The following is a 72089-nucleotide window of genomic DNA, read 5'->3' on the forward strand; positions in this document are numbered from 1 at the left end:
ATAATATCGGCCGATATTGCGAACACTGGTTGCATGATCCTTCTAACCAGGTAGGACTCCTACTTATAACTCTCACTCTCACACCCGCTTTCTACCTATTCATACTTGTTTACACTTTGAAAGAGACACTTCTTGCCTCCCACACCAAATTTTGTAGCGACTTCACTTCACACTTCATGCAATCATAGTTGTATAAAATATATATGTATTCCATGAAAAAAAAAAAAACAATGAGTTTGTGTTTATTCTTTAGGAAGGTTTTGTTTTTCTCAAGAAAATTTCACCTATACTGAGATAATAGATCTTCGATTGCTACCTCCCTAAAGGGAAGACCATCTCTGCTTACAACTGCACCCTAGCAGTGGCACTATGCATGGTATCATCTCATTAAAAGTTTCAAACCCAAAGGCTTCTCTAAGCATCAGTAACTGTTTGCAATTCCCTGTAGAAGGACTATTGGGTGACCGGTTGCTGGCATAAGTCCTTTTAAAGACTCTCGTGGGCACTCTTGTAAGTCCAACCCAACCTCTCGTCCATCCATCTTCCCTCTCATCCACACTTCTTTATCCATATCTCCATCCATCCATTCGAACTTTACAACCACCCATCAACTCATCCTCTCTTTCCCATCCATCCATACGTCCCCTCTAGTATGTATGTATATATGAATGTATGTATATCTATGTATTGTATACATGTGCGTGTCCATGTATATCTATGTATATACATGAATAAAGAAACTAAATTTGCAGAAATTTTAAGACAAAAAAAGACTTTTTTATTAAGTGTCCCAAAGGATTTTTTTATTTTTATTTTCTAAAAATGTTTAGTCCAACATGGCAACAGGTGTTGAGCATGACTTGGTACGAGAGGGAAACTTACGAAGTATAAAGGTATAGCTCACTAATTCCCCAAGAATTCCTTGGCAGGTTTGAAAATATTTCATAAGCCTATTAACATGATTACTAGAAGCCACATACGAGTTGCAAGTCAAAAAAAAAAAAACAATCCTCATGCAAAATTTATCCCCTGAATATTAAACGAATGCAAGATTGTAGAGTTTCGTTTTAAAGTTTAAAATAAAATTTAAAGGAGTGGTATGGGTAAATCTCGCAAAGCAGTTTGGAGGCTTATTGCGATGGTGGAATTCTTTGGTTTGTTCGAAAGGGGTAGAATGGTCGTTGTTTTGAGAACAAGGGATCCCCTACAAAAGAGGTTATTTGTAAAGTTAAATGTGTATTGTTGGAATGGGCTGCCTATGTTAAAGCAACAAAGTCTGCTGACCTTTCCTCCTTTTTTGCGTAGCTCTTGGGTTGCATTCTTTTCCTTCCCTTTCAGTGGGTTTTCTAATAATTTTTTTCTCTAAAGGAATTTTAAAAGTTTAAATATTAGCATTAAAATAGTTTAGTAATTGCAAACATGGATTGCCAACTCATCCAAGTCGACTCAGACTCGGTCAGGACCAGTACTGGTCGGGACCACAAGTCACTCCTGACTCAGGTGAGTCCTGACTCAACTCGAACCCAGATGACTCAAGACGAGTTGCCATGTCAAAAGAAATCATGATTGCAAATGGTATCCATTATGGATTTGGTTAAAAGCATGCCGTCCTAGAGAGCGGTTGCAAATGCGAAATACATGGTTGTAGGAAAACCCAAAATGAATGCTCATGAAACATAACAAGTAATTTAGACTATTAAAAATACATTGGTGGAAAAGAAGTATGTTACCTGTTTTCCAGCAAAATAGCGGCCATTTAAAGAAGTATAAGCAAGCAAAGATGACTCCAGGGACTTATAATGCACGTACACATTTCCACGCAAATGGAACGACCCATTTCTACACACCTGAAGACAAGATTGCATTCACAAATTCTGAAATCTAAAGCAACTGCCATGCCACTAAAGACTTCATCAGTGCTCAAACATTAGAACTAGAAACAGTAAAGCAAAAGGATCCATATTTTTTAATGGTCTAAATTTCAGAAATTGAAGGCTTAAAAACTCAAAACTAGGCTCAGACTCAAGGACTGAAGTCCAAGCACACTCGAAATTGGGTCAAGTATTCAAACATGTTTTTTACTTTAAAAAGCACAATCTGTAGTCTGAATTTTTGAGTGCTCAATGGAGCATTTCAATTACTCACTCAAGTTTCTCAAGTCCTTGATTGAACATTCCATGGAGGAAGAACAAGACAAGGGACAACAGAATTCCTAACCCCTTCAACTCAAACAGTTATCCTTATTTCAAGTTATTTTAAGTTTTTCAACCTGAATTTGGATGTAATTGAGTTACTTGGAAAGTTTTTAAAACACCAAAGCCACACTCAAAATTCTAGAAGTTTAAAACGCAATATTTTTGCCTGTTTCCTTGGAAGGAACTCTTTTCACAATTTTCCAAAAAGAGAATTACGAGTATATTAAAGTTGAAAGTAACGGGTGGCTGAAAAGCCAGAAGCATTCAGCTACCTTGAAATTAATAATTTCCCCGAACTTCAGGAACTCCGTGTGTACATCCTCATAAAACTCTTCGTAGCAACGTTCAACCTCTTCATCCGTATACTGGAACAAGCATGAACCATGAAGTATATGTCAGCCCAAAATGCATGCATATTAAAGCAAAATGCAGTAATGCACTTGTCTAAAAATGACGACTTCTTACACAGTGAAGATAGATATGCCCACACATCTCAAGAGACGTGTCAATGTAATGTTGAAAAAACAACCCTAGCAATGCCCACCCTACCATATCTAAATAGCCATTAGTAAAAAGCTGACAATACAAACCATGAATTCATGAGTTGATTCATGCATATGGTCTCATTCAGCCATCAAAGATAACTTTTTCTCCTCTAGGAAACTATCATTCATTAACTAGCAGAAAGGTATGCAGCACAGAATGGATGTTGTATGAAAGAAAAAGGCATGGAATTATTCTGGGTAAACCAACTCAACAAACTTGGGGCCTGTTTGGGTGCCACTTTAAAACCATTTATAATTTTGAATATGCACTAAATTGGTGCAGTTCTCGGGACAACTGCCATCCTCCTGTTTACCAAATAAAATATTTTGGACGATGCAGTGATTTACCGCTCCCCACGCACGTGCAAACGTGTGCCACACATGTGCAAGATGCAAACTGCCCACATGGCACACCATCACGAGAAAGGGCCTCCCCTGAAAAATCAAGTCCATTAGATAAAAAGGTCAGCCACAGTGGTGAAGACATTCTTAGCCATCAGGACAACTTCCGACAGCCACTGACACACCTGTTGCACCTATCAGTCAAAAACTCATTAAACCAATATTTTGGTGGCACCCAAACACAGCCTTAGGGGCCGCTTGGATACTAAAAAAAGTTCCATTCGGACAACCTTGCCCGGACAGCGCACATGCCCATGGCTTATCAACAACCATTACCCAGACAATGGCACTAATTCCAATAAAACAGAGACTCCGCTGTCCAAAAAACTAGCCACTAGCATGGATTGGCAATCTGGATTTCAGTTTTAGCCCATTTTGCATAAAATGCATGGAGTAGCAATCTTTCATAACATGCATGGCACATGACACATGAGCTATTCATGTGAATGTGCCACAAGTGAGACCACTCATCTTCAACCACCGCAGTAGATGCCTATCTGGGAAGTCATCTAGGAACACTGGAACCAGCAACTTCATCCCCTTGTGTTTCCATAATGCAAGTCTTTTGGATAGACGGTGATCATTTTTTTGAAAGGCAAATAGACAGTTATCATCACCTCTATGTTTCCACGATAACAAGCCTCTCGGAGTAGACATGCATATTAAGGACCTCACATGATTGTATCACAAAGGTGCAAAACGAGAGAGAGAGAGAGAGAGAGAGAGAGAGAGAGAGAGAGAGAGAGAGAGAGAGAGAGAGAGAGAGAGAGAGAGAGATGGCAGTTAAGATTGGTTACCAAATGGGTCATTTTGAGAGAAACAAAGGAGTTCAGAAGGGCGTGGCATGGGATACACTTACGACGGGCCTCTCAAAGTAGACATGGATAGTAAGGACTCACATGACTGTATCACAAAAGTGTAAAATGCATGTGAGAGAGAAGGGGTTAAGATAGATGACCAAATTGGTACTTTAGAGAAAGATATGGGAGTTCATAAGGGCATAACTGAACTGACTAGAGGAAGGGGGGTAAGGAAGTTTGATGAATCATGTACTTCTTTGTGTTGCTCACATTTCCCTTGCAAAGGAAACGGAAAGGGTAAAAAAGTGAATGTCAGATGGCCAGCCCGACAAGGTAATAACAGCAACGGGTGAACCTCAAGGAGATGGAGCATGAGAACTATCCTACAAAGCTCCACAAAGCAAGAAAGTAATAGCAACAAAGTTAGATTTTACTTGCATATAACTACAAATAATCCCTTAGGCGCTCGATGGAGGTGATTGGGATGAAAAAATTGTGGACAATACGGTCGCGAATTGGTTAGCCCTTCTCAAGCTTAACCACAATTGTAGATACTTGGAATGCTGGCATCGCATTCATTCCTTCAAGCTTGACCACAGTTATCCTCATCTGTTGAGGCTCTTGGCTGTGGGATGGCGGCTTTTCCTTCCTCTTACCTCGGTCCGCCTTTATGTTTGGGTAAACCTGCAGGCCATCTCCAGGATTGTGTAGTGGAAAGAATGGAGCGGAAGCTTAGCCCCTGGAAGAGTAAGTTACTCTCCCTAGAGGGTAGGCTCACCCTTATCAAATCATCTTTATCTAATCTTCCTCTTTACTCCGTGTCCCTTTTTATGTGTCGACATGTCGTAGGGCGGTGCTTGAGCGTATTGACAGGCCAAGGAGATATTCACTCTGGCAAGGGGGTGCTGCTAATGGCAAATTTCACCTCTTGAATTGGAAAGAGGTTTGTCAGCCATTCAAGGAATGGGGAACATGGATTAGGAAACAAGAAAGTGGGTATGGTGGTTTGGTATCGAGGACTCCAGTATGCGGCATCATAATATTGTTGCCAGGTATGTTTCTTCAACCATGGGCTGGTGGATTAAAGAATCTTGTCTCTATTGAGCCTCCTATCTCTAGAAAGCTATTATTCCAGTGTCCCCTAAGGTGTTAGATTAGATGGTTGAAGTTTTCCTGTTGGGAAGGCTCTAAGGTTAGATTTTGAGAGGATATTTGGTGCGGGGACTCCCTGCTCCAGTCAGTCTTCCCAGATCTGACTACCATCTGCCCGGTGGCCAATATCTCCATTGTTGAGTGCTTCTACCCTTTTTTTAATTAAGGATGACAATTTATTGATAAAACATCAAAAGCCAAAAGAATACAAAGAAAAAAGGAAAACAAAAACAATGAACACCACCTCAACAACAAAACAGTACCCACGCCTAATGGCGTCAACTAGAGGGGAAACTGCCATCCACTCTAAAACAAAACATCTCACTGTAAAGAACACACCTTACAGATTGCCGCGAACATCCCAGAAGCATACGAAATTTCTTTCCTTCCATATAGCCCACAGCCCAACTAGAAGAAACAGCCTCCATTCCTTTCTACCCATACTACCCTAACCTCCACCATGCCATTGCGTATACAAGTCTTCAATAGACCTGAGGAAGACCTAATAGACGGTTGGGATGTTTGGGCTCCCTCCTGTTGTAGAGACCTGAATTTTGAATTCGATAACTTGCTCCTCCTCCTATCTCTTTTACAGGGAATGTTGATTTCAGTGGGAGTTACGGATTCGCTGTTGTGGAGGTTTGGGCTTTCCAGGAGATTCTCGGTATGCTCTCTCTATCGGAAATTAGCTTAGTCTGTGCTTGGGGATGAAAGCACTTGCACTGCTTTTGTCTGATCTTACAGGGCTCCTTTGAAAATTGTTGCTTCCGCTGGTTAGCCGGGAGGAAAAGAATCATATGACCATTGATAACCTCCAAAAAAGAGGCATGGTGCACCCAAACGTCTACATCCTAGGTCTTCATGGGGAGGAGTTAATGGACCATCCTCCCAAAAAGAAGCACGGTGCACCCACCCCAATGTCTACATCTAATGTCTTGATGAGGAGTCAGCGGACCATCTCTTCATTCATTGTTCCTTCTCCAGGATCATTTGGTCGGGCATTTTTCGATCCCGGAGCATTTCTTAGGTTATGCCTGCAACGACAGATGCTTTATTTTGCTCTTGGCATGGCAATTAGGGTGGCTGCTTCTCTTCTGACTTCATTGTGGTTGATTTGGTTGGAAAGAAAAATCATGTCTTTCAGAATCACAGTTTTTCTACGGATGGGATGATCTATAGGGTGTTCATGTTGTTATCTGAGTGGCTGCCTTGAGTTTGTTCAGGGCTGGGGTGTGGGCTTTGTATTTTTATTTTCCTGTTAATAAAATGCATCATCTTTCAAAAAATAGTCATCAGTCAAGTAGAAATGGATCGCATATATTAGAGCATGCAAGGTTGTATACAAGGATTATCCAGGAATGCACATTTGTTCCCACTGCTTTACAAGTATAAATAATGAAAGGACAATTTGCTAAGTCAGGATTTCACTTGCAGCAGTCATATACCACAAATTTCTTGGTTATTCTAAGTACTAAAAATCATTCTAGCCTGGACACATTCATTATTTCATAGCATACCATTCTGGGACATCCAACAAAAATTAGTTTCGCATATATCTTCTTAGTTTTACAGTTTCAGTGGCTAAAATAGCACAGCCTTCACCTCATACACTTAAGACGTCACCTGTGAGTCCAGACCATGGAAGTAATCCCAATACCAGCGGAACCCCTCCAACAGTACAGCATACAGAAAATGGCCGAATAACTACCAACTGTTAAGGAGCTAATACTCATGGATGTGGTAAAAGCATAAAGCAAGAAATGTCTGTCAGAACATTACTTGCAATATACACTTGCAACATTACACCAGAATGAAAATCCGCATGAACTCTCAAAAAGAAAGTAATGAAGGCTCACAACAGTGCAGCAAAATGCAGGTCTAAATAAACAAAGATGAGAAAATAATTTTGGCAGACTTTAAAGAATTAAGACAAGAAGATTTAGGAAGCCCAAAAGACCATCTCAAGCCACATATCCTAAAGGTATCATAGGATACAAAACTGCAACGAAGGTAGGACCAACTCCTTGTACTGAGGACGCTTTTGCCTTGATGTATTTCTTCTTTGCTTAATAATTTTTTTGCCATTACTTATCAGGATGAAAAGAGAGAGAACTTTAAAGCCCAAAAATCAAGGCCAAAGCCTTCAATCTCCATCAAATTGAACCTTGAGATGAATTTCTGACAAAAATCAAGTCAAACAGCAGAAATTTTTCCAGAAAGAAAGGCCTACCATCATAATGGATATAGTAGAACAATAACCAGAGGTAACAATACAAATAAATCCTTACGTAACAATACCTTCATTCCTGATTTAAAAGATAAATTATGGAAAAGATACAAAAGAATGATCATCAGGATACGGCATCAGCCACATGAAAGCAGTATCTTACAGACCTCAAGCCCCTCGTCTTGCTCCCAAGCAATGCCTGGGCCACTGTACATGTTCTTAATAAGCAATGTGCAGGATTTATCAGGGTGAAAATGAACTCTGCTGCAACGTGACCCAAAACGGCATGCCCCAGTTTTAATGTGAAAAGGACAATGAGCTTTATCCTACCAAAAGCACAATAAAGAGAATGTCAGCTTAAAGTTCTCAAGATAAAGCAGCTTATTTCCTTCTTTTTTTATGAGAAGAACATGAAAATATATTAAAGATTAACCAAAATACATAAGGGCCTGTTTGGATTCACAGAAACATACACTGAGGAAACGCCATTTCCATGAAAATGGCATTTCTGTAGTTTGTTTTTGTAAATTTCCAGGAAACACCATTTCCACTGCCCTCTCATTTCCTAGAAATAAAAAAGGCCCTTTTTCTTAATTTCTTAACCTATACTTACTAAACTTCATTTCCGAGAAATTATGGGAAATGAGAGGAAATGACCACTCTCTTTATAAAGAGCCTCACATGGTAGTCACATGTGCCACCGCCCTTCTTCTACATGCTTACGTGCAACTGCCCATCTTCAAGTGCCCCACATGTGCCAATGTGCCACCATCCATGATAAAAGCACCATACATGAGCCACATGTGCAACATGAGTCACCCTCATCATCAAACACCCCATATGCACCAACATGCCACATGGCTGCCATCCATCTTTAAGTGTTTCACACGCATGACATATGCCAATGTGCGACATGTGCAACATATGCCCCCGACCACCTTGAAGTGCCCTCATGTGAAAACGTCCATTTGAGTGCCCCACATTTGTGCCACCTGTGCCACAATCCATCTTAAAGCACCATTCATGCGCCAATGTGACATGCCACATGCACATGTATTACCGCTCATCTTTAAGCATCCGCATGTGCCACCGTCCATCTTCAAGCAGCCACATGTGCTAATGTCCCACAAATGACATGTGTGCCAAAATTCAACTTCATCATACACATGTTTCACCTTCTGATTTCCAGTAAAAATTTAATGAAAAATTCCTTTTTCCAAAGGACAGATTTGGAAATGGAGAAAAATTTTCAAGGAAATCTTGTTGAAAACAATCAAGGGTAGCAACTTTTCCTTTCACACCATTTTCTAGAAATGGCATTTCTCGATAAACGCCATTTTTCCTCATTTTTTCTTCCACGCCCTTAAGAGGAAAGGCACCAAGGAGCCCAAAATTTGTTATCTTCGTGTCACTCAATAGCCAAGGAGACCACATGCGATGATGGAAATAGCTGAAAATCTAGAAGAGCCAGGATTTCCCCTAAAATCCACATAATAGCATAAGGTACAATCTTCCATAAAATATTCCCTTTAACATGAAATGGACCCCCACTCCACCTAACCCGCTTTTGAGGAGAACCCCAACAACCCACTAGCTAAATGTTGGTCATCACCACCACTCCTAAATAAAAATCCCAAAGGCGACCTTTACATAGACTTTTTTTTTTGAAGACGGTTTGTCCCCACCCCAAAGGCAACCTCTACATAGACTTTTATATAATAGAAATTTGCTAAAATACCATTGAATAGTGTGGCAACCATATAACTCTTCTGTAAATTGGCCATAACCACTCAAATGACATCAAAATTGCATAATCTTGAGCTTATTGAAAGCCAACTCAATAGTCTACCAATTTCATGCAATTCAAACATCATTCGATACCCAAAAGAAGACAGAACAAAAAAAGGGACAGAAATACAAAAGGGAAACTTATTAAATAAGTCATGATTCAAATCTGTTATGGACGTTATGGCATCAGTTTGACGCAAGCTACCAACCTGACACAACACTCCTTCCTTAGCTAGTGATGCGGACACAAGTGCATTCAAGGTGTACCAACGAAGAAAGCGCCAACCACAAGTGCCGTCCTTGTGGATAGGCGACTATTGAGGAGCTGAAGACCTTTCACATGTGATTGGACATATAGAAGACCCCACTTAGGGAAGACACATGTGAAGGAAGATTTGAGAAAGAGGACCGAGCCCCCAAACTTACCCAGACTTATGTTATTTGCACGTTTTTGACTTAGTTAGCGGTCTTTTAGTAATCTTATATCTTTATTTGCTTATTCTAGGGGTATTTTAGTAATTTTATGTCTTTATTTGCTTATTTAAGTGGGGTAAAGCCCTAAACACGAATTTCAACTATTGATGAATGAAAAGCAAACCCTTTGGTTGCCTCCTTCCTCTCTTCTCTCTAATGGTGCTTCTTCTCTCCCCTTGATCTTCTTCTTCTAATTTCTTCTTGTGCCCCTCCAACTTCCTCAAGGTAATAACTTTCTTTCTTCTATTTTTTTGTTTTGGCTAATTCCTCTTCGATCAAAATCTTGAGAACCGATCTAAACCCTAAATCCCCAAATTCTCAAATCCCTAATCCGAGAAACTTCTTGGTTCTTCGGACTAGTGATCTTCATTGATCGATTGGGTGTGACCATGCAAGATCGGGAGGTCTCATCCTCGCCGGATCCAACCTAAGTAGTAATTGAATTCCATACTCTATGGTTGTAGTGATGGCCCGCTCCATTGCATGTTTCCTTTATGATTTTCTCAGTTATGATGATTATTGTTAGAATTTTGGACGTTATGGCATCAGTTTGACGCAAGCTACCAACCTGACACAACACTCCTTTATCTAGGCTAGAGATCAGCAAGGAGAACATAAAGCTCCCACAGGTGCAATATAATAGACTATTACATAGGTTGATTACATTCAAACACTATCTAATAGTCTAGTACATTGGTTGAATGTAGCTGAAATGAGGATGTTGAGACTTGAGATGGATGAGTGGCGAGACAAGGAAATGAAAGAAATAGAAACGAATGCATTCGAGGGAACTTAAGTAGTAGCACCAATACATAATAAGATGACGGGAAGTAGACTTGACAGTTCGGTCATGTGCAACAGAGCCAAGAATTGTGCTAGTTAGGAGTGAGTTAGTACAGGTTGATGGCTCTAAAAGGGCAAGGTGAAGGCTCAAAAGGACATGGATGCCCACTGAAAAAGAGAGAGAGAGAGAGAGAGAGAACTAAAAATTTATTAAGATGCCCATTGAAAGGCAGGAAAAGAATACATGGCAACGCTAAAGCTCAAAAACAGAAGTGATAGCAATCTTAGCTGCTTTAACATGAGGAGCCCAACTAATGCAAGACAACTAACCACTTGCTCTAAAAGCTCAAACTGATAGAGCGTGACGAATCAATCCCTTTATCTCATAGCCCAGGCCCCACATCTCATGGGTTAGGTCCTCGACCGAACCCCCATCGTGGGCCCCACATCACATGGGTTCCGCATCACACGAGCCACCCGCCTCACATGGGTGGGGGCCGAATCAATCCCTTTATCTCATAGCCCAGGCCCCACATCCTATGGGTTAGGTCCTCGGCCGAACCCCCTTGTGGGCCCCACATCACATGGGTTCTGCATCACACAAGCCACTTGCTTCACATGTGCCGCCCACCCCGAGTGTGCCCCCACATCTCACGGGCTACCCCACTCGACCCCCGTGTGAAAATGCCCCATAATGACCACCACAGTTACATTTATGATGCGGGCGGTAACAGTCATTACGGACCCTATAACGGCCATTAGTCTCTTTTTTATTGAAAAAAAATCAAAAAAACTTGTATCTACCCCATAACGACCTTTATGAAGGGCATAATAGTGGTCATTGTGGAGGTTACAGGTCTTTTTTTCCATAACAGCCGTTACAACCCCATTACATGTAATGGTTGCCAGCGTTAATTTTATGTAACAGCCTTTACAACCCCATAATGGCCATTACGGCACAACATGTATCCACCACCTCAATCAATTTTTGCAGGGGTCTCCTCTATATCCCGTTAGGGTCTTAGTCCCATGGTCTCCTTGCTTTTCTTAGCATGCTCGAACATTTTCTATTCCCAAACGACCCATTTCTATTAATGTGGCCCTTTCCCAGAAGGACCAAAGTGCCCTCGCATAAATGCACAGCCCACTTCAATGTATCCATAATACCATCTAGTGATAAATGATGAATCATATCCCAGATACTATCAAGACAGATCTTAAGTTTCTGTTATGAGAAGTAACATACTAGATCAAAAACGAAAAAGGATTTCCACTTACTTGTTCAGTTCCAAAATTTGGGGTTTGCTGAGCAACACTCGCAAACACTTCCTGTGCAGAAACAGATGAAGTACTCTTGTAGGCAGCAAAAGCAGTCGATTGTGGAGGAAGTGGATTTGATGTTGGTCTGTCAGAATCCTGCTACAATACATTGAATGTTTAGAGCAAGTCTTGCAGCACAAAAGGTCCTCACTCTCACAACTCACAAAACATACAGTGTACAACCAGAAGAGTGACCTGTCACCAAAACAATCTACTGACTAAAAGATATCTTTACTAATTAAATGACAAAACAATACCTCTTTGCATTTTTGTTGACTGGCACTTCTGCTTGGAACCTTGACCCTCTTCTTCTTGACAATTATCTCATTTCCTTGCCAGATGATTTCAGCTGGCCCCTCATCAATATATTCCCAGTCATCGTCTTCCACCAACTCATCCTCTTGCTCCTGAGAGAAGCAACACGGATAGATAGAAGGAGTCAATCACAATTGGAATATAGAAAAAATGCAACAAAATAGAATAAAAGCTTGTAAGGTCAATTAGGTAAATACTGTGCGGTGATTAAATGATGCTTGTCAGACATGTCCACTCTTTAGCCATCAACAACCTCATTGAGTTTATTATGCACAAGAACATTCTCTTTGTTATTTTGAAATTTTCCAGACATGGGAAAATGTGTACAAATTTTGCACAATTGAATGATGATTGAGAAGCACAAATCTCACAGATAATGCTGAGAGAATCCAAAGTTAATACATTTGAATTAATTCCTCAAAACTGGAACTCAAGCATACACAACAAGCAAATTGATCAGAGGATTAACATCAAACAGAATGAGCCACATCCTGGTCAACTCATATACAAATGAGCCTATTACTAGAACTTTATGTTTGCATACATTTTCAAACAGAACTGTCCTTTTCTGTTTAAACAGGACACAGAGAAACTAATAGTCTCTTCAATTGCAGGATTGGATTAGGAGGCAGAAGCTAAGATGTAGCAGGTTGCCAAAAAGGACAAGCAAACAAAGTGCCTCACAAGCATTTATAAAAAACTCAAAATTTCTTAGAAAAATGTATTTGTACAATTGTACTCAATGTTTACACTTTGGGTATGAACACATGTATCGCACCCTTGAAATTCAAAAACATGTCGGTTATTACATGAGAAATATCGGATGCATCGTGTAGCATTTTGTTGTTTTGGAAAACATTGGGAAATTAGTTGAATTTTCAATGAAACTTGAGGGGATGTTAAAAAAGAAACCATTACATACTTAGAAACAAAAGATAACGAAAAACAAGTGCATATAATAAGTCTCCTTTGTATAAGGTCTTAAACCATGAGTTGTCTGACAAAAGTAATGCAACTATATTCAAAATCAATTCATATCATTTATAAATTTAAAAAATTGATTAGAAGTGGAAGATTTGACAGAAAATGGGAATTTTTATTTTTTTTATTTTTTTCAGAAAACCCGAGTGCTGCTGTTAGTATCAATGTATTATCGTTGATACATCATCGATACATTGTAATACAACATGATACATCATACATTGCTATACATTGCAAGAATATCTTCAATATCCAAAAGTCCCGCAACTTCCTACGGGTTTCATAGCGCTGAGGTGTGATATCAATAATATCGGTTGACAGCGGTTTCAAATCGCTCAAAGTGCTATGCAATATCAATAATATTGGCCGATATTATCAATAACGCAATCATAGATTTTACTCGACAAAATATAAGATAAGACAGGTTAACTGAGAATATCTCTTTCCATCACTCCATAGCAAGGCTACATACAACTAGGATGGATAAACAGATGATTTAAAAGCCACAATGGAGGTGTAACCAGTGAGGTGGGTTGTTCAATCCAAACCTCTTCAAACCAAGGCACTATCATGATGCGGTTCATTATTTAATGTTGTAGTAACAATCCAAAGCCAAGGAAGTATAGAATTAGAAATGAATGCACAGGAGAGAATTTAGGAGTAGAAGCAAAAGGCAACAAGACGATGGAAAGTAGACTTAGATGGTTTGGTCATGTGCAACAGAGAACAAGGTTAGAAGTGAGTTGGTACATGTTGAAAGCTCTAGAAGGGCAAGGAGAAGGCCCAAAAAGACATGGGTGGAGGTAGTAAGAAAGACTTGATGACTTGTGGTCTGACTCAAGTTATGGCCTTTGATAGAGGGGAAGGTGGAAAAGGATTCATGTAGCCGACCCCAATTAGTTGGGATAAGGCTTAGATGATGATGACGATGAGTGATAGTCCAAAGCCAGTCAATCACTGGTTCATGTTGGTTTGCCCTGGCTCGAATGGTTTTAAGCTTTCCTAATTACTAACAAAACAGACTGGTTACTGGTAGATGGCCAGCTTCAGTCACGTACGGTTTGCAAAACACAACTGAAAAACTATTCATGTCACCCAGAGAGCAAACAACAATCTACCTCCAGGTCTCAGAGAGCAAGCAAACATCTATCTGCAGGACTGGAAATGCTCAATACAAAGAGGGGGAAATGGGAGAAAATGAGGAGGTTTGATAATCCCACACGTCTATAAAGCAAACATCTACATCCACAGCCACATGGGCCAACATAGCACATGGATGCGAAAGTCAAGCCGTCGATTCACTGCGGCTCCCACCTTACAGACACATTGAAAAAATAATAATCAAGTTGGTCCACTCATCACACGAGCCACGATGTTAGAAACAAATGGACAGTCATAGAAACTTGGCCAAGTTTTTCTGACCCATCCAGTTTTTTTATGAACTGTGACCCACCTGACAGTGGACCAACCTATTTCTCAGTAAGAGTATCTACAGTTCTACACAGTGGGATCCACCTGATGGATGGCTTGGATCTCACACCTGTCTTCACGTAACTGTGACATGACTATGGATGGAATTGCTTATACAAATGTATGGGATTAGCAAACCTCACAAACAAGATGCGAACTATATAAACCAGCAATGAACAAGAAACACATGCAAGTCGATGACAAGAACATGGGAAAATAGTAATTTAATGCAGAAAAATTGCTCTAGAGCTCAGATTCACTGGAACTTCTTGATTTCTTAAATTGTAGTTCAGCCTCAATTTCTTTTGGCCCAAAATCAACAAGTTCACAAACCATCAATAGAAGCAATTACAAGAATGGGAATTATTTGATACTCCAGCTGCATTTGATGCTTAAAATGAAAGAACTTAGAAATGGTACACATGGCGCATATTAACCCAAATTAAACCAGCTAAATTGTAGAACCAAGTGTCATTTAGTTACAGTACAAAAAACAGATTGGTTAGACAATCCTAACCTCTGATGGGTGAACACTTGTTTTTTGAAATAAGCCCATTGGATATTTTTCATTTCTAAGCGTCCGATAAATGTCCAGCAATCTAATATTTTGATTACCAAATAAGAGCAATTATTTGTTCATGATTCATCTAAACTGGTTCCCATAATTTGGACAGTTCAGTTTGAACTATTTGTATGCCAGGTAAGCAATTTCGGAGTCATTTCTAACTGATTACATCTCATCCATCACACTGGCAGAGAGTATCAACGTTCGTCTTGCAAGAAAGTCTATATCAATAGGTAGTTAAATGATCAATTGTATCCTGGATTACAACTAATATGAAGACCGAATGCAAGAAAAATAACATGATGCAAAGGCGAGAAGGATTCACCTTATTTCTCTGTGATTCTTCTAGAAGCTGCCTTCTCGCATCCTCTTCGGCTTTCCTAGCAGCAGCAGCTTCAATCCACAGCCTCTCGCGTTCTTCAAATTCCTTCCTCTCCCTCTCCATTCTCTCTGCCTCTTCCTGCTCCTCCAATTTCATCCTCAGCTGATCTTCTGGATCATTCAGCCTTGCCTCTTCCTCTTCCCGCTCCTTCAACGCAATCTCCTTCCTCTTCTGCTTCCTCTTCAGCTTCTTCAAAGATTTTCTCTTCTCTTTCCGGTCTAGGGTTTCCGCTTTCGAAGGATTCTCGTCGCCTGGGCACAGTGGGGCGTCTGCTTCTTCGGGGATCGGATCAGCCATTTTCAAGACGGAGATCCTCTGAATTCAGATGCGACTTGTAAAAATGACTTGGATTCGAGGGGGAAATGGAATTCTAGGGTTTTGCAACTGGATTCAAATCCAAAGCAAGGGAAGAAGTGACGATTGAAGGGACGATTCGCGCCAGGAGAGATTCTAGATGGTGATTCGCAGCACAGGCGTCGCGGCACTCGTCGCGAATATGGTCTGCTCATCACGTGGGGCCGATTGTGAGAGGATGGCACAGTAGCGCGAGTATAACTGCGAGTAATCTGTACCGTACATGTAAAAAGTCTGTTGTAAATCTCGACCATCCAACTAATTACTCCATGATGTGGATAAAATAAAAACGCCTTCAGCTGATCGATCTAAGCCATCCAATGATTAGCATTTTAAGTGGAATGGAAATGACACAATTGATTATTGGCAGATGTTCGATGATGTGATGAACGAGGATTGCGTCCCATCCCTGCCTGCCTGACTCCAGCTGGAAACGAGCAGGCGTTTTGAGTGGCCACCGTATTGTATGGGTTTTATCCAAACCGTCCATCCATTTTTACATATCATTTTAAGATATAGGACCAAAATTTAGGTATATGCAATCCTCAAATCGACCACACCACAGGAAGCAGCTGTGATAATGATTCTCAACGTTGAAACTTTTCTACGGCCCACCGTGATGTTTATTTGCCATCCAACCTATTTATAAAAATCTATAGACCTGGATGAAGGGAAAACACAAATATAAGCTCGATCCAAAACTTTTGTGGCTTCCAAACAGTTTTTAATTGTAAGAATTTAATCCCCATTTTGCAGTCCACATGGTCTTATATCCTGAAATAATAGGAAAAATGGATGAACGGTGTGGATAAAACCTATACATCACGGTGTCCAGTTAAAGTTCTTGCAACGCAATCCGCATCATAATGTGATGGCCATGATCGCTCAATAGATGTTGGCTCAACCCGAGCACAGAGACCAACCACCCTCTGTTGTATGAACGCGTTTTGTACCACTGTTAATAGCTCTTGTACAACCATTGGGCCCATTTATCTGTTATGTACCAGTGTGAATTAACCAAAGCTGAGAAATGGAGTATTTTTTAACACAAAATTGCTTAGAAACTAGGATTTTACCAAACATGGCTCTACGAAGAGAAATGCCATAGTCATTGTATTGCCTGCGAAGTAGAAATTTGCAGGCCTACGTGATAATTGTTTGATATCCAGTCCATTTAATAAATGTAATTTACCATTACAATCACAAGAGCAAAAATAAAAAACAAAGTGAGCTACACCTTTAAAAATAATATACACCACTTAAAAACATCAAAATGTAGGTAAATCCCCTCTAATGATTCCATCACAAAGATTTTTTTATTGGTGTAATTATTATATATTTGATAGGTTGTCATACATTTGCCATGTGAACTTCAAAATTTCCTAACCTCGTTTCTTTTTTAAAGAAAATGAATATATAAATATATTTTAGTTACTTCACTCCTTAAAATAAAATTCTTAGAAGACCGTCTTAACAAATTAGGATTGAACTTATGCATGCACACACAGAACTCGAGTGTCCCACTCACCAACACCTGACACGTTTAAGATACAGGTGGTTTGTCATTTTGGCCTGTGGTAATGGTTTCCTAGTCCAAAAAATCATCAGTCCGCCCATCAGGTGGGCCATGCATGAACAGATGAGGGACAGTTAAAAGTACAAGCTAGGGTCTGAATCTAGTGTACATGCATGGACCAGAACATGCAAACGTGTGGGATGGATGTATAGGATGGGCAGATCCAAAGCTGGAAATAAAATTTCACCATGGGAATCCTACTGGAAACATATCCACCATGTTCAAACCGGACGCGGATTGCGTCCTACCCCCGCCCGGACAGTAATCCGTCCGGGCAGGGCTTTGTGGGGCCCACCGTGATGTAAGTGTTTTATCCACGCCGTTAATCGTTTTTCTTAGATCATTTTAAGACATGATCCAAAAAATGAGGTAGGTGGAGGGCTTAAGTGGACTACAAATTGGGGATTGAACGTCCGCCGTTAAAAACTTATTTAGAGCTGGAGAAGTTTCGGATCAAGCTGATCTTTATTTTTTCACTTCATCCACGTCTACATGACCTTATGAATAGGTTGGATGATAACAAAAAATAATAATAATAATAATAAAAACATGACGGTGGCCCTTAGAAAAGTTTCAACGATGGTTGTCATTATCACTGCAGCTTCCTTTGGTGTGGCCCACTGGAGGTGTGGACCTTATTCATTTTTAGATACATATGGTAAAATGATCTGAGAAAAGTGATTAACGGCGTGGATAAAACGCTTACATCATGGTGGGCCCCACAGAGCCCCGTCCGGGCAGGGGTAGGACGCAATCCTCTTCCGGGCACAGGGATATCTCCGTGCCCGTGGAGCCAGCGCGGTCGCACGTGCATATTGACCGTAGGCCACTGATCAATCTTTCTAACGTCCACTTTTAATCTACGTGTCACCAACGTAAATGATAGGCATGGGGATGTAAATTTCATACGAAGTAGGCAGGTTTTTGTAAAATTCCCGAAAACAAATATCAGCCTCATACAAAGATCTGACCCGTCCAAAATGTTAGGCCCACCTTGGCCCAAGGGTGAGGTCCAGGCTTGAAATATAGGCCTGCCTGGCTCGTTGGCCTAGTCCAACCATCAAGTGGGCTGCCATTTCTGGTGAGTAATTCACCTTCACCATACATGACACACGTCAGATATAGGTCATGTTTCAACAATCCCTTTGAGGCCCACCAATTGGATGGTTGGATTGTCGCATCAATGCAAGTTTAGGGCAGGTCACATCCAAATCAGGGCCAATGGTTCTGATGATCCAGATCCGGGTTTAGGCATGCCATGTGCACGGCAGATTGGGGCTAGGATTGATCCATGCACCTAAAAAAACATCCTTGATGGAAAAATCCTAACCTTTCAGTAGGCAGCCAGCGAGAAATAACTAAGATAATATAGCAAGGGTTCTCATCCAACCAATAAAAAGCTACATATGCAATGGCTAGGATCTTCCAATCAGGTTGTCCCCTCATATCAACGTTTCAGATCATTGAACCATGGGCTCACCTGTAGAAACTGATAACATGAACCTACGGTGTTATCTCATGACCCGAGCCGCTATAGGGAGCGGATTAGGTGTTACCCTTACCTTAGGGCCCACCTTGATGATGTGCTGTATATCCACTCCGTCCATCCATTTTTGCAGCCCATTTTAGTCCGTGGTCCCAAAAATTAAGCAAATCCAAATCTCAGATGGAACACACCACAGGAAACGGAGGTGGTTGAAACCCTACCATTAAAAACTTTCCAGGGCACATCGTAATGTTTAATTTCCATCCAACATCTTGTCAAGGTTAAGAAGACCTGGATAAAAGGAAAATACAAAAATCAGCTTAATCCAAAACTTTTGTGGCCTATAAAAAGCTTTTAATGACCATTCACCAATTTTTCCAGTGGTGTGGTCCACCTGAGATTTGAATCTGCTTAATTTTTGGAATCACATCCTAAAATGCGCTGGAAAAACAGATGAACGGCCTGATACACAACACATTCATCAACGTGGGTCCCACACGGTCAGGGTAACACCTAATATGCTCCCCACTGCACCATTCCAGTCATGGATTGACTACCGGCCCACTCAGTGTGACTTGTGTGAGTTATCTAAGTCACTAATGCACGGGCATTTTCACATCAGGCTCAAGTGGGCTGGCCTGTGGGATGCAGGGGTACACTCGGGGTGGGCAGCCCACATGAGGCGGGTGGCTCATGTGAAGTGGGGCCCATAAGGGGGTTCGGCCGAGATCCTAACCCATGGGATGTGAAGCCTGGGTTATGAGATAAATGGATTGATTTGCCATGCTCTATCAATTCGAGCTTTCAGAGCAAGTGGTTAATTGTCCGGTGATTAATATAGGGAAAGAATTGCTAGGACTATACATGACAAGATGATCTAGTGAGTCTGGTAAAAGGCAACGCAACCTCACACACAAAGTACTTAACCAACACATCAGGTAGCAGTTTCATGACAATTCTTCTATTTTATATTACTACTTAATAGTTCTAACTATATTACCTATCTATAAATATAAATAATATTTTTAATTATAATTATTAAATATCAAGTTGAGTCAGCCAGCTGAACATCAAGTCAAGTTGAATTTTTGGGTTTCCAAACAATGGGTGTGTTGGCCAAGCCACAAAATTGTTTTGATCAAACAATTGCTTCAGCCAAACAATCCATGCCATCCAGTTCATGGCCTCTGACGAGCATTTTGGAATGTCCCACCATCACTTTAGTGGGCCAGATCAAGATGATTTTTCGTTAAGTCTGATCAAATGTAATGAAGGTTAAGTGTTCTCTTATCTCTTGGTCTAATACAAGCCACTAATAAAAGAAAGACATCTCTTCTGCCCAACAAATCACCATTCCAGGATTGGGTTTTGAACACAAATGCATTGGTACAATCATGTAAAGACAGAAAGAAAAGATCAAACACATTAAAATCAAATTGATACAGACCAAATTTTCATATGGGTTTTAATGTTTTCACCCAATTGAGGAATTGGCATATACAAGCTTCAGTACTAACCTCAAATCTCAAGGTATTTAACTGCATATTAACGGAGGAAGTGGTGGTAAGCAGCCATCCTCCCCCTATATACACAGACATTCTCACAACCAAATACAACTGAATTATATATTTTAAAAAACACGAAAATCAGATCAAGATGCTAATATGACTTTATGTATGCATGGGGAAACAATCTTGGGAAGGTTGAGTTCTTCAACTTTACAATAATTGCATAGAAACCATAGCAAGGGATGTGTACCAAAGCCAAGCAGAAATACCTGAAAGAATGGTTCGAGTTAGATTGTCTGTAAAAGCAGACAAGGAATCCAAGATGGGGACATGAAACCATAATGATTACTTTTCTAACAATGTACACCTGTGGGTTCCTTTTTAGGGTTTAGTTTGGATAGCAAGTGGCAATCCCAATCATTAAATAACAGTCCATGGTGTGCCGTAATGGATGTTACAGGGCCAGAAAGGCCGTAACATAAAGGTAATGGTGGCAACCATTACAGGGTATGGCAGTTACAGAAAAAAATGACCCTTAATGGCCCATTATGCCCCTCATAAAGGCCGTAACAGTCGATTATGGGGCTGATACAGGTTTTTCGGGATTCTTTTTCAATAAAAAAGAGAGATCATAATGGCCATTACAGCCCGCATCGTAAAGGTAATGGTGGTGGCTGTTACCGTTACGGAATACCTTGCAACAGTCACCTCATATGGCCAGAGAGAGCCTACTATGGAATGGATAAAGTCAACGATTATGAAGTAAAATCCATGGTTTTCTTTGCAATCTAAATAAAAGAAAATGTCAAGGGAAATGTTTTCCTTTCCTGTGGATTCCAACTATCCAAACAACCTTGCAAGGAAAAACAAACTGGAAATAAGGGGACTGATATTTACCATAGAGGTGCCCAAGGAGTTGAGAGCTCAAGAAAAGGGTAAGGCCACCTACAAGAAGCATTGATAGATAACACCACATTAAACTCAGAATAGAGAGTGGAAATCCACTCATTGGGTTATGGAGATGTAGCGAAGCACCATCTATCTCGTAAGAACATAAAATGCTTACCATGTGAAACCGCACGCATGAAGAACCCATTGGAAAATGACATACAAACAGCTCCAAAGAACAAAGTACGCCAACCGAAACCATGGGAATGGCTAAAACCAAGAAGCGATTTTAGACTATAGATGCAGCAAGCAATAATGATTACTATACATGAACTTGTTGTTGCTGGTGTGATTCTTACCATGCTATTGAGAGCTGTGTCAAGGAGAAGAAACAAAGCATTGAGAACATGCATGCACCCCATTAACTGCCAAATAGGAATCATCAGTACATCAAAGGACGAGTAAAATTCGTGGGACGTGAAAAGTAATGAAACGGCATAACTACAGGGAAAGAAGAAGAAGAAGAAAAAGAAAAGAAAAAAAAAATGTAACTTCTACCAAAGAAAAAACACAAAACTATAACTTCTAGTGAGGTTTGGATAAGCTTTATTTATTGTATTTGTGGAAAGTAGTTTTTCCTATTCTTTCTCTTAGATGCATATCATATTTCATGTTTGCATCATCATCCATTGAAGAATATGAAAGCTTAACCGAAGCTAGAACAAATCCTTGGTAAGAAAGAATTCATTCCTGAAACAATCACAGCTTTATAGAAATAAACTTAGGATGGTTTGGATGGTCAAGTGAATTGAATTGTGAACATTCAGTTCAATCAAGAGGAAATGACAAAAGGCAGGTAGTACCACTCAAATTTACCACCACATCCTTCCAACTTGAAAATAATGTATTTGGAGGATATGGTTTCCGAGGAAATTACAATTTGGTTATTTCCACTTCATAAGACTCTTAATTGCAGCTCAATCCAATAGTGCATCCAAAAGCACCCTTGGGATGGCATTAGTGTCATATGAAGTTGAACAGAAATAGACTATTGAACAATTGAGCAATTTGAAGGTTATGAATGAAAAAACTTCCCAGAATTTATAACTGCTTTTGGTTGTTCCACCAATCTTGATGTAAAGAAAGACCTTTCAGCTCATGGTGAATTACAAGATCATTTTACGTTTTGAGATCAAAACAGCAGGTGATGGTATAAAGCAGCTCCAAGATATTGGCTTTCTGAGTTAGATGAAGCTATAACTCTTAGCTACATTTAATAGAAACTTAGGTAATTGCAAATACCCACACAAAATAATACATTTGCAAATAATCACATATTTATGAGGTCCCTCCTTTCATCTCTCTCTCTCTCTCTCAAATACACACACACACACACACACACACTCTCTCTCTCTCTCTCTCTCTCTCTCTCTCTCTCTCTCTCTCTCTCTCTCTCTCTCTCTCTCTCTCTCTCTCTCACACACACACACACACACACACACACACAAAAAGAAAAGGAGAGAAGAAAGGAGGAGAACGATTAAAAGGAAAGTTTATTTTTATTTTTTTTTCCTTCCTTTTCTTTTGTTTTTATTTTTCCTCTCCCCCCAGATTTGGGGAATTATCTTTGAGTCCATCCATGCAATCCTCACTGAATTTGATAGAGTCATCCAATCTGAAAACCTGGGTTTTGAACATCCAGGTTCAAATCATCATATCAAGGTTCAATGACTTAGTGACCCTAGCCATCGATTTGTTGGGCCTCAGGGAGGATGAACAATGGATGACAAATTCCAAGCTTGGAGAATCCTACCAATCCATATTTTGTTTTTTCAAAGAGAACCGATGCTATAATTCTTTTTAAACTGTCGAAGGCCACAAATTAAAGCAGTTTATGTTCTTCTCATGGAGTATAATTTTGTGGTATGTCCCATGTGGCCATTTTCGTCATTTTCCAATGGTTCCTAAGGGAAGTGATAAAAAAAAACTAGAGGAATATGGGAATTTGCAATAACGGCGATTTAACAAGGTGGTTATTTGCAATCCATATATGTTTTTATGTGGGTATTTGCAAATTCCCATTATTGATGTGAGAATGTGCAAAAACCTCTTATTTTAAATGGATCAGGTCTAGGTTAGGTATGAAAATTACAAGTGAGTTTTCATACAAATAATGTTCTAAAATAATTTCCTCCAAAACCTAAAATGCCTATTTCAATTTTCAACTTAGATGGGTTTGTTATTGAACATTGGATCTCATCCAAGGGCTCCTAATCTTCCACTTGTCCTTGGCAGTATTATTTAGTGAATCCAACATTTGCACTTCCCTATACTTATATTGATTAACTACTTTTCCTCGGTTTAGGTTCGGTTTGGGCTTAGGCCAGGTTGATTTTCAGAGGCCTCCGTCCCAACCCATTTAGTATTTGGGTTGAACTTTTGGACCTAGATCTGCTCCATGGGTCCAAATTCCGGACCCGGACGCACTTAATGTCAGGTCAAGTCCAATAACCCATCAAGCGAACCCAACCCATTCACACCCAGAATTAGGCACTAACAAATTTCTGCTATTATGGAAAGGAGAAATACTGACAATTCAGTAGTTGTAACTTTTCGTACTTAACATAGGTATAGATGAAGCCAAACCAATTTATGATGAAGTATTTAACCCTTTAGAAAAACCAAAGGGATGAAGAGAACAGAAAGCTCACCATATTCAAGCTGAAATGTTCGATTGAGAGAAATGGAACTATAAGACCCCAGAAAACGATGTCCGTTAGCATCGCAGCACCTGCACAAGTCTTTCAAATGAACAGATCGACTTTAGTATGAAAGTTCAAGCCAAATTCACCAGAAATCTCACCTAACAGCACCCAAATGATAAACAAGACTATATCACAGGTGGCAAGGAAGACTTCCTAATTGTGCACTTTGCAGCAATGCACTCCATAAGAAATCGAATAAATGAAATCTTGTACACGGTAGAAACTATCACGAACTAAAATAAAGCAGTGATGAGACTGTCACTCTGAATGCCCTGTGTTGAGCCTACAGCACTTTGGAAATGGAATCAAACAGTTTCGACCAACTAACCTGATATATAGATTGCATCAGATAACCCCAAAACCCAGCTCTTCGCTCGATCTCCTCTTGCTGATGACGGCTTTGCACTTTGATGGTACCCCTGATTTTATTTGTCCTGAAAGTTGCGGTTGTCGATTTACTTTCTGAATCTGTTTTCAAGAATCCACCACTTTCCTCATTCTCCATGAGATGGTTTGAATACATCCAGCATCCATGAGCAGATATCACAGTGCCAAGCTACAAACAACAATCATATATGTAAAACTGAAAATGCCTTGAAAATTGTATTAAGCTTCAAGTGAATTCATTTACCATTTTAGAAATAGACATTGCACATACAAATCCATTCCATTATCTAGATAATAAATACCTATGAATATCGCAGTGCTACTAGAAAAAAAAAAAACCGGCCTGATTGAATGCATACTCTTACAGAACAAAGAGAATGAAGAGCAGGACATACCGCAAAATAGACAATGACTAACGTAAAAGTCCACCTGCAGATCAGTTATCATTAAATTAGGAGAAGATCCTTGTCTACAAAGCATCTGATTTTGAATTTAGCTCCATTTCATATAAAAATAAAAGAAATATATACATATAATACTCGAAAAAATACACTATATTGCAAGAAAAATACATTATTGCACATTAAAAAAAAAAAAATACACTATACTGCAAGAACTTTTCTGTAAATTTTCAGTTACTGAGTATGCATCTCATGCATTTTCTAAATTGCTTATGTACATTGCGTTCGCGAGAATCTACTCTTCATTAGATGGTAAACTAGAGCACAAATATCAATTATAATCATCATGGTAGCCGACAACCATGCAGTATTATGGATGTCTAAGAGATTCTCTTGCTCTTACATTTATGGATGTCATTGTATCAAACACATCATATGCACTTAGGTTTCAAGCCATTCATGCACAGTACTAGATGATCTGTTGCTGATGGGCCCACATGGCTGAATTGGAAGGATGATGTGGAGCTTCCATCTGATAGGAGGCACAGATGGCACATTGGTTGAATGATCTCATCCATTCGATCAGTGGCCTAAAATTGCTCGTGGTCGGTCCATCAGTCTGATTTTTCTATAGTCGACCGTTGATGACAGAGATTATAAAATAGACGGTTCAGATAATCTGACTGTGTAGCCACTTGGCGAACACAACCACCTCCTCGTTATACAATGGCAGTTTCATTGGATAGCACATACACTTGCAGGTGGGTTCCACCTTTCTGGTAATCCAGACCGTTCATCTGGCGGGTCACACCATGGATAGAGTATGGACGGAAACTCTTCTCGCCGAGTAATCCCATCCATCTGATTGGTGAATTTTTCATGCTGCAGAACGCTAGGACTGTCGAATTAGGAAATTTTCTGCAGCATCGTTCATTTACAGTGGACCCAACCTGATGAACAGTCCAAATGACTGCCTGAAAGCGAATTCCAGAAATTCAAGCCCAGAATCTCTAATTCCAAAGCAAGATAGCGGGAATCAGTCTCACTGCGTGTAGAAATAGAAGACGAAAGCTCCATCGACGCTGACCATCTGATACAGCAACCACGACATGGAAACGAACGCCGTGGCCCGGTAGATCAGAAGCCATAAAGGATGGAGCTTTCTCCAGCACGGAATCCAGAGATCTAGGCCGTTCAAACGATCTCTCTTCCGTTTGGAAATCAGGACCATCGATGCCGCCGTCGGGACGATAAAGATTAGAGCGCAGACAGGAACCTGCCATCGGATCCAATACCCGAATCCTTCGTCCTCAGAACCGTCCATTTCGATGAGATTATGAACCCCAGAAATCCATTGACGGACGGAAAATTCCTAATTCGTAGGGAAGCCGTGCTGTATGTGTCGGGAAAAATCCATTGACGTATCTACGTAGGAAGCGGATTGCGTACTGAGTAAACTCTGTGGGGCCCACCATGGATGTATTTCTATTATCCACGCCGTCCATAAGTTTTTATAGATCACTTTATGGCATGATTCAAAGGTTAAAACTTTTCTAAAGGTCAGATGGACCACACCACAGGAAACAGTGAGAATAGTGATGTTTATTTATCATCTAATCTGTTCACAAGATCATAAAAACATGGATGAAGGAAATATATAAATATCAGCTTGATCCAAAACTTATATGGGCCCCAAGAAATTTTCAACAGTAAGCGTTCAATTCACACTATTTCCTGTGGTGTGATCCACTTTAGCTTTGTATATGCTTCAATTTTGGGTTCGTGCACTAAAATTATCTGGTAACATGGATGGACGGCATGGATAAAAGACATAAATCACGGTTGGCCCCACAGAGTTTACTCAACGTGCTGAGTGACTCAGTACCCGATCCGCTTCCATCTACGTGGTGTCAGGACTCTGTGGGGGCCACTGCGATATACGTTTTTATCCACACCGTCCATCCGTTTTTCCGGATCATTTTAGAAAAAGGGCCCAAAATTGAACATGTTCAAGGCTTAAGTGGACCACACCATAGGAAACAGTGGGGATTGAACGTCTACCGTTGAAATTTTCTGGAGGATGGATCCACAATGTGCGTACAGCTTTTCCGTTGGTGCCTGCTGCACGAAATATGGTATAGCCATCTTTCTACAGTACACGTGGCAAGTTATATACCAATCAGGTCTGTTCATCTGGCCATGTCATGGATGAATGGTTTTTTTAAAATATAATCTTATTAAATACTGAATTATTCAATTTTATACACTTTACCAACTTAATAATGACTGTTAAATAGTTAATTATCTGCCTTTGTTTTTTAAGGACAGCAATCAGATGAATATAAACGCTTCATCTACTTTTATTTTGAAAACATTTCCATCCATAGTAGGGATACGAAAATGGACGGTCTAGAATTATTATTTAATCATTGACGTGTACTTGTGAAGAGATGGATCTGCCGTATTTCAGTACTACGGCATCATCTCCCTATTTGAATTGCTTTTGAATTGACCGGAAAATCAAGGAAATACCGAACAACTAACCATCGTATTATATTTATGGGCGTAAAATGACAGAAATGGGCTCCCTACAAATTTGTAGATGGATAGAAATGACCGAGGGGAGGTCCGGACTCGTTAATCGTAATGCTTCGTAGGGGTATTTTGGTCACAACTGGCATGCGGCAGTTGACCGGTAGATGCGGAGATCGAAAGTGAATATCCACCACCAAACCAGACACGCGATAGGTGGGGGAGCGGATAAGGTGCGGCCCACCTTGATATTTATTCTATATCCACACTGTCCATCCGTTTCTATAGATAATTATAGGGAAATACCCGAAATATGAACCAGATCCATGTCTCAGGTGGACCACACCACAGGAAACTGTGGGAATAATGATTTCTACCGTTGAAACCTTCCTATGGACCACAGTGATGTTTATTTGTTATCCAACCTGTTCATAAGATCACATGGACATGGATGAATGGAAAAGAAAAAATCAGCTTGATCCAAAACTTCTGTGGCCCCCAATAATTTTTCAACGGTAAACATTCAATTCACACTTTCCTGTGGTGTGGTCAACTTGAGCTTTTGATATACTTCATTTTTTGGTAACAAGAACTAAAATTATCTTTTAAAATAGATGGACGGAGTGGATAAAATACATAAATCACTGTGGGCCCCACAGAGTTTACTGAGTACGCAATGTGCTTCATGCTAAAATTAGATTAGTTCAAAAATCCAAACCTCTGATTAATGGACGGTTCTTTGTTGGATTAGGACCGTTGGATATATTTCATTCTCGACTGTCCGATGAATGTCCACCAATCCAATATTCCCGTAATCAAATAAGCATATCATGTCAGGGTAGGGCCGAAAGTCCAGGGGGTTGGGTCGGGTTAGTGGTCAACCCTTACCCAACCAAAGGTTTCTATACCTCAACCCTAACCCAACCAATTGGGTTGGGAATTCTCAACCTAAGCCCAACTGAAGCGGGCTTGGTCGGGTTGATCGGGTGTATACATGCTAATATTTTCATTATTATATTAGTTTATTATATTTCAATATACGACTTACTTTTTGAATCTATAATTTTATTAATTACATATGTGATTATTCATCATAAAGAACTTTATTTTATTTTTATTTTTTTTTAAAAGGTAAAATATAAGACAAATACTTTAAAAGCCATGTAGCATAGCACCCAATCTATTTGGGAGAAAGAAATTCGGCTTATCTTGTTAGCTTGAGTCCTTAAAAATGACGTGGACAAATGAGACCTGGCATCACTAGTATATCTTTGACACAAACGATCCACACTCAATTATAATTTATAAGTAACTTATATATTGATCGGGTTCAGGTTGAGGTCTCGGGTTGCCTGACCCAACCTATCGGGTTGGTGTTTGTATAGCCCAAACTTGAAATCAGACCTGATATATCTTGCCCAAGCCCAACCTAATGTCGGGTTGGTCACGAGTCAGTCGGGTCAAACCTGCCCACAGTCGGGCTAAACCTGCCCAACTTTCAACCCTATGTCAGAGTATTATCCGCAACACTCTGCCAGAGTATCTAAGTATTGCTCTCGTGTCGGTACCCAAGCAGTACTACTGTGTTGGTGTGATTCTCGCAGGAGAGACTGAAGAGGGTATCCGTGATACACGTGACCAAGATCCACACCATCCATTGGGTGGATCCATCATGGATTAAACATTGCCCCCAATATCAACCCTGATCAAATAATCACTACCGTTCAAATAAGGGCCTAAAATGGTCATTTTGCCACAGTGGGTTCCACCTATCCAATGGTGTCCGTTGATATTATCTACCATCAACACATTCAGGAGAAAAGGAGCAATGATCACATACCTTGGAATGAATGGTAATCGTCCTACATTCAAGCTCTGTGGGACCCACTAGTAATGTGTATATGGAGAATCCAAACTGTGAATCTGCCGTTCCTCCTCATCTTCACCGTACAATCCAAGAACCATCCCGAGCGAAAACTCAGGTGGGACACACCACAGGGATATATGTACAATCATTTCTATTCACTTGTTGGAACAGCACCTGATCAATGTGCTGGACGACATATAGACAACAAGGTGAACCCCACATTCCATCTGCCCTCCCCAATATCCTACGCATTTCCCTTCCTCGTGGCCCACCCAAGCTACGTATCAGGCTATATTTTAACATCCAGACCTAAGATGGGATGGATCATCTAATGAACGTGTTGGATGGCACTCACACATCAAGGTGGGCCCCACAAAGCTCGAAAACATGAGATCATTCCCCATAAAGAAACATATGTTAACCTACGGCTAAGATGATCGAACGAACGTACTCGGTGTAGTAGACAAAGATGCTGGTATCGTAGCGTAAGATGTCCCACGCCAGAAAACCGACCAACACGATGCAAGAAGCTCCGCGAGTCGCCAGGAGCCATATAGGGTGGACCCCACTCCAGCAAGTCATCCACAGCTGAGTGGACCCCAAGTGGCCACTTGGTGTGTGGCCCACCAAATCATCACCATCCGTTCGATCCACCAACAAGCTCTCGTACTTGGTGCCGCCGTCCAACTTCCCGGCGGCCTCCCTTTGCCGGAGCACCCACAACGAGCCGAAGATCGCGCCGGCGATTATGCCGAAACAGATGAAGTCGTACCAATAGACCACTAGTGCCATGGTCCACCAGATGGACGGTGATTAGAGCTAGAGATGGAGATGATCAACTGATCGGATATGCATTTGTGGTATTTATCTAGTATGTTTGGTGATAGAGAATTTCAGGTGGATGGTCACACATGGGGCTGGTAGTTTTGACTGATTGGTGATTGAATCACGTTGAGATTCTTGTTGCCCATTTGTTAATGGAAGTGCGACCCTTACCACGAGCCCCATCTTCATGTATGTATTGTGTATCCACACCGCCCATCCATTTTTCCATATCATTTTAGGGCATTATCTTAATAAATGAAGCAGATCCAATTATCAGGTGGACCATATCATGAGAAACAGTGGTGATTGACCATTAATGAGCCACGAAAGTTTTGGATCAAGCTGATATTTGTTTTTTTTTTTAACCTTTATCTAGCTCATGTGACCTTATCAACAAATTGAATGGTAAATAAACATTACTTAAACATTAATGTGCTTCCTGATAAGTTTTTAACGGTCAGTCACTGTTTCTTATGGTATGGTACACCTGATAACTGGATCTACTTCATTTTTTGGATAATGCCCTGGGAAAAATGAATGAATGACATTGATACATGATGCACACATCAAGGTGGGCCCCATGGTAATCCCATGGTAAGGGCCGCACACCTCACCTAATCATCTCTCTCGACTGAAATTGTAGGACTGTCGGACTGGCCAAGCTAAAACATTGTATGTTAGGCCTATGATTTTCCAGGTCTGGTCCCTTTACCCGCAAATCTTATCCCATCCCACCTAATTCCTTCTAATCCCACCGCCCAAACACGCCCTTAGTGATTGAAACGCATTTTTACCATATATCATGCATGATGGGCCACACTTAATGAACAGAACAGATCTTATACAAAATGACATGAGCCTGTTTGTTTTGGCCCAGTCCAGATGTGGGCCTTAGCATCACTTTGCGGGCATGGCAGTGTCAGCCTGGCACTGCGTAGGCGGATTTTGATGGTCTGCACTTCTGTTTTGCCTGCGCAAGAGCAGTTGCAGTGATAGCAATCAAAGCTTTCTTCCTCCCTTTTGCTACTGTAGAACCGTTATAGATGACAGGTGAGATGGGAATGGCTTCACTGTCGCTTTCCATGGACGGCGTCAAGTGTTGATACTGTGATTTGGATGTTCTCACTGCTGCTTACATACAAAAGCAAACATCAAGTGTTGATACTGTGATTTGGATGTTCTCACTGCTGCTCACATACAAAAGCAAACAACGTTGGAGACTTTGGATACAGCAGGGGACTCTCCTGTACCAAAGTCAGAGTAGGCAATCTGGGCCTAATAGAACTTAGGATTTTTATGTGGTTTGTATATGACTCTTGCCATGGTCCATTTAGGGTTTGAAACCAATTTTTCTTTTGGTCATAGATCACATATGGGGACACTTAATGAATGGCTCAGATCTTGCACAAGAGTAGATTTACATATCATTTTAAGGTATGATCCCATAAATGAAGCATATCAAAATCTTAGGTAGACCCTAACACAGGAAATAGTGGTGACTAAATACAATCCATTAAAAACTTATTGGGGCAACTGTCAAAAAAAATAAAAAATTCCATCCAATTTGTTGATAAGGTTACAAAGATCCTAATTGACGGACTAAACAAATATCAGCTTATCCAAAACTTTTGTAGCCCACAAGAAGTATTCAATGGTCATTCACCACTGTTTCATTTTGTGTGGTCCACCTGAGATTTGGATCTTCTTTATTTTTAGCATCATGAGCTAAAATGAAATTTCAAAATGGATGAATGGTGTAGATGTAAGGAAAATACATCAAATGGTGTGGTATTTGACTAATAAGATTGTATGATGCGACAGATCAGCAGAGTGCCAACACAGATTCTCTCTCAAATGCTTTCCAGGAAGTTCTTGCTCAAGGATGCTGAGTGGGGCAGCCAGCGCTATGTTTGTGTGAAATCGACCTAGTCCATCCACACCTTGATCCATAGTAAGTGGTAGATTGAGTGAAAGATAACTCGTTTCAACACTGAGGTCTTGGTATCGATTCCCTAGTGGGGGTGGCTAACACTGAAGTGTGAACTAAGAGTGGGTGTACCAACTAGGGGTGCACATCTAACCGTTGGAACCGTATAACCGGACCGGAATCGTTGGATCGGTCCAGTTTGGTCTGGTTATAGGGTGCTAATGGTCCAGTTTCGGTTTCCAAATTTTTTGAATCGTTGATTATAGATCGGTTCCGGTTTAGGGTCCTGTAGAACCGAACCGAACCGTTGATCCGAACTGTTAACCGAACTGTAGATCCGAACCGTGATAGGAACCGTAGATCTGAACCGTCGATCCGACTTAGTTTAAAAATAAAAAATAAAAATTTTAATCGCCCTACCCCTACCCTCTCTCTCTCTCTCTCTCTCTCTCTCTCTCTCTCTCTCTCTCTCGCCGTATCTGGGTGCTGCTGCGGCACCTGCAAACCCCATGCGTATTGCTCTCCTCTTTGACTGTGATGGAGTGCTCGTTGACACTGAGAAGGACGACCATCGCATATCCTTCAATGACACTTTCACTGAGGTACGATTATTAGTTTTTTTTTTCTTTTTCTGTTGAAATGGGTTTTCATTTTTATTGGTTTCTCTTTTTCATTTCTTTATTCGTCCCATGCGCCAGTTCCGGTTCGGTTTCAGTTCCATTCCGTTTTTCACGGTCCGGTTCCGGTTCCGATTCTAGGGTACTAACAGTCCGGTTCCGGTTCCAAAAATTGTAGAACCGTTACGAACGGTTCGGTTCCGGTTTCACCCCAGAACCGGACCAAACCGACCCGTGTGCATCCCTAGTACCAACAAGCTAACCTAAAAAAAAAAAAACCCAGTCCATCCAATTTACCAGCTCATTTTATAACATGCGAGTAAAAAATGATGTGGATAATTATAACGCCCTGGAAATTGGGGGTTGTGTATACACTCGACTCCCAAGTTTCCGGGTATCACTTATGCTAATTTTTACTAATTTACGTTTAATCAGGTTTAAATGTGCAGCATGAAACTTCCTGGAACATGAAACATAAGCACAACTGGTCTACTGAAATAGAAGAGGTCAATATATATATATATATATATATATACACACACACAAGTCCAAAGGAATGTAAATGAGTCACTCAAGGCATTGCCTAACAAAATCACAAAAAATGATAAGTCCAAAAAGAATGATAAGCTGAGTCCAACACCCAGCGATCCAAATCCGTCTACTAGGCCGATGGGGAACTGTCCATCAGCTGGAAGTATGACAGCTCATCTTCCTCCTCAAGACTAGCTCGCACCGCCAGGCTCCTCATACTCTGCATCACCTGCATTTACGGACGAGTCTGGTTGGTGTTTTAAAACACCGTCTCAGAGTGAGAGTGAGTGATCAACTCAGTGGGTGCTATTAGTCTTAAGTTGTAACAAACATCAATTATATTATGAATTTAATGAAAGACAATACATTCATAAAATCCTAACTAGTCTTATTAATGTATGTGTATGTATTATGATATAATGCATGCCCTCGCAATGATACTCCCTCAAGCGACTCCATTTAACGTTCACGCATGACCAACACTCCCTCATTGCAGCCTCAACTGCCGAGTCGCCAAAACCTAACTAATGCAATGCATGAACCATGTTAACCGAGTATTTAGTTAGTTCAGTTCATCCAGCAAGTTGGAAAAACTGGTATACCACACGTATCAATACCCTCAACTAGTTTCGAGGCCAAGGCCCCTCAACGTGCAAGGCTAGGACCCCGCGATCCTTGATCTCGTCGGGTTCCCCATTCCCGACTTCAAGCATATGGGGAGTGCTGAGAAAAGAGGTTGCTCGTGGTCACTACGGGGAGGCTCGTCAACCCAGTGTAGGCTGACAGCTCAGACATAGTGTTCCATTCTACCATGCTCGGCTCACGAGTTGGTGGACCGGTTTCAGTTTGGTTATCAATGGATTACAGTGGTTAAAGGGTGTTTCAAGTTCCATATATACGTGAGCAGACAGGGTTAATAAATAAGGTGAGTCAGTAAGTAAACTAGATCACGCGGGTTTAGGCGAGCGTGTGACAGACGACATCGGGTGCGAACGACCCATGTAGTCTAACTACTGTCGCCTACACGCACCCGCCCAAATCCATGGGTTTAGCCTCAGGATAGTCCTACCAACCAGACTATCTTCACCCTCCTCATATTCCTGACCGACCTAAGGGTTTTGGTGGTAATCCTTAACATGCCAACAATCAGGGTTATCAACTAGCATATGCAATATCATGCATTCATATTTCTCGACATAAACTTAGATTTTCCTACCAAGCAAAGCTAACAAAGTTGTAAAATAAAGGTGCATGTGTGTTGTGTAGGTTAGTGAGGAAACTAAGTAATTTCATATATATCATAGGAACAAAGTGAACAAGGGTTAATGAACCATACATGCTATAAGGTAACATCATATACGAATCAACAAGACACGAACATGCAAGCATCAAATTTATTCCCAATCATTTGAGAGACAACAAACATTCCATAACTATTCTATGTTGATTGAGTGGATACACAAATCAAACAAGACCTGGACATGCAATCAATAATTTATACCCAATCATGTGAGCAATAATAAACATTTCATAACTATTCCATGTTGATTGAAAGGATCATGGTAAGATCTTTCCTAGATTCTCTCTAGATCCTCCAAATACACAATCCAAGCAATCAAAATCATTAGACTCATACTAAAATTGGTGCTAGGCCACCTAAGGTTAATAGTCCGCACCTATGGATCGTTGAGATCTCGAAAACGACCTAGAAACGCCGAACTCAGAATCGATCGGCTAGAATCCTAAGACAATGTACTTGTATGTTAGAATCACATGCAAATCCACCCTCAACATGAGGGGTTTCCAAAAAGATGACCGATGTACCTTCCCAAACGGCGGAGAGAGGTTCTCCCGGTTGTGGATGCGGAATTTTCTTATGGGAGAGGTAGATGTTTGTAAGATGGAACTCCTTTGGGCCCCATTTCGATCTAAGGTCCACCTTCTCTCCCTTAGGTTGTTGGAGTAATGAGGGAGTTATGAGAAAAAGGCCTTAGGGCTTTATTTCCTAAACTTGGGCCCTTTGGCCTTAAGTTTCCACAAATTCCCATAATGGCCCTCTAGGACTCCCTATAGGCTTTGGGGCGGCCTTATCACCCCCCTTGGCCACTAAATTTGATATGTAGGTGTCTCATGGCCCAATGAGGGGCCATGCAAAATTTGAAGGCAATCGGATACGAGATTTTATCATATGGCTCCGATCTTTAAATGGTCATACGAGGCCCATTCTGATTGTTGGGGCAGTTCTGGTAGCCCTATGACCATGAAACTTATAGGATAGGTCCTTCATGGCCTGATGAAGGGCCATGCAAAATTTAAGAGCGATCGGATGTGGGGTTTAATTGTACGGGTCTGATTTGCGATCAACGGTCACCGTTCCATGATCGGGTCCCAGATTTTGTGGACGGGCGTAAAAAAAATACATTAGACCTTCACCATACATGTGAAAGAGATCCGATGGCTAGAAAGCCTAGTATCTCAGTTTTATTTACAAGTGTCAGATTTCAATTCTGGCCTTGGGTGAGTTGCGGTTGATAAATGCCGCTGGGACGGCGTGGATAATTAATTTCTGGGTGTCCATTGAGTCCGTGGTCCGTGATGGACCACAAGCCCAGTGAGATCTTTGGTTCCCTAAACTTTTAGATTTTTTCTGACCTTCCTTGGTCGACGCATGGCTCGCACGGGCTATTGCTAAGTGCAAACATGCTATTTGGCTTGACGGCTCGCACTTGGTCCAATCAAGACCAGACTGGTCTACTCTACTGGGCTAATCCTAGGTTAATTTACTTATGGTATCCCACTATGAGTTGTTTAACCGAACGGTTCTGTGGCAAATCCTACGTGGACGACTCAGGACATTGTTCTGTTTTAGACATGACATTACAATAATAAACTTAAGTGGTCCAAACTAGAGGGAAATTTGGGAAAATAAATTCCTATAGTTGAAATCTTCATTTGCTTCATGTTGATGTTTATATGTCATCCAAACCCTTTATAAGGCCATTCTCACTGGGATGAAATGAAAACATAATAAATTTTATCTTGGTACAAAACTTTTATATGGCCATAAGAATGTTTCAACTGTTCTCACTTAATCCCCACTATTTTCTCTCGTGTGGACCACTTGAGTTTGGATCGACCTCATTTTTGGTCGAATAAACTAAAATAAGCTTGCAAAATGGATAGACGGGGTGGGTTTCTCATAAACATCTTGGTGGGCCCCACCCAACATCCTTGCACAGGAATCAAATAATGGTGGAGCCAATTGTGATGTTTGTGAGTTGCCGAATCAAATCATGTCGTGTTGTCACAACACCACAGGGGTGATGAGGGCCTAACTATGTAATCCGTGTCCGGTTCTCACATGTAATCCAATCCATTCATCACGTGAGCCTCATAAGGATGCTGGGACACACTGAACTCAAGCTAGTGCAACTTTTAAGTGGACCACAACAAGTGGATATATAGGTTTAGGTGCGATTGGACATTGCTCCCTACAGTTTGTCCAGGGGCAGCTCAACATTTTTGGGGTGCTTAGGCCAGTCATAAAAATGAAGCCTTTTAGTTTAGAAAAATAATGTTAGAATTTAATTTTTTGAGAATTTAATTAGCAATAAAGTAGATAGTTGTGGTTCTAGGTTTTAGGAGAAGAATTTATTGAGACTGATATTATTATTTTGAAAAGAAACGATAGAGTTAGACTGTTATTATTGATTAGTTTTTAGGATTTATTTTTTATTTTCAATTTCAAATTTGTAAACCAATTTTTAAATGTTCCTATTTTGTAGGCCTTTCAATAAGGTTTATTTAAAAAAATTTAGGCTTTTTTTTTTCTTCTTAATTTTAATTTTGCTACAATATAGGACCTTCGTAATTAATAAATTTTAATTTTGCTTAATATAGGGCTTTCATAATTAGGGGGCCTTAGGTGATTGCCTCACCTGCCTACCCCTTAGAGCCACCCCCGGGTGTGTCCCTCCTTAGTTTTTGACAGTGATAAATTTCTAGATGTTCCGCTTTCACAAGTAGATGCATAAGATTCATGGTCTAGATTCCACATACGTCACGGGTGGGCCTCAATTCGATTGCATGTGATCATTCCCCAAGTACCAATTAGATGATGGTTCATAGGGATGTAAATGAACCGAGTTTGATCGGTTAGCTCGCTCGACTTGACTCGAAAAAGCTCATTTCAACTCAGTTCAAAACTGAGTTCAAGCTGAGTTGAACTGATTTTTTGCGCTCGAGAAAATTTCGAATCAAGTTTGAGCTTGCTCGAGCTCGGCTCAACTCGGATTGAACCCAACTCGAATCGAACTCAAGTCGAACAAATTCGGTGACTCGGTTACTTTGATATTGATATTGCTCACCAAGTGTTTGATGAAATAACTCAATAAAGTGTAGCCAGAGGTAAGGAAGGTATGCATGTGAAACAAATACTCTTTTTTTTCTTCTTAATTTTTATGTTGCTTAGAAGATGTTTAATAAAATATATGTATCATTATTATTGTTTTACAAGTGTAGTCCATGTATTTGTGAATATATCGGACAAGTGAACGAGTCTCTATCTTGGCTCGAATTGGCCTAAGATGCTTATTAAATTGAGACTAGCTGGCAGGCTCGAGGACTGAGCTGAGCCAAGTTCGAGCTGGGGTCATCAAGTGGCCAGCCAAGTCAAGCTGTGCCCAGCTAGACTTGGTTAGACTCGAGTACACCTCTAAGTTCACAGCTCAAAAATGCACCGAATGGGCAATGGTAAACGCTCTTTCATAGCAGTATTTCTACTGAATGTGGGCTGTTGGATGGACCCTCCATGATGGGACGTGATGAACGGTGGCGATGAGGTTGAAATAAACAACAAATTGCATACTTTATTAGGTCCCATACGGTAGGTGGGGTTGAGGCATTAATGAAGGGCAGAAATTAAATCACATGACTATATCACGTACATGTGCATTTATGGGAGCACGTAGAAGTACGTGGGCCACTTTTCAAATCTTGACCTGAATCAAATCTCAGATAAATGCATAGAGAATCCAAGTGGTGGACCGCGCCACAAATGCTGACGTGGCATACGTGTGCAATATCCCGTGCGATCATCATATGGGCCACATTCATATGACGAAAATGGACGGTTGGAATGAAATCATCAACAACCTAGGTTCGATTTACATGTGCAGCCCAACTAATAAGTTTATCATTTTCATTTTTAACCGTCCGATAAATGCCCAAAAATCTGATAGTCAGATAATAAAATAAGCTTAATATTCCATTCATCACATATCTAAACCTAGACCCATAATTTGGACGTTTTAATTTAAACAATTTGGATGGCACGTATGCAATTTCTAAGTAATTTCAAGCGCCTGAGTATCATCCAACACATTGCTTAGAGTAACAAGACAACGCTACCCTACGGACAGATTTATTTATAAAATTACAAAGCTGCCATTGTCCTTTCCCATCTACGCATTAGCACGTGGGACCTCATCGCTTACGATGTGCACGGACACCACACACACAAGAACTTCTACCAACCATCTCTACTAGAAAGAAAATGCTGCAGTAGTACACTTCCCACCACACGCGCCGATGCTTGAGATCCCAGCCGCTCATCAGATGGGCCACACGGTCTAAGAATCCTGTGGCTAAAAACCAAAACGGTCAGTCCATCAGGTGGGCCACACGGTCTAACAAAAACCGTACGTCCATCTCTTTTCTAAACGTGCGCCCCATCAGATAAGTGGACCAGCGCGATTCTTTCGCGTGGGGGACCCAATGGACCACATGATGAACGGCTGAGATCTTTAACACTGGCATGTATGGCCTCTCCTCTCATTCGAATGAGAAACAGTTATTAACGACACTAAATCCACCGTCCAAAACGAGATTATGGCCACTAACGAACGGTGATTCATCAGAAGCGAGGAAGAGAGCGGCCTGGGCCACATGCCTCGGTTTCAACACGACCCCCTTCAAGTTAGACAAGGATCCGTAATGCTCCTCCATCTTAATCGGGTCCCGACCCGTACACGTCATCGGCGTGGCCAGCGCGAACGGTGAGATGCAATTGACTTTAATCCCATACTTCCCGAGCTCCGCAGCCGTTGATCTCACGACGCCCACCAGCGCATGCTTCGATATCGTGTACGCGTGCGGAGCAGACCCTCCCAACACCGCGGACACGCTCGCGGTGCATATGATCGAGCCACGTGTCTTCCTTTCCACCATGGCACGTGCCGCATGCTTGATCGTGGCGACCACCCCACGTACATTGATGGCCATGGCATTGTCCAGAGCGCCCATGTCCAGTTCCATGATACCGTTGAGTGGGCCACCGATCCCCGCATTGCTGAACATCACATCCAGCCGTTCATACTTCTCTAGAGCAAGATCAACGGCTCCCTGCACTTGCTTCTCGTCCCTCACGTCGCAATGTACGTAGCAGGATCGATCTGGACCGATAGAGACCACGACCTGATGGCCCAGTTCATCTTGGACGTCGGCGATGATGACAAGTGCACCGTTCTCAGCAAATAACCTCGCGGCGGCCTCGCCGATCCCGGAGGCTGCCCCGGTGATGATGGCCACCTTGCCCTCCAACCTATCATGGAAAATGAACGGTGATTAGGCAACATGGGGTAGATGGTAGGAAGGAATGGCCCTAGGAAGAAAATAGCATACCTGAGCTGAGACATGGACGGTGGTGGTTTGTCGACAAGCTGTGATTCCAACCGAAGGAGAGAGCACTACTCATTCCTGGTCTGTGGGTACTCTCTCTTATATAACCTTTCAGAAGCGAGAAAAGCTTTGATACTCTGGCAGATGGATGAAACGCAGGCACTTAAAAATTTAAGAGTCATTTATTAAAATCCGCCTATTTATAAAACCCACCTATTTTTAAAAGAATCCGCCCTCCTTTTACCTCCTGCCCCGGTAACATACTCCTACGCGGTTCTAAAATCGTTTTGCTAAAAATTTAATTATGTTTACATGTTTTGCCTAATCATTCTATGGCATGAGCCCAAAAATGAAGTAGATATAAAGTAGGGGTGTACACAAACCGAGCTAGCTCAGTTAGCTCGCTCCACTAGACTCGAAAAAGCTGGATTTGACTAGTTTCGAAACTGAGTTTGAGCTGATTTTTTGAGCTCAGAAAATTTTCAAATTGAGTTCGAGCTTGCCCAAGCTTGCCTCGACTCAAATCAAACCAGTCCGATGACTCAATTACTTTGATATTGATGTTGCTCACTAAGTGTTTGATGAAACAACTCAACAAAGCATAGTTGGTGGCGAGGAAGATATGTATATGAAACAAATACCATTTGTTATTTTTAGTTTTTATGTTGCTTAGAAGGTGTTTGATGAAATACCTGTAAAATGTTGTTGTTTTATATACGATGAGATTTTGAACGTGTAATCCATGTGTTTGTGAAAATGTTGCTCAGGTGAACACAGCTTGAACTGGCCCGAACCGTTGACCGAACCACGATGTGCTAGCCAATCAAGCTTGAGGATTGAGCCGAGCCAAGTTTGAACTGGGGTCAGCTAGTGGCCAAGCCAAGTCAGAGCTGATGCCAGCTTGACTCGGTGTACACCCCTAATATAAAGCTTAAGTGATCCACACAACAGAAAACAATGAAGATTGTATGCCAGCCATTGAAACATTAGGGTGGTATAACCTTTGGATCAAGCTAATATTTTTGCTTTCTAAATTCATCCAATGTTAATGAACTTATGAATAGCTGGGCCACCTTATGAATGGTTTGGATTGCATATAAACATCACTTTGGAGCTCATAAGGTTTGGAGAGGTAGGCAGCTTCTTTCCATTGTTTCTATCAGTGCAGCGTACTTGAGTTTCCAGTATGTCTGATTTTTGTTCTCATGTCTTAACATGATCTTTTAAAATGAATGGACGGAGTGGATTTCTCCTATACACAACGGTGGGCCCTACTTACAATGGGCCCATACCTCATTCAAACAATCGTGGCCAATCCAACACAGTGCTGTCCTGAACGTGAGGCCCACCCAGATGTATTTTCCTAGTATCCATGCCCGCAGGCCATTTTGAAAACTCATTTTAGGGATAGATCCAAAAAATGAAGCAGATACAAATATCAGTTGGACCACAGTACAAGAAACAGTGGTAATCAGTAATTAAAAACTTTTTGTGGGCTATAAAAGTTTTGGATCAAGCTGATATTTGTGTGGTATCTTCATTTAGTCATTTTTAACCTTATCAACGGGTTGGATTGAAAATAAACATTCTGGTGCCCCTGAAAATTTTAATGGTATGGATTCAGCAAGGGCTGTTTCCTCTCATGTAGTCCACGTAAGATTTGAATATCCTTCATTTCTGGCATATTCCCTAAAACTAGCTGCAAAAATGGATTAATGGTGTGGATGTAAGGAAAATGTAAGGAAAATGTATTAGGGATCCACCGAAATGGTCCCAAGGTTAGGGAGAGGATTGCCTGGGTAACTCGGTTGGCAAACTCCGTGGGGCACCATAAATTATGTGTTTTATCCACTGTCAGTCTTTTTTACCAGATAATCTTAAGGTTTTAGCCTAAAAATCAAACACTTGGTGAGTGTAACATCCTGGATTTTCACTGTTTTGGATTTCCAAAAATCCATCATTTTTTTTTAAAAATTTAATTAACCTAAATATTACTTAATAACCATTAGCACTTAATGTTAGTGTATACAGGGGTGGTACCAGTAAATAACCGCACCAGTCTGATTAATCAGCTGTAGGAAGCCAATGAATCCGCCCGATCACTTGAACATCAGGTGTAGTGTAATGACCCGTTGAACCAGAACAATGTCTTGGGGCGTCCATGAAGGATTTGCCACAGGACCGTTCATTTAAGCTACTCGTAATGAGGTATCACAAATAAATTAGACCAAGATTATCCCAATTGATTAGGCCAGACGGGTCCTGATAGAACCTGATGCGGGCCTCCAAGCTAGATAGCCGTTTACACCTAGCGATAGCCCGTGCGGGCTATACCGCGACACGAGAAGGTTAGAAAATTAAAAAAATTTAGGAGAGCATAGTTCTCATTAGGCTCGGGGACCATCGCGGACCACGGACCCAGTGGACACCCAGAAGTGGAATCTGACACTTGCCAGATGCGCTCCACTAATGCCCGAATTAGAATCTGACACGAGTAAATAAAACTGAGATGTAAGATACGGATTTCTTCCAAATTTACGATAAAGGTCTAATGTATATGTCTACGCCCGCCCACAAAATCTGGGTCTCGATCGTAGCATGGTGACCATTGATCGCGAATCGGACCCGTGCGACCAAACCCCATATCCGATCGTCCCCAAATTTTGTATGGCCCTTCATCGGGCCATGGAGCACCTATCCCAAACTCTAGACCACTCGTTGGTGGGCCACTAGTTCCAAAACTATAGAATAATGTTCATCTTACTAGGCTTGACGCCCATCGCGAGAGTCGAACCAGGGTACTGTCCAGAACCGCTCAACTTAAGCCGAAGGATGAGTGTATGAGAAGTGCAAATACCCTAAAGGAAAGAGTTGGAACTTAAGTGAATTAAGTCGTCTACTCTTATGCAAAGTTGAGGATTTCGGACCGTCGGTTTACAACCAAACTTCACACGTGGAGTGAGGATATTTCTCTGCTCATATCCGTATAGCCGCGGCCCTGATCGATAGTCGGTGACCGTTGAATTAAATTCTGATCCTACCCATCGATCGACGCATCCAAATGATATGTCGTTCGTGTCTACATTGAGATCATCGCTAGGGTCAATTATCCAACAGTGGGTGTTGACTCCTACGCCCCGTAATAGTCCCAAAATGATAGAAAAACACCCCCTAGAGCTAGTATGGTAAAAATCTATCCCTTAGGGCCATTTACACCAAACCTGACATTATATAAAGGCCCTATTTGGGCACCCCCTCCCTAGAGAGGAAAGAGAGAAGAGAGAAAAGGGAGAGGAAGAAAGGAAGAAGAGAGGAAGGGAGAGTGAAGAAGGGAGAGGAAGTGGGTCATAGCTAAGGTGGGACCCAAGGGAGTTCAATCTTGTACCTCCCTACCTCTTCTTCAAGGAAGAACCCTCCACCACAACCACACATTCGCTCCGTTGATCATCTAGGTAAAAGCCCTCATCTCTTTTCTTGAAAACCTTGAGTTGAGGAAGGATTTACTTGAAACTCTAACATGCGAATGGTTGCTTTAGGGATTCCAGCCGTTCGATATCAAAAGCCCTCATTCCTAGGTCGTTTTCCAAGCCTTCAACGATCCATAGGTGCGGACTATTATCCTTAGGTGGCCTAACACCAATTATAGTTGGAGTTAAATGATTTTGTTTGCTTGGTATGTTGTATGGAAAAATCTAGAGGAACCTAGGAATGGTATGTTCTTGGATTGTATGGAATAGCATGTTCAGTTCTCCTTGATGTTAAATCTTGCTTCTCATGATCTAGTGTATGGATGATCACATGCTCATGTTTGTTTGATTTCCTTTTCTCTCATATGTGTTGCTTCCTAGTGTGTATGATTCATTGTTCTTGTGTAATTGATCCCTTGAGGTGTAGGAAGTGCTTGACTTCCTCCCAAATCCACACCACTCACATGCACCTTATACATGTTGTTGTAGTTTGCTTGCTAGGAGTGTTAGAATCATATGTTGAGATGTATGTGAACATGATACTGAATGCTAGATGATATTCTTGATTCTCAAATCTTTGGATTGGTTAGGAAACTTGAGGAGAGACGGTAGCCCCATTGGTAGGGCTACCCAAGTCTAAACCCATGGATTTGGGCGGGTGCGCGTGGGCGGAGTGGTTCGACTACATGGGCCTCTTGTGTTCGATGTTGTCCGTCACGTGCTCGCCGACTCATGCGGTTTAACCTATTTACTATCCAACCCTGGTTGTTAACCTTGTTTGCTCACATATGTATGGAAACCTGGAACACCCTACCACCATTGTAGCCCATCGATACGGATGGAATATTTATCCACAGTCTCGTGAGCCGGTATGGTGGAATAAGACACGTGTCCTAGGCGTCGGCCCTACGCCGAGGTGACGCGCCTCCCGTAGTGACCGCGAGCGACCCCACATTCAGTACCCCCCATGTGCTTGAAGTCGGGGATGGGGAAACTCGACGGGGTCAAGGATCGCGGGGTCTCGGCCTCACACATTGGGGGGTCTTGGCCTCGCAACTAGTTCAGGGCATTTGATACGTGGGGTGTATCAGATTCCCAAATCTGCTGGATGAATGGACTTAACTAAGAACCCGGTTAACATCATCATTACATGACATCAGCTAGGTTGGCGACTCGGCAGTCGAGGTCGCACTGAGGGAGTGTTGGCATTGGAGATCGTTAGATGTTGTCGCACGAGGGAGCGTTGTAGTGAGGGCATACATCATATCATCCTGCATGCATGCACATTAACAAGACTAGATAGATGTTTAGATTGATTGCTTTTTATTAAATTCTTATTATAATTGATGCTTATTACAACTTAAAGTTAATAGCACCCACTGAGTTGATCACTCGCTCCTACTCTGGGACGGTATTTTAAAACACCAACCAGACCCGTTCATAGATGCAGGTGATGCAGATTTCGTGGAGCCTGGTGATGCGAGCCTTAAGGAGGAGGACGAGTTCTCTTACTTTCAGCTAATGGATGGTTCCCCGTCGGCCTAGTAGTTAGGATTTGGATTGCTGAGTAGTGGTGTGGATGTAAGGAAAATGTAAGGAAAATGTATTAGGGATCCACCGAAATGGTCCCAAGGTTAGGGAGAGGATTGCCTGGGTAACTCGGTTGGCAAACTCCGTGGGGCACCATAAATTATGTGTTTTATCCACTGTCAGTCTTTTTTACCAGATAATCTTAAGGTTTTAGCCTAAAAATGAAGCATATCCAAAGATCAAGTAGATCACACCATAGAAAATAGTGTGAATTGAATGTTTTCTATTGAAAAAAATCCCAAGGGCCACAAAAGTATTGGATTAAGCTGATATTTGCATTTTCTCTTTCATTCATGTCTGTTTGAGCTTATGAACCAATTCTATAACAAATAAACATCACTATCCGGCCTAGAAAGTTCCTATAACACCATTGTTTTCCCATGGCGTGGGCTATTTGAGATTTGAATCTACCTCATTTTTTAGCTCATGCCTTACAATAATTATAGAAAATGAATGGTCACAAAATTTTGGATCAAGTTGATATTTATCATTCCCTTTATCTAGTTTTTGTAACCTTATCAAAAGGTTGGACAACGGGAATATACAATACATGCATCAAGGTGGGACCCATTATTAAGGCCACATTGTATTAGCTGATGCAAGAGCTGCACCTACTCCACTCTACATCCTTGGATGGTAAGCTAAGTGAGGCCCATCATAATGTGAAAAATTCACAATGCCCATCCTTTTGTCATGTCATTTTAGACTATGATCCCGAAAATGAGGCAAATCTTTAGAACCCACTTGCGATTCAAATTTAACTAATTCTTTTAGCTTATGAATTAAAATGAGCATATTGTTGTGTTTTTTATAATAAAAATAAATTTAAAAAATAAAAGTTATTTTTAGAAAGGAAATAAATATATTAATTATTTAAACTTTTCATAAATATTGCATATAGCCAGTCGGTAAGAGAAGGGGTTTTTGCTTATGCAACCAGGGTTCAAATCTCGCACCGTCCGAGCACGCGCGCGCGGCATGGGCTGTAGGGCTGCTTGGGCGCTATATTAGGCACACTTAACACTTCGCACGTGCACATCGTCGCAAGGAGCTAAGAGAGTCTTAGTTATTTTGTCACCCGGTTCATATTTTTTGGACCATGGTACCCTAATGTTTTATTACTTTTTTGGTTGATTGAGAATAATTGTGACATGATTGTACATGTGGCACTTATGTCATGTGTCGCTTATGTGAATACAGTTTTTTCTGTTGGATAACTGCTCTTGTCTGAATGGGCACAGAAATAACTGTCATAGAATAAAGAATCATGTCCTTTCATGAAAAAGTAATTATTTGCTATGAATTGGTATGAATTTCTTGAAGATGCACTTTAGCACCTCTTCAGGAAGAAATCCATAACCTTTCAATTGATATAAATCCTTGATACTATAATCCAGAAGTATATACTCTTAATCTTTGAGATTATATCATCTTCTGTGCAATCACTCTCGATCCAATCTCTTGCTGAGTTTTTTCTAAACGTCTTAAGGCATATCGTTGTCAAAATTAGAGATCTGTTCAACACTTAAATGTGCAAATTTTTGTATTGAAAATCGGTTTGAGAGTTCATTGTATCCTGAAGACAATTTGCAGATTTCCTTTATTTGCATTTGCTGGAATTTTCAGAAAAATGGCAGCAAATCTGTCTTGAGAACTTGACCATTCATGTCGAGCTTTGAACCTGATAGATCTGATCATTTCGTTATCGTTTTTTTCTATCCTCCGTTGTGTACGAGAATCTCTTACTTTTCGAACACATACAAAATAAATGAATGGGTTGAATCAACTATATTGGTAACAATGGGCCTCATAGATTCTTTTTCATGTTGCAACATGGTAGATTTGTGAAAATGAGTGCAAAATGGTTATTTTTATGTCTTATAGGCATCTTTTGGTTTGTCACAATTAGTCAACGTCAACTAAACAGTTTCTCACTGTCTTTTTAAATATTAGGTATATTACTTTAAATAACTTAAAAGTAGAATGTTTTCAAATGTTAATCAAAAGACAGACAAATATTCCTAATTTTTCCAAATTTTAATTCTAAAAGAAAAATTCCGGTTATTTAATTCCCTGACTATTGGCTGGTGGGAAGTTATTAGACGGTTAAAAACTAATCCTCAAAATAAAAGCATAATTGTAGGATGCTAAGATCAGTCACGAGCCTGGTAGAAAGCAAACAAATTTTCAATTTGATTGAAGGGAAAAGGTTTGATATGGGGCAGGTGAGTGGATTAGGTGTTACTCCTACCGTGGGGCCCACATATGTTGTATATTCATCTAGTCTATCCATTTTCCCTACCCATTTTAGGACATGGTCTCAACCATTAAGCAGATCAAAATCTCAGGTGAACCACACCACAAGAAACAATGGTGATTCAACACCCACCATTAAAAGCTTCCCAAGGCCCACCATAAGCAAATCCATAAGGTCAAGCATACCTGAATTAAGGGCAAAAATCAGCTTGATACAAAACTTTCATGGCCAACGAAATGCTTTTAACGTTCATTCACCACTTTTTCCGTGATATGGTCCACAAGATATTTGTATCTGTTTAATTTTTTAGATAACATCCTTAGAAGAGACTGAAAAACCTATAGACATGGTGGATATACCACACATTTATCGAGGTAGGCCTAGGGGTGTACATCGAGTTGAACTGAGTCGAGCTGGCCTCAGCTCGACTCGGCTCGGCCACTAGCTGACCTAAGCTCAAACTCAGCTCAGTTCGGTCAGCAGCTCGGGCCAGCTCGGGCCGAGTTCGAGCCAAGATCAAGCCGAGTTCCCCATTGGGGTATTTCCACAAACACCTGGACTGCACCTTCAAAATCCTTCCGTATGTGAAACAAAAGTAATGGTTTTACTGGTATTTTATGAAACACCTTCTAAGCAACATAAAAACCAAGAAAAACTAAGAAAAAAATAGTATTTGTTTCATGTACATACCTTCCTTGCCACTAGCTACACTTTGTTGAGTCATTTTATCAAACACTTGGTGAGCAACATCAATGGCAAAGTAACCGAGTCGCGGAACTGGTTCGATTCGAGTTCGATTCGAGCTGGATTCAATCCGAGTCGAGTCGAGTCAAGCTGGGGCCTGCTCGAACTCTTCTCGAACTCATTTTCAAGCTAAAAAAATCAGCTCAATTCGGCTCGAACTTAGCTTCAAATCGAGTCAAATCGAGCTTTTTCGAGTTGAGTCAAGTGAACTAACCGAGCTAGCTCGGTTTGTGTACACCCGGTCAGGATAACACCTTGCACCTTGATGTATATATCTTATCCACGCCATCCATCCATTTTATCAACTTATTTTATGGCATGAGACCAAAATTAAAACATATCTAAAGCTCAAATGGACAACACTATAGGAAACAATGAGAATTTAATAATCACCGTTGAAAACTTCTGAGAGGGCCACATTAGTTTTCGACCAAACTGGCACTTATGTTTCTCCATCGTCCATGCCTGTGTGACCTTATGAACATATTGAATGACAGAAAAATATCACTGTGCTCCCTAGGAAGGTTTCAACGGTGATCATTACCATACCCACAGTTTTCTGTGGCGTGGCCCACCTAAGCTTTGACTATGCTTCAATTTTAGATTCATGCCATAAAAGGAGCTGTTAAAACAAATGTTCGGCATGGATAAGACATACATCACGGTGGTCCCTACATCTGAGCACGCAATCCACGTCCATCTAGCAGTGTTTGAAGGTACGTACGTATGCACTCATAAATTGCAGACATGGAATGTATGTAATTCAAATTGACTGTGCAATGGATAAAATCGGATATAATACTCTTGCTCTGCAAACTTGGTGGACCCCATCTTTTGAAGGGTACCCAAAAAAATATTTTTTTTTATCAAATTTATGTTGTAACTGGCTCATGGGTGACAGCTCTGATGGACGGTTAAGATTGAAACATGGTTAGAACAAATAAATGTCCGTTAATCAGTGGTTGGACCGTCCAACAAATCTTACTGAAGGTTTAAGGCCTATTTACATTGGTCCTACAATTTGGGACGCTTCATTTGAGTTGCATTTATACCGTGCATTGCATATATGAATGCATGTGTCAGAGACTGCTGGAGTATCAAATCGCTTTGATTGGTTCACGTAAACACGGACGCGGCGGGACTTGATTGGACCACGTCTGTGTCAGAGACGGGCCATGCTTTGCATGTTTGAAAGGGACGGGGATTGAGTCCGTCGTGGCAGGGGCTCTGTGAGGTCCAGCGAGATGCATTTCCTTTATCCATGCCATTTATCCATTTTCATACATCATTTTAGGGCATTTGATAAAAAATGAGACAGATCGAAGGCTCAATTAGACCACACCACAAGAAGTAGTAGTGATAATGATGCTGACCATTGAAATCTTCCTAGGCCCCGTTGTGTATATTTACCACCCAGGCTGTTTATAAAGTTGCGAGAGAAAATACAAATGCAAGGTTGATAGAATCTTCTACTGGGAAGCTTTTAATGGCAAGCGTTAAATTCCCAGAGTGCAGTTCATTTGAGCATTAGATCTGCCCAAATTTTTAAGCTCATGCCTTAAAATTTGGTACGGATAAAACACATATACAACTATGGCTGCGTCTCAGATGAAGGTCCATCATTTTTTCCATTTTATCTTAGGCATGGTTTAAGGTATGAGCTAGCCTCAGCTCCTCTGGCTTGGCCACTAGTTGACCTCAACTCAAACTCTCAAAGTCAACTAGGCTCGGTCTTCGAGCTTGACTGGCTAGCTTGGCTCAGTTCGATTAGTAACTTAAGCTGAGTTCAAGTCAAGATCAAGCCGAGTTTGCTATTGAGGCATTTACACAAATACCTGGACTGCACCTTTAAAATTCCTCCGTATGTGAAACAAAAGCAATGGATATTTTATCAAACACTTTTTAAGCAACATAAAAATTAAGAAAAACCAAGAAAAAAAAAGTATTTGTTTCATATACATACCTTCCTTGCCACCAGCCACACTTTGTTGAGTCATTTTATCAAACACTTGCTGAGCAACATCAATGGCAAAGTAACCGAGACATCGAACTCATTCGATCCGAGTTCGATTTGTGCTGGATTCGTTCTGAGTCGAGTCAAGTTGGAGCCTGCTCGAACTCATTTTCGAGCTAAAAAAATTAGCTCTACTCGGCTCGAACTCAGCTTCGAACCGAGTTGAATCGAGTTTTTTCGAGTCGAGTCGAGCGAACTATCCTAGCTAGCTCGGTTCATGTACACCTCGCTTAGTAACTCTGTGGGGACCACCTTGATGTATATATCTTATCCACCCCGTCCATCCATTTTACCAGCTTATTTTATGGCATGAGACCAAAATTAAAACATATCGAAAGCTCAAATGGACAACACTGTAGGAAACAATGAGTATTTAATAATCACCATTGAAAACTTTTGGGAGGGGCCACATAAGTTTTGGACCAAATTGGCACTTATGTTTCTCCATCGTCCATGCCTGTGTGACCTTATGAACATATTGGATAACAGAAAATGTCAATGTGCTCCTTAAGAAGGTTTCAATGGTGATCATTATCATACCCACAATTTTCTGTGGCGTGGCCCACCTGAGCTTTGGGTATGTGTCAATTTAAGATTCAAGCCATCAAAGGAGCTGTTAAAACAAATGTACGGTATGGATAAGACATACATCACGGTGGTCCCTACATCTGAGTACGCAATCCACGTCCATCTAGCAGTGTTTGAAGGTACGTACGTATGCACTCATAAATTGCAGACATGGAATGTATGTAATTCAAATTGACTGTGCAATGGATAAAATCGGATATAATACTCTTGCTCTGCAAACTTGGTGGACCCCATCTTTTGAAGGGTACCCAAAAAAATATTTTTTTTTTATCAAATTTATGTTGTAACTGGCTCATGGGTGACAGCTCTGATGGACGGTTAAGATTGAAACATGGTTAGAACAAATAAATGTCCGTTAATCAGTGGTTGGACCGTCCAACAAATCTTACTGAAGGTTTAAGGCCTATTTACATTGGTCCTACAATTTGGGACGCTTCATTTGAGTTGCATTTATACCGTGCATTGCATATATGAATGCATGTGTCAGAGACTGCTGGAGTATCAAATCGCTTTGATTGGTTCACCTAAACACGGACGCGGCGGGACTTGATTGGACCACGTCTGTGTCAGAGACGGGCCATGCTTTGCATGTTTGAAAGGGACGGGGATTGAGTCCGTCGTGGCAGGGGCTCTGTGAGGTCCAGCGAGATGCATTTCCTTTATCCATGCCATTTATCCATTTTCATACATCATTTCATGGCATAATAGAAAAAATGAGACAGATTGAAGCTCAAGTGGACCACACCACAAGAAGTAATAGTGATAATGATGCTGACAGTTAAAATCTTCCTAGGCCCCGTTGTGTATATTTACCACCCAGGCTGTTTATAAAGTTGCGAGAGAAAATACAAATGCAAGGTTGATAGAATCTTCTACTGGGAAGCTTTTAATGGCAAGCGTTAAATTCCCAGAGTGCAGTTCATTTGAGCATTAGATCTGCCCAAATTTTTAAGCTCATGCCTTAAAATATGGTACGGATAAAACACATATACAACTATGGCTGCGTCTCAGATGAAGGTCCATCATTTTTTCCATTTTATCTTAGGCATGGTTTAAGGTATGAGCTAGCCTCAGCTCCTCTGGCTTGGCCACTAGTTGACCTCAACTCAAACTCTCAAAGTCAACTAGGCTCGGCCTTCGAGCTTGACTGGCTAGCTTGGCTCAGTTCGATTAGTAACTTAAGCTGAGTTCAAGTCAAGATCAAGCCGAGTTTGCTATTGAGGCATTTACACAAATACCTGGACTGCACCTTTAAAATTCCTCCGTATGTGAAACAAAAGCAATGGATATTTTATCAAACACTTTTTAAGCAACATAAAAATTAAGAAAAATCAAGAAAAAAAAAGTATTTGTTTCATATACATACCTTCCTTGCCACCGGCCACACTTTGTTGAGTCATTTTATCAAACACTTGCTGAGCAACATCAATGGCAAAGTAACCGAGACATCGAACTCATTCGATCCGAGTTCGATTTGTGCTGGATTCGTTCTGAGTCGAGTCAAGTTGGAGCCTGCTCGAACTCATTTTCGAGCTAAAAAAATTAGCTCTACTCGGCTCGAACTCAGCTTCGAACCGAGTTGAATCGAGTTTTTTCGAGTCGAGTCGAGCGAACTATCCTAGCTAGCTCGGTTCATGTACACCTCGCTTAGTAACTCTGTGGGGACCACCTTGATGTATATATCTTATCCACCCCGTCCATCCATTTTACCAGCTTATTTTATGGCATGAGACCAAAATTAAAACATATCGAAAGCTCAAATGGACAACACTGTAGGAAACAATGAGTATTTAATAATCACCATTGAAAACTTTTGGGAGGGGCCACATAAGTTTTGGACCAAATTGGCACTTATGTTTCTCCATCGTCCATGCCTGTGTGACCTTATGAACATATTGGATAACAGAAAATGTCAATGTGCTCCTTAAGAAGGTTTCAATGGTGATCATTATCATACCCACAATTTTCTGTGGCGTGGCCCACCTGAGCTTTGGGTATGTGTCAATTTAAGATTCAAGCCATCAAAGGAGCTGTTAAAACAAATGTACGGTATGGATAAGACATACATCACGGTGGTCCCTACATCTGAGTACGCAATCCACGTCCATCTAGCAGTGTTTGAAGGTACGTACGTATGCACTCATAAATTGCAGACATGGAATGTATGTAATTCAAATTTACTGTGCAATAGATAAAATCGAATATAATACTCTTGCTCATCAAACTTGGTGGGCCCCATCTTTTGAAGGGTACCCAAACAATATTTTTTTTTTATCAAATTTATGTTATAACTGGCTCATGGGTGACATCTCTGATGGACGGTTAGGATTGAAACATAGTTAGAACAAATAAATGTTAGTTAATCAGTGGTTGGACCGTCCAACGAATCTTCCTGAAGGTTTAAGGTCTATTTACATAGGTCCTACAATTTGGGACGGTTCATTTGAGTTGCATTTATACCGTGCATTGCATATATGAATGCATGAGTCAGAGACTGCTGGAGTATCAAATCGCTTTGATTGGTTCACCTAAACATAGACGCGGCGGGACTTGATTGGACCACGTATGTGTCAGAGATGGGCCATGCTTTGCATGTTTGAAAGGGATGGGGATTGAGTCCGTCTTGGTAGGGGATCTGTGAGGTCCACCGAGATGTATTTCCTTTATCCATGCCATCCATCCATTTTCCCACATCATTTTAGGGCATTTGATAAAAAATGAGACAGATCGAAGGCTCAATTAGACCACACCACAAGAAGTAGTAGTGATAATGATGCTGACCATTGAAATCTTCCTAGGTACCGTTTTGTGTATTTACCACCCAAGCTGTTTATAAAGTCACGAGAGAGAATACAAATGTAAGGTTGATAGAAACTTCTACTACTCTCAGGAAGCTTTTAATGGCAAGCGTTCAATTCCCAGAGTGCTGTTCATTTGAGCGTTAGATCTGCCCAATTTCTGAGCTCATACCTTAAAAAGACCCGAAAAAAGATTGATAAACGGTATGGATAAAACACATATACTACTTAGTCTACTATGGGCCGCATCCCACGTGAATGTTCATCAGTTTTTCCATTTTATTTTAGGGCATGGTTTAAGAAAATAAGTAGATACAAATAGAGCTTGTCACATACGACTTGACGCAGCTAACTCAAGTCATCCAACTCGTTCGGACCTGACACGATCTGAACGAAATGGGTGAGTCAGTCCGAACGGAGCAGGCTTCACCGAAGCCGAACTTAGACCGAGTCGAGTCCAAGTTACCCGGTAACTCAACCTGAAACTCAATCTATTAGACTCAACTTGATCCGAAATCTGACTCGACTCGATTTGGGTGTGTTTGTCTATGTAAAACCCTAGTTTTTAAGTATCTCTAAACCTACCTGCCGCACTCGACTCCGATTCGAACCCAAACTCTCCCTCGGTACTTTTGGCCTGTTCGAACTTGGTCCAGATCAGTTTAGGGCATATTAGACTCAGATCGGGTCAGGCATGCTAGACTCAGTATCGAGTCGGGTCAAGTTCAGGTTAGGCATATTTCAAAATTAGATCGAGTCGGGTTAGTCCTAACTCAGTCTGACTCGACTCGATGCCCAACTCTAAATACAAATTTCCAGTGGACCACTCATAGGAAACAACGGTCATTGAACACCAATTTTGGAAGTGGATTGACTCCAACAACATGAATGCCCCTACTGACTGGAGGGCCCACCATGATGTTCATGTTTTATCTATACCATCTATCTATTTTGCTAGTTCATTTTTTTTTTTAGTATAAACTAAAATTGAAGTATGTCTAAAGCTCGAGTGGACCACACCAATGGAAAAAAATTGTAATAATGTTCTCCACCGTTGAAATCTTCTTAAGGTAGTACATACCTAAATGAAGAGAAAACATACATATAAGGAAAAGTACTCTAATAACAATTACTTAGTTTGATAAAGTAGTTTATTGAAAACCTTTTCTTTTCTTATTAAATGCACACATGATACAAAGCAAACTCCATTTATTTTAATGAGAACCATGGGTGATAACTCCTCATCTTCTCCCGTAGAGGGGGGGAAATATGCATTCCATCCACATCGTCCATTAGGTTTGTTGCCTCACATTCAACCTAAGGATATGATATCAAGATGAATTAGAACTTAGGTGGGCCACACCGTAGGGAACAGTTGGGATATCAATGTTCACCATTAGTTGCATGTGTGGTCAACCGTGCTACATATATGTCATCCAATCCATTCATCTAATAAGCCATACTAGGATGAACGGATGCCCCAAATATCAGACCATTTCACTTGTGGGCCACACAACATTAATTTACTGATTACATGCATGCTTTAGAATGGTTTCCTATGGTTTGCCCCCACTCGAGTTTTGGATCAATCTAATTCTGGGCACAATATCTAAAAATGGGTGGTCGGTCCACTTAATGGACGGTTGGATCTCATCCTCATAAGTCGTTCCCCCACTTTATTGGTCGGCGTGGCTCATTTAGTAATTGTATGTGTGCTTTTTAATTGTTCCAGGGTCGTAGATTAGATACTGACAAGGTCCGTAGCCAAATTGCTACTGAAGTGACGTCATCAAGCTCTGTGGACCCCACCATGATGCAAGTGTTGTATCCATACCGTCCATCCATTTGGAGAGATCGTTTTATGGCATGAGAAAAATAATGAGATAGATCTAAAGTTCAAGTGGACCCCACCATAGAAAACAGTGGGGACAGTGACATCCACCGTTCAAAACTTCTTAGGGGCCACAGAAGTTTCCGATCAAGCTTATATTTTTTTTCACTTCATCTATCTCTATGTTAACTTATGAATAGGTTGGATCTAAAAAATACATCATGGTGGGCCCTATAAATGTTTCAACGGTGGGTGTGATTGATCCCACGGTTTTCTGTGGTGGGTCCACTTGAACTTTAGATCTATCTCATTCTTTTTCTCATGCCATAAAACGATCTCTACAAATGGTTGGACGGTATGGATACAACACATGCATCATGGTGGGGTCCACATAGCTTGGTGACGTCACTTCAGTAGCAATTTGGCTACTGACCTTGTCAGTATCTAATCCGCTGCATTATTACAGATGGTGTGGCCCACCTGAGTCTTGGATCGGTCTAATTTTGGAATCATATCTAAATACGAGTAGTCGACGCATTATTACAGATGGTGTGGCCCACCTGAGTCTTGGACGGTTGAATTTCATACTTATAAGTCAATCCCTCACTTTAACTGTCGGCACAGCCCACATGTGAGTCATGGCCTTAAGTCCAAATCATCGCAGTGCCTTAAATAATGGGGGAAGAGTATTTAGGTGTTTGGTAGAGTGAATTTAGTGATTACATGCATGCTTTTAAATTGCTCCCTATTGTCTGGCCCACCTGTGCTTTCGATCAGTGTAATTTTGGGATCATATCTAATTATGGGTGGTCAGCACACTTGATGGACGGTTGAATTTCATGCTTTCAAGTCATTCTCCCACTTTAACGGTCGGCACAGCCCATTTTGTAGTCATGGTCGCAAGTTCACATGGTTGTAGCCCAACTAATAATCTAGTCAGCACAACAAACTTGGAGAATCAAGAATTGTGGGACCCATGTGGTATGAATTTCACATCTAACCTGTCCAATAGATGCACATTAATATTATTATTAGAGAAACAAATCATAAGGTGGAAAATCTAAAAATAAGGTGGACCAAGAAAAAAAAAAAAAAAAAACAATGTACACCATTCAAAATATCTCAATTCAATTGTAGCCCATCTGAAGATCTCATTAGCTCAATGTTTACTTCTTATTATCACCATGGTGGGATGCATACGCAGGACAGACGGGTTGGATGTTATACACATACCACATGGCCTCCACGAGTCTCTACTTTCCCTGCTTTTTAAAGGGAAGAAAAATGAAGGTTTTTTTTTTATAATTTCATCCCACAAAAAGCATCTCCAATAATTTCAAATCGTCCAGGCATTATTTGGTAAAATATAAATTCCTTAGGAATTTTGAGCAAAAATTCCAATTAACAAATAATTTTAGATTTTTAAAATACATGCAATTATATAATGAGTTAATAAAAATTCTAAATAATTTATATGGTAACATTTAGATAATTTCATGCTTAAATCACAAATTTTTTTTTTTTTTTAAATAATAATAATAATCAGTAATTTTTAAAAACTCAACAATGTGATCATAATAACATCATATACCTGCCACCATCATTGTCTACTCATAGCACCATTAGTAAAGAAAAGGTGGGCCGCACAAAGTATATAACTAAGGACTGTAGAAGTGATAACAATCCCATCAGGACTGTAACACTTGTGGTCTAAAATCCTAATTTGGGAAAGACCAGCTGAATTTTAGTTGTGTGAAATAAAAATATCATTAAGTGGACAAATGACCATCTCAATATCTCCTTGAGTTATTTATAGTCATAGGTGTGCATATACACTTTTGTATGTTTCCCTGCGCTATAAAAAAGTGACTGGAAAAAAAGAAAAGGAAAATGTCAGGATTTATTGACAAATGTGAGTAGGTGGAACAAGCATGGTGAAACTAAGCGGATGTTGCAAGTATGAGAGATCTAGGCCATTCATTGGGCAGTCAACAATTGCAGGAGTAAAACTGTCCGCTGCTACTCTAGGTATATACCATAGAAATTAAAAATATTATTATTATTAAAAATTTTATGAAAAATTTCTCATAAATGTTAAATTTATCAAAAAATTACTTCAAGGATCAAAATATCTAAATAGTGCTTCCTGAGAGAGAATTTACCGAAGTACCTCATATATTATTTTTCTTAAATAGTAATAAAGTAGAAAATTTGAGGCCTACACGGTTTGCGTTTACACATGTTTTGTGTGCACTTTCATAGACCAATGAGATATCACCACATGTCGGTACTATACACTAAATGATATATAAAAACATACTTGTGTATCAAGAATATTGTTCATACCTAGCCTGCGACGACCGGATCAAATAATCTAGAAGACACATATGACAACCCTATCATATGTGGTATAGATGACTTCAAAAGGAGGGGCTATGGATGTGCATATGAGAGATCATTAAATATTAAACTTTTATCAAAAGTACTATTTACAAAGCCAAATGACATAAGAATTTCATCAACTTTCTTATCATGGAGTCCAGTGATATAAGGAATCCAACCTACGCACAATCCGAATAAGCAAGGGTATGTCTTTTGTATTCGTGGTCGTACCTGATAGGCTACACTAACACGGAGAACAAGTAGATTTGCACTGTCGATCATCCAAGTACTTCACCTATAAAATCAATAATCAATGAAGAGCATCAGGCCTCATGCAATCACAGTTAAACCTAACTCTAGGTTGCCCATTCATCATGGACATTTTTTTATTTATTTTTTATTAATTTCATAGCATAAGTCCCCTAATTATTAGTTTTAATTCTTAGCTTATCTTTTCATCCTTCATCTTCATCCACAGTATCCCGCTAGATTGTAAGGAAGATTGCTTAACTTCAAACGGAAGGCTAAGGGGCTTTCCTGTTATGTGCTAGGTGATTTTACCGACTATCTCGCCATGAAGTCCGATCCATACCAAATGACGAACGGATGGTCAATTCACGAAAATCTCGCCACATGCTTGGTTTCAATCAAGAGCACGAACATGTTGTCTTCTCACCGGCCATCTCACCATGACTCCCGGTTCTAATTGAGCAACGATCAGATTGTCGAAGATCCGCCCTCCATCGGTCATCTCACCACGAGGCTTGGTTATGATCGACGACCATCTCGCATATCACGACCGTCTATAAAGCTCAGTCCCGATTGGGCAACAAGTGAATCGTTGTCCCCTGAGCCAATCGTGAGTACCATTATTGTAAAAAAAAATCATTAATAGAAGAACACGTTCAGCTTACATCCCATTCCTCCGTTGTTTTTATATTGTTAAACTTCGATTGTGAATCACGCTGAAAGAACAAGTCCGTAAGTCCTTAGATGCAAGTCTATTGTCACAAGGAAAAAAACTCATTCAAAAGGATTATTCTTATTTCCTTTCACAGATCGCCTAAACGGAGCGCAATATTGGTGGCCGAGAAGACTTTGGATCTTTGATCCTGGTCTTTAATTTTTCTATCTTGGTGCAGGGGAAAATATCATTATGTAATATAAGTGTCAGTATTTTAATAACAAAATATCATCCAATGAACATAAAAAGTAATAAGTTGAAAATTTTAAGGCCTACATAGTATGCATATAACATTTATTCGATCAAACATACATACCTAGCCATAATAATCACACGAACAAAAAAAAATTTCGATTGCATTATAAAATGGACTGCATGTGCATTTTAATGCCATTAAATGATATATATTATTCGTTACGATGTAAATCATCTAATGCTTGAATTAACCAAAATTTTAGTTATATACATTATGGTGGATTCATCATGGACATTTTTTTATTTATTTTTTATTAATTTAGTCCCCATCGTTGGTCATAGTATGGGGCTTAGATTAATGAGGAATTTTGCAGTAAAAATCCATTATTATTATTATTAGTTATTAAATTGTATAAAGTTGGTAGGAATGCAATCATGCAATAAAATAATAATAATAATAATAATAGAAACCATGAGTCTTCTGAGTAATGAGAGGGATGGCCTGCATGGTACGACAGCAGAGGTTGGCCGTTGGCTATCTTCATTGCTAGGTCTAGGATACAATGTGCGTTTGTCACAACTTGCAAAGTGTAGTGATCCTCATCCATTGTACGTGTACCACACATGTACGCCAAGCTAGACCATCCAAACTGTGGAGCCCATGCCGATGGATCATAACCCAAGCCATCTGATTTCACTTGTGAAATTGAGTAGCTGTCCTTGTGTTTTTTTGTTTTTTTGTTTTTTTTTCTGATTATGAATGGAGTCTTTGATTCTGAAAGTCTGGATTGATATTTGGACGACTTTGGGATAGTCACATTAGTGTGATTTTCCAGCCATGGTCCATGGCCAGTGTGTAGCTGAAATTGACTGGGTTTAATGAGTTGTGGTGAACATACACTGTTGTCTTGAGGTATGCTAAACTGCAAATTTCCTGCAATGCTTTTTTGCAAGGAGCCCGTGCAACAAAATCATTTGTGGGACCCATCATGATATTTATGTAATATACACTTTATTTACTGGTTGCATCTGGTCATGTGATAGTACCTTGGAAACATCCGTGGAGTTTATCACGAATGTTTACCTGCCATCCAACTCATTTATAACTGAGCCCCCACAGGTATGTCTGGAAAAGAGAAACATCATCATGATCTGATTATTAGATGAGGCTAGGCAGTTTTCAATTGTGGGCATTTTATTCTTTTCCTTTCCTGTGGTGTGATCTGCTCAAGTCCTCAATCTACTTGACTTTTAACTAATGGATAGAGTAGTTTCGACACAACTGAACTCATATTAAGTTTCACGTATCTTTTTATTGCATGATTTTTCTATAAGATAGTTGCATGAATTTGACTGTATTTATGTGTATTCAAAGTCTTATCTTATTATTGCATTATTTGTTTGGTAGCATGGTTTAAGAGGTATTTTGAATCAGAGATATTTGAATTACATAATAGTATCATGTTTTAAAATCTCTATTTTGTTGTGATTTTCAAGTACATGTTCTTTTTTCCCTTTTTTAAAGGCAATAGAATTATAAGTATAGCAAAAATATTGTTAGACTAATAATTCATTATATGTACCATGATGAAGATACTTTAAAACAATCCAATTATTGATTACATCACTAAAATTACATCCACAGTTAAAAAAGGTTGGCAACTCATTCATTTGTGGTCTTATATATATACATATATAGTACTATGAACTTGACCTCAATTCCCATGAGGTTGAGTTGTGTGGGCCCCAACGTGATGTGTGTCAAACATCAACATCGTGCATTTGATGGGTCCCCTTAAGGTTATGGGATATCCCAAAAATTAGCTGTATACGGAACTTAGGTGGGCCATATTATCTAAAACCATGTGAAGACATGCCTAAAACATATCAAAGCACTTGGTGGGGCCCACATAAGTTTTGGATACAACTAAAACTTGGTTTAACCCCTCATTTAAGTGGAACACACATAGTTTGGATTTGTGAACCACATCTCGGTGGGCCCAATAAACAATCATGAAGGTTTTAATGGGCGGATAACCCCTCTCAACTGTTGTATGTGGTGTGGCCCAATTAAGTCATGGATTTGACCTGATTTTTAAGCCTGTGACCAACCATGGAATGGTGCATTTGATTGATGGGATAGATGTCTAACACACATCATGTTGGGCCCACACAGCTCGACCTCATAGGAGCTTCCCATGAGGTCGAGCTATGTGGGCCCCACCGTAATGTGTGTCAAACATCAACACCGTGCATTTGATGGGTCCCTTTTAGGTTATATGATATCCCAAAAATCAGCTCTATAAGGAACTAAGGTGGGCCATACCATCTAAAACTATGTGAAGACATTCTTAAAACATATAAAATCACTTGATGGGGCCCACCTAAGTTTTGGATGCAGATGAAACTTGGTCTAACCCCTCATACAAGTGGGACATACACAATGAATGGGTTGGATTTATGAACCACATCTCAATGGACCCAATAAATGATTATGAATACTTTAATGGGAGGATAACCCCTCTCAAATGTTGCATGTGGTGTGACCCACCCAAGTCCCCATAAATGATTATGAATACTTTAATGGGAGGATAACCCCTCTCAAATGTTGCATGTGGTGTGACCCACCCAAGTCATAGATTGACTTGATTTTTAAACCTGTTACCCTCCATGGCCTGTAGCATCGACTAATGGGGTAGATGTTTGATACACCTAAATGGTCGGAATGGATTGCATATACAAATCATTGTGGACCGTTCAAAAATCACTTGTGGGCGTCCGTCTCTCACCAGTTCCGAGAAAATAGCGCCGGTTTTGAGAAAAGAGTGGTATTCTCAAAGGAGGCTCGGGACTGCGTAGCGTAGAAGGACACGGATTAGCCATGAACGGTTGAGTAGCGAGATTCGCTATTGAAGTTATGTTATCAAGTTCCGTAGGCCCTATCATGATGTGTGTTTTGTATCCACATCGTTAATTCAGTTGGAGAGATCATTTTAGGGTATGAGCTAAAGAATAAGTTAGATCCAATGCTTGAGTGGACCCCACTACAGAAAACAGTTGGTAGAGTGACTCCCACCATTAAAAACTTCCAAGGACCACAAAAGTTTCCGATCAAGCTGATCTTTGTGTTTTCACTTCTTTCATGTCTGTGTTAATTTATGCACAAGTTAGATCTCAAATAAACATCATGGTGGATATTGGTAAGATTTCAACGGTGGGCGTCACTTTCCCCATTATTTTCTGTGGTGGGGTTTACTCCAAATTTGGATCAGCTTCATTCTTTGGCTCATGTCCTAAAATAATCTATCTAAATGGATGGACAGTGTGGATACAACACATACATCATGGTGGGGCCCACAAAGCACTCACATGTATGCATGGCAAAGATCTATGGTCACCAATACCATGTATGCATTTTATCCCTCCCTCCATCCATTTCTCCATAGTTTTAAGGGTTAACCCATAAATTAGGCTGGTCTAAAGTTCAAGTTAACCACACCATGATACCTATGTGAGATCCACTACGACTATTAGATGTATAATCTTGTTATGTGTCTAGAGTCCAAAAATAAGGTTGACTCGTGATTTAAGTGGGCCACACTAATTGAATAGTTGAGAGAGAATCCACCCTTAGTTTTTACAAGGCCCATTGTGATGGGTACGTAAAATCCACTCCATCCATTAGATTCCACACCAAAAGGTAGGCTTCGATCACAAAAATCAGGCCCATAGGTACTTCAAGTGGGACACAACAAGGGAAAGAGTTCGGAGCATGAATCTTTTGCATACACTATTTCCAATCGTATGGCCCACCTAAACTAGGGATAGAGATAATTTTTGAGCCCTAGGTCTAGCATGAGGTGACTCACTTGGTGGTTGGGCTGGATTTCACATTAACACTACGGTGGGGCCCACCCAATCCCTAACCCCATTTCCATAAGTGAAATGAGTTTTTAAAGAAGCATTTACTGATGCATTTATTTACATTAATTAATAAGTAATTACTCTCAATATAATTGCTTGTATTGTGTGGAAGAATAATTTTTTTCTCATTAAATGCTCACACACAACTAGTTGCACATTGTATTTTAGTGCAACTACCTATACATTTAATGAAAAAACTCATCTTAATTAATGTAAGTAAATGCTTCCACTACATGCTATTTTTTATTTTGGCATGGAAAGGAGGCTACAGCTTGGGTGGGCCCATCATACTGTTAATGTAAAATCAACCCTGACCATCAGTTATGTCACCCCATGTTAGATCAAGGTCTCTTATTTTATCTCCCTCTATAGTTCAAGTGAACCACACAGTTGTAAACAATGTATATGGAAAGGTTCACCCTATAAACTATTTTCTTTAGGGTGGGTCACATGAATCATGTGTGGACTTGATTTTCAGGACACATGATTACTTTTAGTGTGGCATTTAATGGTTGGAATGGATTTCACAGTTTCATCACGATGGGTCTTGTGAAACTCAAGGGTGGATGTTTCTCTTCTAATTGTTTCCATTGGTGTGGCTTATCTGGATCACAGGTTAGCTTGATTTTGTTACTCTGGCTGACGGTGGATTACACCTCTAATGGGCGGAGTGGATCTCACATCCACGTCAAAGTGGGCCCATCAAAAATCAGGTGTGAGAGTGATTTGTGTGGAAGCTGTTCCTAGGACACTATTGTTTTTTTATAATTTAAGGTGGTAGTTACTGCTCTTAATGCCGGTAGAGAAGGGGCATGTGCTGATTAAAATGCAACTTTGAAAAAGAGGAACACGCTTGTGCTGGGAACTTAGGTGGGGCCCACCGTGAGACCGTGAGGATTGAATGTCCAGAGTTAAAATATCTATGGGGCCACAAAAGTTTTAAATTAGGCTAATATTTGTGGTTTCAGTTCATCCTCTGTTGACCGTACAGAGGAAGTTTAGGAATTCCCGTGCCCACTGTAACGGCTCGACTAACACTATATGATATTGTTCGCTCTGAGTCTCACTAGTCTTGCACAGTTTTGTTATTGGAGCTGCTCCCAAAAGAACTCGTATAAGGAAGGTCCGAACTACACATATAACTACCATTACTTTGACTAACTCTTTCAATGTAAAACAAATTACGCTACAGTCAACTGCAATAGTAGCTCGCTCAACGCGGCAACTTGCTCAAGCATCCAGCCCTGCCCACATCGCGCCCACCCACATTGAAGCAATAACTGAGGCGTCATACCCACCCTTTCCTCTATCACGACACATTCGAGTATTTAGTACTTTTTACTTTTGGTCTCAATTCTTAAAATGAGCTCACAAAACAAATGGATAAAGTGAATTTCTCACAAACATCATATAATGCCCCACTTAGGTTTTCAGTGTATGAACTTCTTGCAAAAGGCTTTTGCAAAAAATCCTCTTCAAAACAGTGGCCAGTTTGGGGGAGCCCACCATGGTGTTAATTTTAAATCTAACTTGAAAATTAGGTGAGCCGCCCTACGTTTTGGGCCGGCCCATCTGTGCTTTTGATGGACCACACAAGTATAAAATACAAATCTTTTGTCCTATCCTTATCTCTATCTCTGTTATATATAAATCAAGTGGACCGTAATACTTAAATATTTTAAGGACATGATAAAATATTTTAGTTAAACGATTTTAAAAAATTAAAATATGTGGCTCGTATCTACTCAGGTTTTACCATCAACTCTCTCTTTGCAAAATCAGCTCTGAATTTTTTATTTTTTTATTTTTTCTCTCTTCCGTTCTCAAGCTTGCGGTTGCCTATGGTAAGCCCACACGCGTTTACAAGTGAGCTAATGCATACGCGGTTGTATATTCGAAGCATGGCATATAACAGCGAATTTGGGGACGAAAATACCCCTCCCTTCCTTTCGAAGACGAGCGCTGACTCTCCTCCAACCGAGAGTTGTAGTAACGGCTCAAAAGAGATCAAAGTTCCGTGGCCCCACAGCTATGTATTTATTATATCCACAACGTTCATCCATATTTCGAGATCATTTCGTAGGCTGGACCACACCACAAAGAGCAGCGGGAAAATTGATTTTCACCGTTAAAAATTTTGTAGGGCCCACCATAACATTTACTTTCCATCCAATCCATTCATAAGGTCACAGAGGCCTGGATGAAGAGGAAAGACAAATTTCATAATGATCTAAAACTTCTGTAACCCCTAGAAGGGTTTCGATGGTAGACGTTCAATTCCCCACTACCTTTTACAATGTGGTCCCCTTGATAGTTAGATCTATCTTATTTTCCGTCTGAAGCTTTAATATGAGCTCACCAAATAGATGGACGGTTTGGATATAACACATACCTCATGATAGGATCTACAAAAGTAACATTGCAAAAGGAAAAATAAAAATAAAAATCACATGAGGCCGCAGCACTACCGCCGGTTTGGCGGCACCACCGAACCGGCAGTAGTGCCGCGGCCGTCCGACTTTTTTTTTTTTACATAGAGAACTTTTTCTCCCTTACATTTTTCTCTAATACATAATTAAGTAAATATGTATATATAAGTATATAAAAATATTTTTCGGTCTTTCAATTCATTTCTTTGTCTATTTATTTAACAAGCATAACTTCTAAACTAAAATAATTTACTTAACATACCACATATGATTTTGGGGTAAGAGAAGCTAATTAAGCTAACCAACCTAGTTATTTTCCAAGATTCCATCGGGTCGATGGTCGAAAATCCATTTCATTCAGTTCGTGGTCAATTTCAATCACTTCACACAAATTGGAAATTCAAATAAACAAACATAAAATCGAGCGAAGAAAACATAAAATTGAGTGGGGAAAACTAGAAATTTAGCGAGTAAAACATGAAATTGAGCAGGCAAACATGAAATTAAGCTGAAAGTCGGGCGGTTGGTTCGGGTTGGTGCTCAACCCTAACCCAATCCAAGGTTCCTATACCTAAACTCTTGACCTAACCCAACCCAATCTTGGGTTGAGAATTCTCAACCCAAATCCAACCGAAGAGGGCTCGACGGGTTGATTAGGTTGGTTGAGTGTATACATGTCTATTTGGGAGAGAGAAATCCGACATATCTTGTTAGCTTAAGTCTTTAGAAATGACGTGGACAAATGGGACCGACATCACTAGTGTACCTTCGACACATACAATCCACACTCAATTATAATTTATAAGTAACTAAGATATTGATTGGGTTCGGGTTGGGTTAGGCAACGAGACCTTAACCCAAACCCAACTTAAGTTTTATCGAGTTGGTGTTTGTATAGCTCAAGCTTGAGATCGGACCGATACATCCTGCCTAAGCCTAACCCAATGTCGAGTCGGTCACAGGTCGGTTGGGTTGTACCCGCCTGCCAAACATGAAATTAAGGGGGCAAACTAGAAATTCAGAGGCAAATATGAAATTGAGCGGAGGAAACTATAAAATCTAGGGCAAACTAGAAAATCAGCAAGGCAAATTAGAAAATCAATGGGCAAACTAAAAATCAATGGGGCAAACTAGAAAATCAAGAGGGCCAACCTATGAAATTAAGCGAGGCAAACTAGAAAATCAATGCGAACTAGAAAATCAAGAGACAAACATAAAAATCAGGGCAAACTAGAAAATCAATGAGCAAACTATGAAATCAGCGAGGCAAACTAGAAAATCAGTGACAAACTAGAAAATCAATGGGGGAAATTAGAAAATCAATGGGGCAAACGAAAATCAGCGGGCAAACTAGAAAATCAACGAGGCAAACTAGGAAATCAGGGCAAACATGAAATTCAGAAAGCAAGGCAAACATGATATTCAACAGCAAACTAGACAATCAATGGGCGAACTTAACAGATATTTTCATGGCTTGAGCCGATAAATCTAAACTTATCCAATGTTCAAATGGACCACACCAAATGAAATTTTGAATTGAACTTCTATTGTTGATCATTTCTTAGGGGCTACAGAAGTTTTGGATCAAGCTTATAATTGTTTTTTCTATTAATCCATGTCTGTATGATCTTATGAATAGGTTTGATAACAAACAAATATCACTGTTGGGCCTATTATGGTTTCAACGGTGGAAATCATTATGCCCATTGTTTCCCGTGGTGTGATCCACTTGATCTTTTGATATGCTTTAATTGTTTGCCCCGCTGATTTTTCTAGTTTGCCCCGTTGATTTTCTAGTTTCCCTTGCTCAATTTCATGATTCTCTGCTTCAGTCTATCTTCTCTACTTCTTCTAGTGGATGCTGCCTATGTGTTGTTGTTGTGGGCCTTCCCTTAGAGGTGTTGTCGCTAAGGTTAGTTTGGGGTCTTGGATGTGAGATTATAACAACAGACTATGGTCTATGGTCAGAAGTTGGGAGGGCTAGATGAGAAGGTGTGGCAGCTGGTTGGTTTGTATAAGTGGAATATTGTATGTAGGGAGAGTGGTCGCTTCCGCCCGTGGGATTTTAAGAAGGTCGAAGAGTGGAGGAGTCGGATTTGCCTCCGTGTTGTTGGTGAGTGAGGTGGTGTCTTCCTGGTAGTGTTTATGCCCATTGAGGGGCAGCTTGGCATGTTTTAAGATCCATGGGATTGTTAATACATGTCCTTTTAAACATAGACATATGTTTGCCTCGCTCAACTTCATGTTTGCCCCGCTGAATTTTCAATTTGACCGCGAACTGATTGAAATTGACCATGAACTGAATGAAATGGATTTTCGACCATCAACCCGATGGAATCTTGAAAAATAACGAGGTTGGAAAATATTTTTTCTCTAATACATAATTATATAAATATGTATATATAAGTATATAAAAATATTTTTTTATCTTTTAATTCATTTCTTTGTCCATGTATTCAACAAGCATATCTCCTAAATTAGAATGATTTGTTTTTTTTACACACGCACACACACCCCCACACACTCACACTAGTGGAATTTCACCACCTATGGATACTCGAACGCTTGATCGGGTGTTGAAACTCCTAAGAGTCTACCACCCGAGCAAGAGTAAGGATCCAAACTAGAATGATTTACTTAACATACCACATGTGATTTTGGGGTAGGAGAAGCTAATTTAGCCAACCAACGAGGCAAACATGAAATTCAACGGGGCAAACATGAAAATGAGAGGGCAAGCATGAAAATTAGTGGGGCAAACATGAAAATGAGCGGGCCAAACATGAAAATGAGCGGGGTAAACTAGAAAATCAGCAAGGAAAATATGAAAAGCAGCGGGACAAATTAGAAAAATAGCAGGATAAACTAGAAAATCAGCGGGGGAAATATGAAAATCAATGAGGAAAAAAAATCAATGAGGCAAACTAGAAAATCGGCGGGACAAACTAGAAATAAGCGGGGCAAAATGAAATATGAGCGAGGCAAACTAGAAAACAAGCAGGGAAATTGAAATATGAGCGGGCAAACTAGAAAAGCAATGGCAAACTAGAAAATCATGGGGTAAACATGAAAAGCAATGGCAAACTAGAAAATAAGCGGAAAACATAAAAAGCAAATGGACAAACTAGAAAAAAAAAAGGCAAACATGAAAATTAGCGGAGGAAACATGAAAAGCAACGGGCAAACTAAAAAATTAGCGGGAGAAACATGAAAAGCAATGAAAAACTAGAAAAACTTCTAAGAGACAAATTGAAATATGAGCGGAGCAAACTAGAAAATCAACCTAGCTATTTTTCAAGATTCCATTGGGTCGATGGTCGAAAATCCATTTCATTCGGTTCGTGGTCAATTTCAATCACTTCGCGATCAAATTGGAAATTGAGCTGGACAAACATGAAATTAAGTGGGGAAAACTAAAAATTTAGCCTGTAAAACATGAAATTGAGTAGGGCAAAGAAGAAATTAGGGCTGAAAGTCAGGCCTGTTGGTTTGGGTTGGTGCTCAACCCTAACCTAACCCAAGGTTCCTATACCTAAACCTTGACCCAACCCAACCCAATCTTGGGTTGGGAATTCTCAACCCAAGCCCAACCCAAGAGGGCTTAATGGGTTGATTGGGTTGGTCGGATGTATACGGCTAATATTTTCGTTATTACATTAGTTTATTATATTTCAATATAGGACTTATTTTTCGTATCTATGATTTATTAATTATATACGTGATTATTCATCATAAAGAACTTCATTTTTTCTTTAAAAACCAAGCTAAAATATAGACTACTCCTTTAAAAATTCATGTAGCATAAAGACGCAATCTATTTGGGAGAGAAATCCACATATCTTGTTAGCTTGAGTCCTTGGAAATGACGTGGACAAATGAGACCCGACATCACTCGTACCTTCTACACAAACAATCCATACTCAATTATAATTTATAAGTAATTAATATATTGATTGGGTTCAAGCTGTTTTAAATTTGAAACTTTTATAAACCATTCTAAGTATAGAAAAACGGACGATGTGAATTTCTTATCTCTTGTGTAGCCCACTTTGAGTTTTGAATCCACCTCATGTTTGATCTCATGTCCTAAAATGATCTCTTAAAATAGATGAAAAGGGTAGATATAATAAATATAAATTATCTTCTATTTTTGTTGCCGTTGTTTTTCTAGTTTGCCCATTGCTTTTCATGTTTCTCTGATTTTCTAGTTTGCCCATTGTTTTTTATGTTTCTCCCGCTGATTTAGTTTGCCCCATTGCTTTTCATGTTTTCCTGCTGATTTTCTAGTTTGCCCGCTCATATTTCAGTCTTGCTGCTTTTCTAGTTTGCCCAGCTGCTTTTCATGTTTTCCCCATTGATTTTCTAGTTTCGCTATTTTTCTAGTTTGCCTGCTCATATTTTAGTTTGCCCGCTACTTTTCATGTTCCCCGTTGATTTTCTAGTTTGCACTGCTGCTTTTCATGTTTCCCTGATTTTCATGTTTTCCCCATTGTTTTTCTAGTTTGTCGCTCATATTTGATTTATCCCATTGCTTTTAACTTGCCGCTCATATTTCAGTTTGCCCCGCTGATTTTCTAGTTTCCCCCGCACATTTTCATGCTTGCCCCGCTGATTATCATGCTTGCCCCACTCATTTACATGCTTGCCCCACTAATTTTCATGCTTCCCCCGCTAGTTTAGGATTCTTACTCTTACTCGGGTGGTAGACTCTTAGGAGTTTCAACACCCGGTCAAGTGTTAGAGTATCCATACGTGGTGAAATTCCACTAGTGTGAGTGCATGGGGGTGTGTGTGTGCATGTTTTAAAAAAAAAAAAGAGAAAAAAACATTTTAATTTAAGAGATATGCTTGTTTAATAAATAGACAAAGAAATGAATTAAAAGATAGAAAAATATTTTTATATACTTATATATACATATTTACATAATTATGTATTAGAGAAAAATGTAGGAGAGAAAAAGTTTTCTCTGTTAAAAAAAAAAAAAAAACTACCAGACAGCCGCGGCACTGCCGCCGAACTGTGCTTTTTTTTTTTTTTGTTAGGTTGTTTTCATGGGTCCCATCATGATGTCTGTGTTATATCCAAACCGTCCATCTATTTGGTGAGCTCATATTAAGGCTTGAGGAAAAAAAAAAGATAGATCTAACTATCAAGTGGACCACACTGTAAAAGGCAGTGGGGAATTGAACGTCTACCATTGAAACCCTTTCAAGGGTTAATGAAGTTTTGGATCATTATGAAATTTGTTTTTCATCTTCATCCAGGTCTTTGTGACCCTATGAATGAACTTAGACGGGGAGGATTTCTCACAAACATCACAGTGGGCCCCAACTTAGACGGGGAGGATTTCTAATGGTTGACGCTCATTCAACACTGTTTCCTGTAATGTGGTACACTTAAGATTTGGATATACCTCATTTTTTGTCTCATACCATAAAATGATCCGGAAAAATATATGGACGGCATGGATGAAAAGCATAAATCATGGTGGGGCCCACAGACCACAACGATCCGCCATTGGCGGTTGGCAGGCGGAGTAGCCAATCCGTTTCTGTGAAAAGGAGGGGTATTTTCGTCCTGGAATTTGTCGTCCGTACGAGGAGGTCTAAGTGAGTATGTTAAGTTTGTATTGTTTCAAGAATATCCAATGGATAAAAGGTGGGGTCCACAGTCGTAGATTTCTCCAATGGCTTCTAAACAGTGCCTTTACTTTTAAATCTAACTTGAAAATTAGGTGAGCCGCCCTACGTTTTGGGCCGGCCCATCTGTGCTTTTGATGGACCACACAAGTATAAAATACAAATCTTTTGTCCTATCCTTATCTCTATCTCTGTTATATATAAATCAAGTGGACCGTAATACTTAAATATTTTAAGGACATGATAAAATATTTTAGTTAAACGATTTTAAAAAATTAAAATATGTGGCTCGTATCTACTCAGGTTTTACCATCAACTCTCTCTTTGCAAAATCAGCTCTGAATTTTTTATTTTTTTATTTTTTCTCTCTTCCGTTCTCAAGCTTGCGGTTGCCTATGGTAAGCCCACACGCGTTTACAAGTGAGCTAATGCATACGCGGTTGTATATTCGAAGCATGGCATATAAGTTAAAAATCCAAACCGTTCATCATGTGGATCTCACCGTATAGATGCTATTACATAAATATAAAGATGGTAGAGTAGGCAGATGTGCCATGATAATACAAATAATTGGACGGGTTAGAAAACATGGGATGATTTTTCACAACCGTACACCTTTTCACTTGATTTTGGTCAATCTAGCTGATGGAACGATCTGATTCCTGTGGTGGTGAATCTAAATAATCGTGCCCTTCTGATGGATGGCATGGATATTGCACCTATCTGCCATGCTGGCATGTTTGGTTGTGTTTGTTTTTTTAGCTGACTTGTGCACGCGTGTAGGCTTAGCAAGGCTCATTGCCATAGACTCATAATAGAAAAATGGAATGCTCTGGTTCTCTGAGAGCACTCCAAGTAATAGTGCTCCTAGTTGCATTGGTTGACTTGGAAAACTCAATCAATCGATCTGACCCGTCCATTAAGTTTAAAAATTATTTTAAGGGTTACAAGGAAAAATTACCACTGATCAGATGATCCAATCCATCTTGAGTTTTCCTTATTTTCTGTAACTGTTCTTTCTCCAATCAATTTTTTTCATAGGCCTATTTTATGTAATGATCTTGACTGTATATATTTCATGCAACTGATCAAATGGCTAATATTCGTCGTATTACTATGATGTTTTTATGGTGGTATAAGAATTGTACTTTGGACCTAATCAACGGTATAGATCAATCAATTAGATTGTCTAAGTGTTCCAATGCAACTAGGATCACTACAACTTACAATGATCTGAGAGCACTGGATAATTTCTCATTATAAAACTGCAAAAGCACCGTCGGCCATCAAAGTTTCAACTAAGCTGTGGGGCCCAGCACGTCACGTCCGTTGGAGTACCGGACCTGACTAGAATGGCCCACCTAAAATAAATGTGGATACCCAATCATAGAAGAAATCCGAGAAATGCCAAGTGAGAGGTGGCCCACCACGAACATATCCAAACAAACAAAATCAAGCCAATCGGTGGGCCACAGAGCACCGACAGATGTAAATGGGCCTAGTTTGGATTATGATGGCCCTCAAA

General features: G+C 40.3%; 3 protein-coding genes across 5 annotated transcripts in view; all 3 read right to left on the reverse strand.

Annotated features, from left to right (window-relative positions):
• The window catches only part of LOC131231586 (zinc finger CCCH domain-containing protein 5), a 23873-nt gene extending 7974 nt beyond the window's left edge, over positions 1 to 15899 (reverse strand). The window contains exons 1-6 of one of the 2 annotated variants that reach the window (XM_058227834.1): positions 15343 to 15899; positions 11944 to 12093; positions 11645 to 11782; positions 7489 to 7647; positions 2468 to 2560; positions 1731 to 1847 (exon numbers count right to left, since the gene is read on the reverse strand). In XM_058227834.1, coding sequence (XP_058083817.1) covers positions 1731 to 1847; positions 2468 to 2560; positions 7489 to 7647; positions 11645 to 11782; positions 11944 to 12093; positions 15343 to 15696 — 1011 coding nt within the window. In that variant the 5' untranslated portion in view covers positions 15697 to 15899. The remainder of the gene's footprint in view (positions 1 to 1730; positions 1848 to 2467; positions 2561 to 7488; positions 7648 to 11644; positions 11783 to 11943; positions 12094 to 15342) is intronic. The other variant, XM_058227835.1, reaches the window with a different exon arrangement.
• A 4313-nt stretch (positions 15900 to 20212) lies between these two features.
• On the reverse strand, positions 20213 to 30007 carry LOC131231229 (uncharacterized). Of its 2 annotated transcripts, none has more exons than XM_058227360.1 (8): positions 29615 to 30007; positions 24759 to 24792; positions 24305 to 24532; positions 23923 to 24012; positions 21571 to 21636; positions 21390 to 21481; positions 21221 to 21268; positions 20213 to 20592 (listed from the first exon to the last, which is right to left on the reverse strand). In XM_058227360.1, exons 1-8 carry the CDS (start codon positions 29953 to 29955, stop codon positions 20475 to 20477), a joined length of 1017 nt encoding a protein of 338 aa, XP_058083343.1. In that variant the 5' UTR covers positions 29956 to 30007; the 3' UTR covers positions 20213 to 20474. The 2 variants fall into 2 exon arrangements, with proteins under 2 accessions (XP_058083343.1, XP_058083344.1); XM_058227361.1 differs by lacking the exon at positions 29615 to 30007 and adding an exon at positions 25811 to 26206.
• Positions 30008 to 38297: 8290 nt separating this feature from the next.
• On the reverse strand, positions 38298 to 39898 carry LOC131231419 (short-chain dehydrogenase reductase 3b-like). The gene is made up of 3 exons (XM_058227590.1): positions 39745 to 39898; positions 38800 to 39664; positions 38298 to 38736 (listed from the first exon to the last, which is right to left on the reverse strand). Exons 1-2 carry the CDS (start codon positions 39756 to 39758, stop codon positions 38896 to 38898), a joined length of 783 nt encoding a protein of 260 aa, XP_058083573.1. The 5' UTR covers positions 39759 to 39898; the 3' UTR covers positions 38298 to 38736; positions 38800 to 38895.
• Positions 39899 to 72089: the final 32191 nt, after the last annotated feature.

The sequence above is a fragment of the Magnolia sinica genome, chromosome 17 (genome assembly GCF_029962835.1).
Source record: "Magnolia sinica isolate HGM2019 chromosome 17, MsV1, whole genome shotgun sequence".
NCBI lineage: Eukaryota > Viridiplantae > Streptophyta > Magnoliopsida > Magnoliales > Magnoliaceae > Magnolia > Magnolia sinica.

What these genes read in the sequence shown, in the direction of transcription:
- LOC131231229 (XM_058227360.1), bottom strand. Translation starts at nt 29,955, where the DNA reads ATGGCACTAGTGGTCTATTGGTACGACTTCATCTGTTTCGGCATAATC. An exon ending in TGATGCAATCTATATATCAG is followed by an intron (nt 24,013 to 24,304) that starts GTTAGTTGGTCG and finishes TTCATTTGAAAG; the next exon opens with ACTTGTGCAGGTGCTGCGAT. An exon ending in ACTCCTTGGGCACCTCTATG is followed by an intron (nt 20,593 to 21,220) that starts GTAAATATCAGT and finishes CCATTCTTTCAG; the next exon opens with GTATTTCTGCTTGGCTTTGG.